The sequence below is a fragment of the Vicugna pacos genome, chromosome 27 (assembly GCF_048564905.1).
Source record: "Vicugna pacos chromosome 27, VicPac4, whole genome shotgun sequence".
NCBI lineage: Eukaryota > Metazoa > Chordata > Mammalia > Artiodactyla > Camelidae > Vicugna > Vicugna pacos.
Window position 1 is genome coordinate 6,727,245 of NC_133013.1, and position 72,089 is coordinate 6,799,333.

The 72,089-nt window shown below is 39.1% G+C and overlaps 1 long non-coding RNA gene and 1 pseudogene across 4 annotated transcripts; one reads left to right on the forward strand and one right to left on the reverse strand.

Moving 5' to 3' along the window:
• The first annotated feature begins 12,626 nt into the window (after window positions 1-12,626).
• LOC140689685 (uncharacterized) lies at window positions 12,627-54,294 on the forward strand. Of its 4 annotated transcripts, XR_012064719.1 has the most exons (4): window positions 20,839-20,955; window positions 23,646-23,713; window positions 48,048-48,153; window positions 53,567-54,294. It is a non-coding gene; the product is annotated as an uncharacterized lncRNA (long non-coding RNA). The 4 variants fall into 4 exon arrangements; XR_012064720.1 differs by lacking the exons at window positions 20,839-20,955; window positions 23,646-23,713 and adding an exon at window positions 12,627-12,890 and having other exon boundaries at window positions 48,033-48,153; XR_012064718.1 differs by lacking the exons at window positions 20,839-20,955; window positions 23,646-23,713 and adding an exon at window positions 12,627-12,890.
• A 9,419-nt stretch (window positions 54,295-63,713) lies between these two features.
• LOC140689646 (large ribosomal subunit protein P1 pseudogene) lies at window positions 63,714-65,357 on the reverse strand (annotated as a pseudogene).
• Between the last annotated feature and the right edge of the window lie 6,732 nt (window positions 65,358-72,089).

Here is a 72,089-nt window from a genome sequence, read left to right on the forward strand (position 1 = left end):
ATACATGCTCCTAGGTGTAACTGTAACTTTAGTAAGTTTAAACTCTAATTATCGTGTTTGTCTCTAATAATATACTGTGAGCTCCAATGAGGGAACAAACGTTAAAAAAAAAAAATTCACCTCCAGGAAGCAGCCTAGTGTTTGGCAGTTAGTTCTTTTACTGATTAAGGATTAAATGAATGAAGGCCTAATCTCTGCCTTTAGACATAAGTCATAAACATCTGGGGCCAAGCTGACAGCATCAATATAGGCAATTAGACTCACTCTAAGCACGGGGGAATGGAGGGGTGTGGGGGGAGTGCTATGGTGATTGCAGAAATCTTGACTCTATCCAAAGATATTCAGACTCAAAGTTTTAATAAAATAGCAGCTCAGCTTAAAAAAAAAGTCTACAGGTAAGAATAGGCTTATGGGATACAACTTTCTATTCCCGTATTAGATAGTTTATAATCTCATAAAGAGGGACACATTCTAAGAGAAACAAGAAAAGGTTGCATTAAATTGGAAGAGGGGTAACAGTGGAGCTCCTATATTCTGTTGTGCCCTAAGGGGACAGAGCAGATTAACTACTTAGTTGGATCATAAGCCACTCCTTTAAGTGGCTTCTTTGGTCACAAGCACCTTCCCTTCTTTATTTGAGTGCTCTTTATTCAGTGGCAGTGTGAGAGTTAACACAGCTTCCAATGGTGGTGCTGGTGCTATTGAAAAATCACTACAACCTCGATGACAATGCTGTTATCCAGTGCAATGAGCGTCATAGCAGAAGGAACTACTCTATTCATGGACTCTTATTTAGAGATGGGTAAGGACTTTAGAGATCATTTAAGCCCTGAAGTTACATTTATTTCTTCTGGTCACATAGGTGATGTGTCAGAGCTGAAATTAAAGCATTTAAGTCCCTAGATGTTCATCCTGCACTCTTTCTACAACTTGGCATGGGGAAGCTAATGATCTCACCACTGATCCTTTAGTTGAGTCCTTTATAAAATTTATTCCGTGGAGCCCTAAGCCAGGGAGGCCAGGTCCTCAGTCCCTACTATTTGAGCTGCTATAGTTTTTATGTTTTAAATATTGGGCTTCTCATATTTTTTAAATAAATGCCTTTTAATATAAAAATGAATATAAAGAAAATAAAATCTCAGTGTAGTCACCACCCAGCTTGGTTAAATCTCAACATTTTACTATGCCATATTTTCCTTCTTCCTTTCCTTCCTTTGTCTTCTTTTTCTTCATTCCTTCATTCTTTCTTCCTTCCTTCCTTTGACTCCTTCATTTCCTTCTTGCTTTCCTCATTCCTTCACATTTTTCCCTTCCCTCCTCCTCTCTGCTTCTCCCTTCCTTCCTTTTCTCTTTCCATCTCTTCTTCCTTCCTTTTTCCTTCTTTCTCCCTTTTAAAAATACACACATTACAGATTTGGACAGAGGCCTCATCCTTGTCCCGTTTTCCTTCCCAGAGGTAACCTCTATATTCAGTTGGTGTTTCTCATTCCTAGCCCTATTTTATAACCTAATTATATATGTATATCCCTAAACAGTGTGTTGCACTCTTTGTGCCGTTTTGCATAATTTTTATACAATGGTGTCTTTTGCTTATTTTGTTTGTTTGTTTGTTTCTGAGACAGATGTTAATGTACAGGACATTTACAAAAGAAATTTTGGGGGCTCACACCTGTGGAAAGGTAAGAAAGGAAGCATGATAGGGCAGAGATCTGTCCAGTAAATACTCGGACAGATTCCATTCTTTTGCAACAGGAGCTCTCTTCTTAGCATAACAGAACTGCTTTGTTTGAGAGTTTAACTTTGTTTGGAGCTTGACTATTCTTACAATGAATTCCTGAGCCTTATTCTCAGCTTTCTCTTCCTTCCCACTGCAGGGAGTGAGAGATTTCTATATGCTACCAAGTAGGTTCTCTGACTTTCACATTTAGCTTTTAATTACCAATTAACCACTCTCAGGTCTCTTTGGCACAGCTTAAATTGCATTTAGCAAGAGTCACACAAGTCTACTGCTCTTATACTTACCATTTCCTCCACATTTCTCAAGTGCCTAATATATCATATATTACCTACTAATTCATTTGCTTCCGTCAGTGAGTCATCTCAGTTCATTGCCTTTAAATATTTTAAGAGTTAAACTGCTAGTTTGTGCTAGGACTATCTGTGCTCTATTTGCTCCTAGCAATGGGGTCTTCATTTAATTATTCTGGACCTGACTTCAGCTACATAAAATATTTTATTATTTTTTTATTACAAACAGATGTATTAATGGGTCTATGATCACAGAGTGGTTCTTCTGTGGGGCTAACTTATATTTATATTTTATATCTACAATTATCATTCAATGAGTGGATTCAATTCAAGCACTTTCTGCAGTTTGGACCAATGAGACATTTGGAGACCAGCTCAAAAATCAGTAGTAGGTTTAGATTGGCCATGTTTATATCAAACTTATGAGAATTCAGTAAATGATGTTTTATAACACTATCAGTTATCAGTGTAATGTATCCATTAAACTACACATTTTCAGTTTTTAGAAGCCTAATTTTCTTGGGTGGCAAAATTCAGTGGAGGTGAAGCTAGAGGTGAGACAGGATGGAAGGAGGCAAGGCACAGCCATTCAAGGAATGCTACAGCAGTTAACATCAAAATGGTGAAAGAGTCAACCGCCAGTAGGCCTTGAGGCTCAAGATGATGAGAGATTTAATTTCTAGTAGATCTTGAGCTTCATTATACACTCATTGTAACATATTAACGTGGTGAATAACATGCCCACAGGCACAATGGCAGTCCCAAGGCTAGCCACAAAACATCAAAGGGTGGGAAATGGCCAAATTCCTGGGAATCCCAGTCCCTTCCCCAGGCTACTTAGACTGGTCCTTCCACTTGTTAGCATATGAAGTCACCAAGCCATAAAAACCAACCATAGTCACCTCACATCTGCCCCTCTTCCTCCCCCTTTGGAGATAGCCCACATTCTGTCTATGGAATGTGTACCTACTTTTAATCTGAGCACCCAACCCCCAAACCCCATGGCCTTTCTCTTGCCTTTCAGTGTACCTCTGAATAAATCTACCTTTACTCAACTGTGGCTCACTCTTGAATTCTTTCCTGTGCAAAGCCAAGGACCCACACTTGTTGGGGCACATCCCAGGGGCTCCTCACACCCCCACATCCATTTTCCTGCATCAGAGGGATGTCATGGAAGCAGCCAGTCACTCCAGTTTTTTTTTTTTGTTTTGTTTTTTGTTTTTTGCTCTAGTCAAAGAAGTTGTGAAGGAAAAGCCAGGCTGGTTTAACAAGATAACTCACAAATCTAGGAATGTGAAGGAGAGGCTGGGCTGGGCTAACAAGATAACTCACAAATCTAAGTATCAGAATACTGATCTGAGTTCTGCCGGACTAACTTGTAAATCTAAGTTAATTAGTGTTGGTTTGCTGATTCCCTGTTCATGTTTTTTTTTTTTTTTTTTTTGCTAGCCAGCTGGATTTTCAAAGAGATATATCTGGCTTTGGAATGTTGGTTTGCTGTCTCCCTGCCTCCACTTTTGTGATAATGATGCTGCTAAAGCTGTTCCATGCCTATTGGCCTAATACCCCAAGCTTGTATTTTACCCTATAAAACCTCGTGCACACGTCTTGGAGGTGCTTAGAGCTTCAGAGCAGAAGCCCCTCTGAGCCCGCCATCATAATACATCTGAGCACTCCAACCCTCTGAGTGGTGCTTGTTTCTTGGCTGGCCTGTGGTTTCTGTAACAAAGTTACCCCAACAGGTAAAGACCCCAGTTCTTGTCAGACCTCAAAAGACAAGTTTACAGTTGGGAGACAGTGCCTTGTGTAGCAAAAGATTTTAAAGATTTATTTAGAAAAGAACAGGAGGCAGGCTGTTCCAAGGGAGGAAAAGCAGTGGTTTCTCTTTTCCCTTTCTCCTGTACCCTCACTTAGAGGTGGCCTTTTGATTGATTGATGGCTCTTGTCCCTAGAATGCTTAGTCATGTTTGGCCCCTTTGTGCATGTCCTTACTACGGTGGACACAGGAAAACCCATGGCGGGGAAGGGCACTAAGCCGCAATGTTAACTATAATACGATGAACATTGGACCATGTCCAGTTAAGTCCTTTCTGCTACTGTGCAGTTGTGGCTGTCGGGCTTTACCAGTTTCTTGCTGGCACTCATTTAGAAGTAAAGTCCCTTTATACTGGAGGTGGGCATAACACCGTCTTCCAGACCATCCTCCCTCTCCTCCACCTGTCTGCCCGGTGCCCCCACTTATCTAATTACCTAACAAAAGTACTTCTGAACTCCTGTCACTCAAATTTGTATGTTAACTTCTATTAATTTAAAGCAGTGACACTTGTGTTAGAGTTTTGCTTATCATTTAAGACTTTTAGCAATCGCACTGTTTGTTTCTCCATGGTTACTCTTATATTAGTAGCTCTATACATTTCACAAAGCTCTCTTAGCCACATGGATTTTGAGATTCTTTGGGGGGGGGGTATTAAATGGAATTTTTCATGGAAGAAATTAAATTCAAGTTAAACCCGGGCTTTACACAGCAAAATCCATGTTCAGATATCATGGTCTGAGGGGCAAACTCTACTACACTGATCAACTAGGATTATGTGATTTATCAGCTGTTACTGTTGTTTATCAGTGAGGAAGGATTTCATTCGTGTATATACACTGTGATTCTAGAACATTTAATCTTAAAGTTTACCTTGGTAATTGGAGTTTTGTATTTCTAAAAATGAATCCCAATCCCTATTTGTGTGCTGCCAAGACTACGTCAGATAGCTGAATATAGGAAGGAGTGAGTTGAAAACTTGCTAAAGTGATGGAAAAGTGTTAGTACTTAGTGAAGTTATTGAGGAGAAAGGGAAATGACCAAGTATAGGCCATCTTTTCTTTTGTATAAAGCTTAAAAATTAACTTTTAATTTTAGTAGAGATGGAATAGCATGGGCTTAGCTGAGAGTTTAGAAAAGTCCCCCTCCTACATAAACTTAGGAATGAGTGGTAGAGTACTGACTAACTCAGCAGAGATCTTTCATTGGTGAACTTTTTTTTTGGTGGGGCTGGAGGTTGCTCTTAGGAGGGTTGGGCAAATATTCCAGAGTGGTCAGAGAAGCAGATGCAGAAGGAGATGCCTGGTCCATCATGGGGTTTCATTTGGTACATGCTAATACTAGGCCAATTAGCTGGTAAGCCACTGGCAAGTTTGATGACACGCTGCAAGGTAGGACTTTGCCAAATTAGGAAACTCAGGTATTGTACACCATTGCTCATTGATCCTTGGAGTTTTCATCTCTGTTTCAAAAGAACTTGGCAATCTTGTGGTTTGGTTTAGAGAACTGTTTATAATATTCCTGGTGCTATACCATGGCATTGATCACCTTCTCATGATTTAGGGGAGAGAGCAGAGTCAATGCCCAGGTAGCTGTGAATAATGTGTTCTCCTGAAGCTCTGCAGACCCATTCTTTTACCTGCTCTTGTATCCATTATAATGACATTTGGTTCCACTATCTTATTTAACTCCGAACTCTTCCAGAAGAAATAGAAAAATATGAAAATGACCGATGTAAGGTGTGAACAACTAGTTAAGAGTAATAAATTTAAGTTCTGGAAATTAGTTCTTAAATGGTTAATAAAGGCTCCCCCCCCAGTATTATTGTGATAGAATTAACATACAGCACTGTATAAGTTTAAGGTGTGACACATAATTATTTGATTTACATATACTGTGAAATGATTACCACAACAAGTTTACTTAACATTCATCATCTCACATAAATGCAAAAAGGAGGAAAAGAAAAAAAAGGTTTTCTTATGTAAAAGCTGTTTTAACAAGGGGTTCTCTAAAAAGTAGTTTTTGATTTAACAGCATCTTGATAAACAAAGGCCAGTTTCAGGGCCAAGCCAAATTTCTCCTAAACTCTAATCTTATTACTTTGAGGAGCAACTGGCCCAGCATTGTACATAAGTTTTGCAAGGCTCATAAAATAACCTCTCCCCTGAGCCTCTAGAATCCAGGCATCCAAGTGCATGTGACTTAGTAATATTTGCACATCAGTATCCTGCATGCTTTGAGTGATGTTGCCATTTGCTGGAGTTCTCAGCAGTGCAGCTCTTCCGCCCAGTTGCAACCAATTTCACTGATCAGTAGCTCTGGCTTAGCTTCACCCTCATAAATTTAATAATTCACTTGACAGGTGCAGAGCAGACAGAGCTCAAAGAAATGTGTAGATTCTTGGAAGAGTCAGGAAAAAGACTAACTGACTTTTTATTAGCTTTTGGATCCTGACATTTAATTTGAATAAGGGGATGATGCGGTAGTTCAGGATGCTCAGGCACAAGAGATTTTTTTTCTTTTTCAGTTCTTAAATTTTTATTCTTCTTTCCTCTGTGAAATGACGCCAATCTGTGGAATCCATTTACGAACCATGGTTGTTAAATGTGGCCAGTCATTGGCCCATAGGGTTAGGCTAGTAAAGCATAAGAAAAGAGCATCAACTTTGTGCTGACCCTTTACATTGCTGGGGGCACATGTAACTGCAATCATACAGAGACTTGGCTTATGTTATGTGGTCACACACACACACACATGGCCAGACTGTCTGGATCCAAATCTCTGTGATGCTTCTTATTAGCTGAGTAATCTTGGGCATGTTATTCAGCCTCCTTGTATCTCATTTTTAATTTGCAGAAATTGGTATTTCCTCTCTCATTGTGAGGATTGAACAAGTAAATAGATGTAAAACAGTTTTGAAAAGTGTCAGGAATATCAGAAACTCTCAGTGAATGTTAATTCTTATTAAAATTGTTATCCTCACTCTTATGTAAAGGTCTATCATTTATAATTTTTTCTGTAAAGCCCAAAATTGATCTTTTTGTTTTTTGCTTTTTAATTTTTAAACTGGTAAGTTATTCGTATGGTAAAAACTCACACAAAACTAAAATATATATAGTAAGTTAAGTCTCCTTCCCAATTTCTGCCCCTAGGTCCCGCTTTTCCCCTTCTCAAAGGTAACCATTTTTTTCATTTCTTAAGTATTTTCCAGAGATATGTATATATAGAAATGAATTTACTCAAATCCTCTACCTAGGACTTTAAAATATATTTTGAATACATTGAAGACTGTTATCTATAAGGGAAATAATAAGTTTGCCTCATTTGTATTATGACTAATCAAAATAGTATTAATCATAGTTTGAATAATAATAGCTGTCTTTGCTATGAAGCAGACACTCTGCTAAGTTCTAAAACCAAAGTATCTGATTTAGCACCTGTAGCAACCCTCTGAGGTGAGTATTGTTATCATCCCTAATTGATATATAAAGAAACAGTGGCCAAGAGAGACTACATTTTGGAGAAGTCTTTGGATATCACTTTCTTGGATGTAGATCCAAGGGAGCAGTTGCAAATTCCCTGATGCTAGAGAATTTTAAGTGTAATATGGGGAATTCTGTCCCACGAGACACTTCAGCAAATCTCAGCGACCTAAAGCTCTAGATACAAATACTTCCAAGGCATACTGGTGACATAATGCATGTACATATTACAGCATCTTCTTTGAGCCAAAAAGTGTCTCCTGACATTTCATGGGACAGTCCTCAGAAGTGTAATTCTGAGCAGTAGGCACTGAAAATTGTCATGCTTACTTTGGTCTGTAATGTCTTTGAGTCATTTTGTCTTTCACCACTGAAAGACTGATCTCACTGGGCAAAGTTAGCCAGAGCAGCTTCTTAGATCTGTTAGCATAATTTCTTATTTATTTTTAAGGAGGAAGCTTGAGTTTTTAGAAACTGGTGGAAAGACAGAGTTGGAAGGGGTTTAAATGAGTTCAGAAGTAAATGACAAGTGAAAATGATGCAGCAGGAGAAGTTGTGTTCAGCTGCTGGCCTCTGTCTCTTCTCTGATTGCTCTCCAGCCTCAGCACAGCCCTTTTGTACTCAGGAAAGCCTCTTGGTACTCATGTGGTCCCTTTATCTTTTCTGCAAGAACTTGCCTTCACACAACTGCCTGTAAAATTCCAGCGTGCTGAAGTGATTCATCACTAGTTATAAGGGTGAACACAAGTTATAAATAAGAGGCTTAATTATCCTGTTTGAAAATAAGGGAGGAAACTCCCTACCCCTCCCCTTTCCTAGAGCATTTAGTTTAGAAACCTAATCATTTTAAGTTCTTTTCCATTTCTTTGAAATTCATGTAAATCTTTTAAAAGCTAAATAAGCCTCTTGCCAAGACTGTCTCTCTCAAGGACCTGGGAGCCACCTGTCAAATATAGTCAGTTGAGGAAGATAACAACCCAACCTGCGGGAGGGCAGGAGTCTGGCTTCAGTGAGCACTTCATTCCAAGTTGCAAAGCTACCTCCTTTCATAAAGATATGAGAAATTTACTTTTCCTTTGAACAAAGCCAATTAACCAACACAAATGGTCACAGAGATTACCAGGTGAATTTAGGATGAACCATGTGTGAGACAAATGGTGCTGTTAAGTACTCTTATTTGAGGACTAGTTATTGGTTGTCTTAGCACAGGTATGTAATGGGTCGTATCTGCCCAGCTACATAGAAAGGTGAATTTTCTTTGTGTCTTCGCAGTCTCTTCAAAGGCTACCTGTAATGCTCATCACATTCTGGTTTAATGCTTATTCAGTAATAAAATTGCTTTCTTTCCCTATATTTGTGAAGAGGCTTTTCTGGGTTGGGAGGAAATTTTTTTAAATTTTATTTCCCAACATAGTATACTCTGTTCAGAGGCACCTATTTTTTTTAACTGAGGTCAAACCTTAAAGATTATGTCACTGAAAAATTGGCCACTGCACCCTGAAAAGCAGATTCAAACTGGGAGGTACAGTTTTGGTAGCAAGGAGCAGCTTTATTGTTTAGCCCGGCATAGGGAGTCATAGCAGGCTAATGCCTTAAAGACTGAATATTCAGGTTTTATATAAAAACTGGATGGAACAGAAAAGGTGATAACAATCAGAGCATTTTACAGAGTGCTACATTCCTCTTAACCTCATTGAATCTTCAGGAGGATCTCTGGAGGGTCTGTCTATTTGCAGATTATCAGCCTGATATCTCCTTCCTGGAGCATAGTCTTTGGGTTAAAGTTATTCTCAGTAAAGAATGAATCAGAAAACAGCTTTGTATCAGGGAAGTCAGTTTGTTAGTTTGCTTTATACTCCTTCAATTAGAACACAAATTTCTATAGCATTTTAAGTACCGTAAACTGAGATGGGAAGTTAATCAGGAAAACTGAGACTAGACATGGCCAAGGAATACCTGAAGTTCTATCCAATAGCCAGTCTCTTGGAAATGTGAAGTGCTTTCTTGACGGGGTGGGGGAAGGCGGGGTTGGGGGGACGGACGGGTAACTACCCTCCAGGGTTTGACTCCTGTTTGGAGGACATTCACACTCTTCGAACATTAAAAGAGAGCAACTCAGCCTTGTTCATAGGAATTTCTCTGGCCTGAAAATTTGACATTGTTGCCCCTTGTAAGTTTAAATATTTTCATCAAATAATAATAAGAGACACACACTAAATTTAACATTTTTTTTAGCAGTTCAACTGTCTTTTTTACTAGGCCACTTACCAGCTTCCCCAATCGTTCCTGAGTTTCGGTAGCACTCAAATAGCATATTGTAGTTTTCCTTGCTACTGGTGATGTCATCCATGAGGTTTATATGTCCTTGAGGATAGAAACCATGTTTTATTCATTTCTGTCCCCCAAACATCTGGGCACATAGCAAGTGCTCATTAAATACTTGGACGAACAAATAAATACATGGGACTTCCAATGTACAAGGCATTATAAAACACAATGAAGAATACATAGGTGATAAAAAATAGCTAATGATCCTTGAGTTTTTACATAATTGATATTGAAAAAGCCTGACTCATGGGAGATAATTATCAAAAAATTTTATTGTCTCCCACTCTTGCTTTGAAATCTTCTCTTTTGGGATAGTTCTTCAACTACCCCGTACCTTTCCTGACTATGACTTGTTAAGACAAAATACTGAGTTATAATTATCACCTCCAATTTTACTATATGAATACATAGTTTGAAGTTGTTTTAACTTTGAGGCACCTCCTCTCCAGCTCAGGTCTGACAAAAAAGGGGAGCATCCTCAGTCAGGGAATGGGGAGTGGTCAGCTTCTCTTCTCTTACCTCAAGTGAGATTTTACCTACTTGGGATCTTATTTGTATGGATTTCTGGTGTTGTGGGAGAATAGGTTCTTGCCTTGCGCAGGAAAGAATTCAAGAGCAAGGCATGGTAAAGTGAATGCAGGTTTATTTAGAGAGAAACACACTCCATAGACAGAGTGCAGTCTGTCTCATTCAGAAGGGAAAACGGCTTAGGAGATACACATTCTACAGGCAGAATGTGGGCCATCTCAGAAAGGTGAGAGGAAGAGAAGCCAAGAGGTGTGAGGTGTTTAGTTTAAAGTAAAAGAAGATACTCACTCCATAGACAGAGTGCAGGATGTCTCAGAGGGCAAGAGAGAGCGACAGAGCCAGAACGACCAAGAGGTGCAGGGTTGTTGGGTTTTATGGGCTTGGTAATTTCATATGCTAATGAGCAGGACGATTATTCCAACTACTTTGGGGAAGGGGTGAGGGTTTCCAGGAAACACCCCCTGCCCACTTTTTGACCTTTTATGGTCAGCCGCATAACTGTCATTGCACCTGTGGGTGCAACATGAGGCTCAAGGTCTACTGGAAGTCGCAACTTCTGCCATCTTGGTTCTAACCACTTTGTCCTGTCCTCAGTGGCTGTGTCATTCCTTCAGTGGTTGTGACCTGGCCCCTTCGCTCCTATTTCAGTGGAATGCCCTTGGATTGAGTTTCCTTTGGTCATGCCTGACGGAACAAATGGCACTGAGTTGTTTTAGTTGTTCAGATAAAAAGCTTTGGCGTCATCCTTGACACCTATCTTTCTTCCATGAGCTATGTCCAATTCTTCAGCAAATCCTTCAAAATTCTCCCCCATCCAGCTATTTCTCTTGCAAATGCCACTTCAGGCTGCGACCCCCACACCCTCTGTTTAAACTTTAGCAGTAGTTTTCGACCTTTTCTCCCAGCAGATTCCATCCGCCACCTCTAAGTCTACTTTCCACTCAGTACCCTGAGGGGTCCTTTGAATATGCCAGATTGTATCATTTCATTCTTCTATCCTAAAACCCAGAAGGATTCCCATCCCTCTTCGTTATGGGTGTTTAGGCCAGCTGATTTGAGAAGAGAAGGTAGAAATTGTGCCCTGTGACTCTGAATGTGTGTTTTTGCAGATAATAAGTATCAGCAGAAAAAGGATTAGGAGGCTGTCATTTCACCAGTCATCCCCTAGATGACACTGTGGGACCAAGCAAATTTCTGCCCGGGTGGTGATTTCCAAGGGTCTCGGAGAGCACACTCACTTCTAGAGGAAAACTTTGCTTCAGGCAGTCGGGACTAAAACGGACAGAATTTCCTGATCTTTTTCTTTCTTCTTCTTCCCAACCCCATTTTTTAAAGGGAACAGACTGTAGCCTAAAAGAAATAATTGGAAAGATTCTGAAGGGGCTGAATTCTCGCAGAGAAACAGGTTGCTGCTGTTTGATGACGTAGAATGACGGGGATCCGCGCCCAGGAGGTTGGAGGGTCAGGGCGGGCGCGGCGCGGAGAGCACCCCAGCCCCCAGGAACTCGGACTGCTTGGAGGGGCTTGTTCCCGAGCCGAGATGCCAGACTGGAAGCGTTGGCGTTTGGGAAGAAAGTTCAAAAAGTTTCATCCGAATTCGTCACTTTTACAAAACGTCTTCTTTTCTCTGAGGCCAAGCTTCTGCGAATGCAGAAACTAGGCGGTTGTCAACAGGCGGCCTGAGGGGAGCAGGTGCAGGGCGGCGGCGGCGCGGGTTTAGGGCAGCCGCTCCTCGCACCCGGGCCGACGGGGAACTGAGCCTGCGCACGTGGGGTGGGGTGGGGGTGGGGGTGGGGGCGGGGGCGGGGGCGAGAGAGCGGACGGTCCCCTCAGGCCTGCGGGGAAGGAGGAGAGCGGAGGGCGGTGCCCGCGGCCTGTCCCAGGCCGGACGCGGCCCTGAGCTGTGTCTGAGGGGCCGGCGCCCAGTCCTCCCCGGTCTGCGCGGCGCCCCGCCGGCGCCTGCGAGTTTTCTTCAGGTGGGCAGGGGGCCCGCTGGGACGCCTCCGTGTTTAGGACGGGAGCCACCAGAGTCGCTAGTTATGTCCCGGGTTGGAAACAGCCCGCACACGCCCTTGTTGCAGCTCTTTCGCTTTGTCAGTGTTTTTTTCGCGGAGGCTGGAGGGCTTCCTGAGGTTCCTCTGGGTCGTGAGGAGAACATGATTTGCGCGGCCCAGAGAAAAATGAAATTGTGCTAAATTTTAAGAATTTCAAGACTGTGGTGGCAGAGCATTGGAACAGACTGGTCCTCATAAGTGTGACTGCTCAGGTGTCACCCATTAAGCCCACGACGCCAGCCCTGCCTCCAGGCACCCCCTTTCCCGTGTTCAACCGGGGGTATCCGTTTTAGCCCCATCTCCCCTACTTTTTTGACTTTTAGGGGACATTGTTCTCTATCTCGGACCTACAGGGGAGGGACTCTTTCAATAAAGGGTGAAAAAAGCCGCTACCTTTTTAGAAACCATGCTCCTAACCCCTCTTCTCATTCATGTTAATTTAATGGCTGCCTTGATATCTTTCAAAGGAGCTTCCTCAAAACCGTGTGTTTCTGAAGCCCAGGAACACTTTCTGTGTTGTTCTGAACACGCTTGTATGGAGGACAATCCTCGGTGTGGAAGAGCTCAGGAGAGGCCACAGCTGAACTCAGACATCAGGAGAGAGGGGCTTTGAAACTGCCTGAAAGCCATCCTGGTTTTGATGACAATGTGCAGGTATCTGGCTCTTTTTAATGCAGGGAAAAGATGTTAAGTTTAAAAAAAATTTTTTTTTCATTTAAAATCTTCCAGATTATTTTCCTTCTCCCTTTTGAATGAAATTTATTTAATGTTTTGCCGTAAATAAAATTAGTTGATTTACCATTCTTTGATTAAAAATGAATAAACATAAGTGCTATAGTCAATTTTTAGTAATCACACCACTCTCACACACAAGATTTCATTTAACTCTCACAGAATCCCTGTGGGGAGACCCTCACATTGCCATTTTCCAGAAGAAAAACAGCCTCAAGAATATGAAGTGACTGACCCAAGGTCACACAGCTAGGAATAAGTGGGGAATAAGAGGTTGGATTCTCAGGTCAATGCAGATCTTTTATTTCCAAATCCATACATACTCCATTGTATCACAGTGCCTTTTCAATAGTTAGTCTCTTGGTATACAGATATGAAAGTTCACAGGTTAATCCTTTGTTAGAGTCTCCACTTTTTGTAGCCAGAGATAGCTTCACAGTAGATTAAAATAAAATTCAGTCAGCATTACCTTTCTCTTGAAAATATTCAGTTAGTGGTCAAAGAGTGGGATAGTTTTGGCCTCATTTTTAGGATAGTTTCCCATGAAGAAGTCTATGTTGAACAATACCAAAAGTATGCCCGCTGTGCCTTCTCCCATCAGCCAACATCTATTGCATATGTAAAAATCCTTTCTGTGTTAATATAAATAGAATAGACTAGCATTTATCTTTTATAAATCTGCCTTTCCAATTGACCTTAAGTTTTCTTTTGCTTTTGTAGTGGTAGCCCATCTGGGGCTGAACATGCACGTATTATTTACATTTTATCAGTTTAGAGTCTATATTTTGGTTAATAAGTTTCATCTCACATGCTTGTCTTGATGATTGGCAATGAATTTCTATAGCACTGTTGTGAAATAACGTTCTCCCACCGTGTAGCCCATCATTATAAATAACACTAAAATATACCTAAGTTGTCTACCATTCCTCATCTACTATAGATTATTTATACTGGGGTTGAGGGAATCATGTTTCAATGTGTTTATTATGTCTACCATTGCCAGGAAAGTCTGCTGGTAGTCTGCTGAACATCAGCTAAATCTTCTTTAGATCATAGTGACCTGTCTGGAAGCACTAAAAATTGCTGTCTGTCTTCCTGTTGTTTATCTGGCTGCTTCACTGCATCCCAAATCTAATGCAGATTTTCCTGGCATCCCAGTAGCTCCTTGGTAGATAGACCTCTTGCTTCCTCCTGGCAGGCCAACTGACAAATGCCAGATGCTACCTCTTGGCTTCCTTTGATTTGCCCTTCAAATATGTGGCCAGGTCTTTCCTCATGTGGTCGTCTGATTCCATGTTTTGTGTGCTCTTCAAAGACAGGGGTCTCAGGCACAGAAATTTTTCAGAGAGAAGTAAGTCTATGTAGAAATTTTGAGTCTCATCGACTATAGTAAAATACATGAATCAGATAATTAGAAACTTGAGAGCTGATTCAGTTCGCAACTAAAACATTAAAAGTCTCTTTATGCCAGATAAGTATTTGCCAAATTTAAATCAGAAGATCATTGGAGTATGAGAACCTTAACAAGTCTCATGATTGGGCAAGCAATGGTTCCTTTAATTCAGCCTTGAATTTTTCACTTTTTTAGGACACATTTAAGAGAGCCAGAGGAAGTCTGTCCTTCTAAGCACATTTAAGGGGAAGCTAATTTATGCTTGTGCATTTTTTTACGCAAATTTATGGGTTTGGATTTTAAGATGTCAAACAGAAAGAGCAAGGTGGGAATAAATAGCATGGGGAATAGGAGGCAGGTGACTTTAAGGCGAGGGCCTCCTGGAGTCTGAAAAATACAGCTAGTTGTAGAGATCAAGTTCAACTTGAAATGGGGTTCTCAGGGGTCAGACTGCACAAGGCAGGGCTTTCACCTCATGTTGTTTATATTAACAGATTAACTTTATTGTCCCTTTCCCCGGCAACATCTTTCTCTCAAGTTATTGATCTTTATTCAGTTACTTGTTTTTATAATTTTTTTTAATCTTAAAAGCTCCCCAAATTTGACCCTAGATACAGATATTCATGAATAGTGAACTGGTTCTAACACAGATTCTTTTGTGCCTCTTCACAAGATGGGATTGGAGACCTCAGTATTCATGAGTAATTCTACAGGTTTTAGTAATGGTTCTCCATTAGAATATTCTGAATGCCTCCTCTTTTCAGCTTTGCTAACTCTAATTCTAGAGATAAATTGAATAGGGACTCCACTTTTACAGGCTTGAAAGATGAGATCTGAATTGTCATTGCTTATGACGTGGGGAGCATCTGAAAAAGGAGTCACTGGAACAAAAATAGTGAACAAAAGGTAGCAGTTTAACAGACTGGTATGGGATGATATTGTAATTAAACAGAATTTAAGTTTAAGACCCCAAGTTAAAAGTCACAAGGGTAAAGTTGAAAAATGAAAGATGATTTGCAATTGAGAAGCTTCTCACTTGGTGACTTTATGTGTTTTCATTCAAGGTAAGGATCAAAGGGATACTTTACTTAATGATAGATAATAGATAATAGTTCTTTGAATGTAGCTGGATAGGTCAGTTAGGTTAGAAAGAAGATTTTTTTTTCTGTGAATATTTAAAAAGAAAATATTGAAGAGCATATTCTGAAATCAAGTTAATTTAAATGTTTTATTTTTGAAAAGAAGTTCAAAGCTGTATTTAAATAATAGTTGGTTAATTTCTTCCATCCAGTTTTTAAGCTTTCTGTTTATAGTCATTGTCAATTTGAAAGCTTAGTCTTGCAGTAGAAATAAAAGTAGCTGGGAAAACAGTGAAGCATGACTAAGAGTTTCTGCCTTCTGCTGTTAAAGTGATCTTTTATAGCTTCTTGCTATTTCCTAGCTCAGAGGCAGTGTTAAAGAAGCAAAGCATTTGAGGTCAGAAATCATTTGTCAGGCTAATAGGAATGATTTTTTCAAGAGTTTCCCTAAACATGACAAAGTTAGGTGAGGGAGGGAATGTTTCCAAAATGAGACAGAATTGCTCACATGGGAAAATTCCTCAGGGAAGCTGGTAGGTGGAGATGAAAAGGAATACATCACACTTCTTAGTGACTTAACATTGAGAAGTAGGAAGATGGTTGAAGTAATCTCTTGTTATTATCTCTTCAACTTCTATCATTTGATTAACAAGAACCTCAAGGAATTAATATTTAGAGTAATAATATAAAACATTGGATTCCCCAAGTATTGTCAATAAATGACTCTTTCCTTTCCACCCCCTTGCTTTAATCTTATGTCCTTTTCTTTCTGGCAAGGTTACTTCTGAGCTGCTTAGTGGGTATAAAGTCCAGAAACTCCTTATGGAAAAGTGTTAAATGACTATCAATATTAAAATCATAAACAAATTAACACAGGCATGAAGAAAATCTCTCTTCTGGAAAGTAAAATAAGAGCAACACTTGTTAAATGAACTTGAAAATAAAAACATTAAAATGTATGTCAGCACATTTGCATCAATTAATGTTCAGTTTTACAAGCTGTGTGATAAGGCAGTTTTTTTAAAGAAACTTTTCTGTGTTTTAGTATTTTATGTGCTAGTACTTGTTCTTCTCTTTGTAAGTCTAAAAATGCATTTATGAGAGATGTAGGAAATATCAAAAAAAGGTAAATATAGTAAGATGTGCTTAATATATATTTATTGATAGGAATTAATTATATGCACTTATTGGATATCTATTAAGTCCTATGCTTTGGAGATAAGAATAAAATATAAGATATAGCCCCTGTTCAAAGATGTTTACCACTTAGTTATGATTTTAAACTTAAGGGTCATTAATCATAGAGGATCACTGAAAAGAGGTTTACTGGCCCTGACTGTAAGTCTATGTGGAGTTTAAAGAAGGGAACAATCTTGAGTTGGAGTCATCCTGGGTAGCTCATTACATTAGTATGAATGGTTTCTTTTTCACTTCCAGAGAGTAGGGAGACCTTTCCTTTCCAGGGCTAAGTCTTCTCTTTATCTCTTGCCTAAGGCAGGAGTAATTATTCAGAATCCTGAAGAGTTTTGGGAAGAGAAGGCAAGGAAGGAGGTGGGTAAGGTGAGAAGATTGTGGTGGGCAATTTCTGTACATCTATAGGTGTTCTAAATTAATAAAGTCTGAATTAGAAGAATGGGAAGAAAATTTAAATATTGTTCCATTACCTTAAAGTAGATGTAAAATTGTAATCTATTAACTAAGCACTATAATCTATGAGAGGTCCCTACAGGTCTTACTTCAATGTTAAGACTTGGTTTTCCACAGATGATACATTTGACCTCAGTTACTGCTTTAACACTAAAAATAATTTTATCCAAAATTTCTTCTTTTCTTAAAAAAAATCTGCTTAATAATACTCTTTTGTAGACAATGGGACAATAAGCTTTGGCCCCAATTCAAAGCAGAAAGTCACAAATTTGAGATCTGAATTTACAATGATTGTATCTTTTATTTATGTGGTTTTTTTACAGGTGACTTGTTTGTCATTTAACAAGTATTTTTTGAGCTCCTGGCATGTGCCAAACACTGTTTTTAGGTACTAGAGATGCAACAGATAATAGAGATAGAGTGGTAAGTAAGACAGTCTCTACTTTTGTGGAGCACATACTGTAGTTTGGGAGTGGAGAGTGAGAAAAGGGAAAACAAATAAAAAGCAAAAAAGTAAACAAGATAATTTATGAGCAGTGTTGTAAAAATAGAGAAATGGGGTGATGGGTCAAGATTGAGGTGTAGGGCCCAGGTAGATACTACATAGAAAGATTCAGATAGGACAGAGAAGGTTCTCTGTGGAGATGGTTTTTAACCTGAGAGCTTGACGAGGAGAATGGGTTGGCCATGGGGAGAACATTCCAGGCAGAGGCAGCTTCCAGGGTGAAGGCTTTGAAACTGAAGTGAACTTGGCTTGTTTGAGAAATGTGAAAAAAAGCCAGGGTGATTGTAGTATAGTGACTGAATAGGGAGTGGTTTGGATAAAATTGAAGAGGCAACAGAGGCTTGATCATGTAGGGCCTTGTAAATAATAGTGGGAAATTTTTCATTGCTCAGTTCTATGTGCAAAGTCAAAATATTGGAAGGTGTGTATAGGAAAGCACAGGGCCTTTATGTTTAAAAAAATACTGTTCTGGCTGCATTCTGGAGAATGAATTGAGGATGGCAAGAGTAGAAGCAGGAAGACCAGTTGAGGATTCTGCAGGGGAAGGTCCTGGCTATTCTCATTTTTGGTGGAAGAGACTGGGATACAGAGATGCTCAGTGACTTGCCCAGGCTCATACAATCAGGAAGCAACCAAGTGAGCCTTTCTCAATTTAGTTCTCTTTCCCTCATATCCCGGATATGAAGAACTGGAAGTCTTTGAGCCTAGTTGGGAAGAACAGAAGACTTGGTGGTAGAAAGTTTCATTCAGGTTCTGGCTCCGTCACCTACAAGATGAGAGAACCTGGAGGAAGCCACTTGGTACTCAGCTTCTGTCAATTTGTGATTCCTTTTTCAAAGAGTTCTTATTAGGATATATAATTCTTATGAGAAATAAGATTTAGATATGAAAGAAATATCTGTGTTTCTCAATGCAAATGAAAGAGCTATAAATTTTTAAAAGGCCTCATAAAAGTAGAAAAGTTGAAAGGGATTAAAAGTGAAGACAGCCAGGAGATTGTTTGCCTTCCTGCATTTTAAAAGTTGTGTAAGTTCAAATTAAATTGATCAGGAATATACTGATTCTGTTGTCAGTGGCTTGAGGGCAATAAAGGGGTCAGTTGTTTAGAACCCAAACCCCTTCTCTGCTGACTCTGGGAAACTTACATCTTTGAGAAGACAAGATATTCACCTGGAACGATATACAGACCAAAATGGAGCTGAGAAGGAGTAATATAGCTTATTAGATGAGTGACTTATGAGGGGAAGGTAATATAATCGTTTTTCTTGGTGTTTCTTAGTGTGTCATTTATTCTACAGAGGGATGGCAACATGTTTTATGGTCTATAGAGCTTGTTTTCACCTAAAGTGAATATCCAAACTCATAAGGACTCACTTATTTGAGATCACAAGAGCTAGATAGTTCTGTAGTGGGTGGGCATTTGTGTAAAGAAAAAATCACACAAGCTGTTTGGCATTATTTTGGCCAGAACCCTCTGGGTTTGGACTGAATGTTTCACTTTGCATCCAAGTTACATTTGTGCCCTGTTGGCACAGCCTAATGCTGATGAGTTAGATTGGGAGAAGGAAGATTGTTGTCTCACTACTTGGCTCTGGGCCATTTTGGTGCTTAAAGAAATATTGATCCCGGAACTTCCAAATAACAGCTAAGAGTGGACATGAGGAGCAGGTCAAAATTTCTTTGACAATTTAAATAGATTTTCCAGAAAATATATAAACAGTTCAAAGTCCAACACATTTTAAAAATTACTGGATTTTGATTTGGAGGCAGAAAGACTGTGACTAGGAATGATTGCACTAATTGCTTTGCTTACATGGAAGCAAATCAGTTACTTACCTGTCAGCTGTTCAACGTTATCTAAATTATTTCTTCTCTTTGAACCTCAGTCTCCTAACCTAAACAATATGAGGAAACAGTACATCTTCTCTGGGTTACTGTGGTGGATAAATGCAGCAATATATCTGTAAGAACTGTGTGCCTGGCACATAGTAAGCATTGAACCTATGTGAATTTCTGACTAGACCAGGAGCAATGTGTTAACTGTGAGGTCTTTGGCAGAGCAGACCTGGGTCTTTTGTTTGAATATGTAAACTACCAATAATACTGACCTTTGCTTGTGTTCTACATGGATTTTTAAATTGACAAATATTAAGTTGCTGAGCTGGGGTATAAATTAGGAGTGAAAGAGGAATACTTTCCTCAGTAGGTAGTTATCTTTTTTTTAATTTAAAAATACTTTATTGCTAAAAAATATCATCATCTGAGCTTTCAGCAAGCCAGTTTTTTTTGCAATAGTAACATCAAATATCACTAATCACAGATCACCATAACAAATACGGTAATGAAAATGTTTGAAATATTGTGAGAATTACCAAAATATTTCACAGAAACACAAAGTGAGCAAATACTGTTGAGAAAATGGTGGTGATAGACTTGCTTGACATACGGTTGTCACAAACATTCAATTTGTAAAAATGCAGTATCTGCAAATCTTTTTTTTAACTTTTTTTTATTGAGTTATAATCATTTTACAATGTTGTGTCAAATTCCAGTGTAGAGCACGATTTTTCAGTTATCCATGAACATACATATAGTTATTGTCACATTTTTTTCACTGTGAGCTAACACAAGATCTTGTATATATTTCCCTGTGCTATACAGTATAATCTTGTTTATCTATTCTGCATATGCCTGTCAGTATCTACAAATTTTGAACTCCAGTCTGTCCCTTCCCTTCCCCTCCCCCTTGGCAACCACAAGTTTGTATTCTATGTTGGTGAGTCTGTTTCTGTTTTGTATGTATGTATGTATGTATGTATGTATGTATTTACTTATTTATTTATTTGGATTCCACATATGAGTGATCTCATATGGTATTTTTCTTTCTTTTTCTGGCTTACTTCACTTAGCATGGCATTCTCCAGGGACATCCATGTTGCTGCAAATGGCATTATGTTACAATTTTTTATGGCTGAATAGTAGGTAGTTATCTGAGTAGATTTTTAGGAGCTGGAGGAAGCATGAAACAGTGGAAAGAGCTTGGACTTTCATGCCAGACAGTACTTGTCTTGAATCTTAACTGTGCTACTTACTAGCCCTGTGTCCATAGTAGGGTGGAAGAAGTTGTCAGTTTTGGAGCTTATACCTACCTCTTTAAGCCAGTTTTTATCTCTGAAACATTGTTTGACTCTCCTGGTATAGCGACAAAAAATGGTCTTTGATTATTTTATCTTTTATTTCAATCCTAGGCCCCTAGATCTTAATAGAACACTCCTCCAAAACTTACCAGTCTTGGATCATGTATCATGACTAAAGGATACTAATTAACTATTTAATTAACTATTCCAACTAATTTCAACTAAGGTGAGTATGGCTGACAGTGATTAAATATGTGACTCCTTTCAAGAAATGCTTGTACAAGTTACACAATTCTAAAATAAAATGAGTTAATATTAGAGAAATTCTTAGCCCTATAACAAGACAAACTGGGTAAATGTTTATATATAGGAAGCTTAAGTTTGTAATTTTTAACTTATATCACATATGATTTGGAAAAAAGGGATTATTTTAAATCTGAGTTTAACTTTGTTTCAGCATAAAGCCATTCAGTGATGCTGAAACTACTTTAGTCTGTTATTGTAACAAACTCCACCCACTGTCAGTCACAGCAAAGTTTCACACATTAAAAGAATGATAATCTTTCTATAGACATTTGTTAAGCACATATTGTCTTTTCGTATTGGAAATAGTGGATAAAGGAATATATCCCTCCCCCAACCTCCAGCATTGAATTAATCCTTGAAAGATTTTGAACACACAGTTGTAATATGAGAAGTACACTCTCCTAAGAAGGCATGTAACCTGGGATCTCCTGGCCTCTGGCTGGTTAGGATGGGCTTCTTAGAGACCGTTGAAACTGGGGCTGAGAGAAGGAGTGTGGGGTTCACCATTTGGAGGACAGTGGGAGCAGAGGGAGCAAGTGTCCTTGGATTTTACTTTGAACTCTGTACTGCTTACCAACTGAACTCACACTGGCTTGTAATTGTGGTTCAGTTAATGGTATTTCCTCCTTCTGATGGAACTGCCAGCAAGCCTGAAGTGATAGTGAAGGTTGTTTAAAATATTTAGATACTTCACTGCCCTCTTATTGGGTAATTCTCTGGTACAAAACAGAGTTGACCTTTTGCAATACTTTTTTTTTTCCTCTTTGTTTCCACAATACCAGTCTCTATTCCCCCTCCTTTCTTACTGGCTTGCTTTCTGATTAACTTTCATTTGACTTCTAAATTTTGAAGGCTACCAGGTCTTGATCCCAGGCAACCTCATTCCTCTACTTGTACCCTTTCCCTGAGTCATTTCATGAATCCCCTGGGTTACCATGGCTTTAACTACCATCCATAAGCTTATGACTCCCAAATATATCTTTCCTTGGACTCTAGAGTTGTGTATTAAGATGCCCACTGACATCTCTATCTTGATAAAGGCATATAAAACTTACAATAGGCAGAGTAGAATTCATGATTCTAGCCTAAACAATTCTGTACTCACCTCTGTTCCTCACTGCCTGCTCCCTCCCATATAATCTATTAAGAAGTTTTGGTGATTAGCCTTCTAAAGGGTTAACTTGCTTCCTTATCTACCACTCTGGTACAATTCATCATCTTTTCTTTCCTGTTCTCTTGAAAAGCCCTCCAGACTGATCTTCTTTCTACTTTTGCCTCTTTACAGTCTATTCACCATAAATCAGTCAAAGTTATGTTTTTTTAAAGATCATTTTTTGGGAGTAGTTTAGACTTATGGCAAAATTGAGAGGAAAGTACAGAGATTTCTCGTATACCCTGTACCCCTTCACATGTATAGCCTCCCCTGTTATCATCGTCTCCCAAGAGAGTAGTGTATTTGTGGATGGATCAATGGATGGATCTACCTTAACACATCATTATCACACAAAGTCTATAGTCATTCTTAAGTTGTATATTCTATAGGTGTAGACAAATGTTTAACGACATGTAGCCACCATAAACATGTCATACACAGTATGTTCACTGCCACCCAAATTCTTTGTGCTCTACTTATTCATCCTTCTCCTCCTAAAACCTTAGCACCCATCAATCTTTTAATTATCTCTGTAGTTTTGCCTTTTCCAGAATATTATATAGTTGGAACCATACAGTATATAGCCTTTTCATATTGGCTTCTTTCGCTTCTTTTCACTCATACACTTACGTTTTGCCATGTCTTTTCATGCCCAGAGTTGTCTTTTAAAGTCATAAATTCAATTATGTCCTTCTCCTCATTTAAATACCTCCATTATTTTTTCAGTACCCTTAGCACAAAAATCCAGCTTCTTTACCCTGGACTATGTCCCCATCTGTTCTCTTCGATTAACCTCTTACCTTCCTTCATCCTACTTACTGTGCTCCATGATCATCTTCACGTTCTCACAAATGTCAGAATTGTTACCACCTTCATACCTACACTTGCCATCCTGTCTGCTTGGGATGTTTATGTCCCTGGTTATTGTACTAAGAGAAGTGTATTGACTTCTCATTTCAGGTCTCACTTTAAAAATTGTTTCAGAGAGATTTTTTTCTGGTCATACCATTTACAGGAGTCTACAGTGCTTTTTGTCAAAGCACTATCACAATCTGAAATTATTGTAAATGTTATTTTTTTCCCCTCACATCTACTCTGTCACCTCTTAGGATATGAAAGTAAGCCTCATGGTGATGGTTTGGTTGACAGAAAAGACAGCAGATCCATGTAAAGATACTGGTTCACAATCCCTTACTCTTTGGGGGTCAGAAATATTTTAGAATTTAATTTTTATCAAAAGATCATTCTAATTTTATAGAGGTGTTATGATACCTATACAATATATTATGTAGCATCACCATCTGGGTCTAAAGCAATATCCCATAATCAAACATGTTAGTATTTCTTTAGAGTAATTTAAGAATATTCATTCTAAGTGGAATGAATGAAGTTCTTATGTTGGTTAGGTTACATTTTGCTGTCAAGTGCAATTTGGAAAAAAATGTTTTGTTTTTCAGAGCTTCTCATATTTTGGAGTTGTGGATGAGGGATTGTGGAACTTTGTGAAGTTTCGTTAACGTTGGGTGTAAGAAGCTCCTTCCGTCCTCGTGAGACATTTTTCTCCCTCTGATCCCTCCTGACTGTTCTGGAGATTGTTCTGGAGATGCCTACCTTCCACTAGGTCCAGTAATCCATGTTATGTCATGTAACTGCATTACTGAGGGCTTTCTACCAGGCTGAGTGAATTAAGTCTCTTTCTCAGACACAGCATTCCTGAGCAGCCCTGCACTTCTTGCCTGAACTCTACTCATAAGTGGCAATCCTAAAACAAAGTGATTGAATTGGAGAAGAGAAAGGACTGTGAATTGCAGGATGTTTTTAGACTTGGTTGCATTGTTTCTTTTATAGACTTTCCTCTTGCTAAGTTTCATCTTAAGGCCTGATTTGAGTCTCACTCAATAAAAGATAATGAGAAAAATAATTACTCAGTAGTAGAGAACAGAAAACTGAGAGTAATCTTATTTCATTGACAGTTTATCCATATAATTATTTAATAGAACATTTAGAATTTATAATAAATCAAAAATCTGGTTATTATTTTCCTGCACTCCTTTTAAAAACAGATTTAAATAGTGCTTAAAATTTTAGCCAAATTTCAGAAGATAAACTTTTACATTGTGTTAAATTTTATAAAACAATGGTTGTAGTGAAAAATGACAGGATGATCTTTGATTTATCACCAAAGGTGTTGGATTGCTTAATAAAATAATCTGTTATACAATTCACATGGTAACTATTTCTGCATTAAACCCTTTTAGTTTTTACATGTCACAGTGTAGATCCTGAAATGACTGAGTGGGAATAAAGTTACTGAACTTTGGATCTCCTTTAGCTTCTCTGCATTTAAATAATAGAACCATTTAATTTCTGTACCACTGCTCTCCACTAAATGACACGTGCTTAATTTATTGTTTTTACAAGGAAAATAATTTATTCCTGGATGTTGAAATTTAGTCCCATGCAGCTTCTTCCCTACATTTTCTTCTATGAAATTTATGGTATCTGATCTTATGTTTAAGTCTTTGATTCATTTTGAGTTTGTTTTTGTGAGTGGTGTAAGATAGGGGTCCAATTTTGTTTTTCTCTGTGTTTTCCTTTAGTTTTTACAACACCGTTTGTTGAAGAGAGTATCTTTTCCCTGTTAGGTGTTCCTAGTTCCCTTGTTGAATATTAGTTGACCAGTGGCTTAAATCTGAGTTGCCTATTCTGTTTTAGTGCTCTGTGTGTCTATTTTTGTGCCAGTATCATACTCTTTTAATTTCTATAGCCTTGTGGTTATAGTTTGAAATCAGGAAATGTGATGCCTAAGGCTTTGTTCTTTCTCTGGATTGCTTTGGCTATTCAGGGTTTTCTGCAGTTCAATACAATTTTGGGATTGCTTTTCTTTTCCTATTTCTAGTGTAGTGAATGCCATTGGATGTTTAACAGGGATTGCATTGAATCTATTGATGGCTTTGAGTTATATGCACATTTTAACAATATTCTTCTGATCCATGGATATGGGATATCTTTCCATGTGTTTGTGTCTAGTTTGATTCCTTTCAACAGTCTTGTGAGTTTTGTTGTACAGATTTTTCACTTACTTGGCTAAACTTATTCCTCAATATTTTGTTGTTTTTGATGTTATATGAATGGGATCATTTTTTAAAATTTCTTTTGAAGATGTTTCATTATTAGTGTAGAGAAATGCAATTGATTTCTATATGCTTATTTACTATAATTGTTCTATAATTGTTTTATAACTTTTCTTCTGCAAATATTCCTCCCTTCATACAAGTAATATCAGATGTATTTATCTAGACCAGGAATGATGAGTGTAATGATCTATTGAGAACCAAGTCATCCTTTTGAAGCACAACACCTCATTTAAAGTCTTCTCTTTCATAGAGTATACTTCAAATTTGATATGTTGCAGAGCAGACGTTTACTGGAATTACATTAGTGAAACATGCCATTACAGGTGCAGTTAAGCTTGAATTCTATAGAATTCCAGAGGAGAGAGAGTGCCCTACCCTATGGCATCTCTCCACTTATTCCACCATTGACTTTTCCATGTCCCTCCATAATAAACCTTTATCATATTAAGTATTAGGATAAATGGTTTACAATTACTCCAAACTACTTAGAACACTTATTTAATCCATCTGTTTTTTATTTCTGTGTTATAGAATGTATCCATGTAGAGTGATCATCCGCCCTTCAAGAGCCCTGTAAATTTGGTATAGGTACAGATGTGAATAAAGCTAGCTTCCTCTCTTGGCCCCTCTGTTTCTACTGTTCTATATTGCTAAAGAAATTAACAAGGTAATACATTAGAAGTGATGGGACAACAGTCAAAATTTTTAATATAATATTTATTGATGGACTTTTTACGTGAAGATGTGATTGGATAAAGTAAAATTTTTCCTTCAATGGCAAAACTCTTTACTGGCTATTAATGTACTTGGGTAGATGCGGAAACAATTCTCTGTGTCTCTGTAATAGTGATTGCCAGAAACTGGCTATTAATTCAGGAGGAATTTATTAAAATGCAGACTACCAAGATAGAGATGTAGGACATGACGGGTAGGATCCAAATAGTCATAGTAATTGAAAAAAATAAGAACAGGTGATTTTCAGAATTCTACTAGAGAAATGCATTGTCTGTTTTTATTACTTAATAGTGGAGTTATCTTATATTTGCTAATGTTTCTTTTTTTCCCCCTTATTTTCTGTCTTCAACAATTTTCTGTGCTTTTGTTAAATCTGATCATCTGATCCTTGGTTTTGTTATTCATACTTTTTTTTCGTAAGTTTGACATACTTCTTGTCACCCAGCTTAGATTCTGATTGTTCTTATGCTTACCTAAGTTATGTGCAAAAGAGAAGATTTACTTAGCTATAATAAAATGAGCTAAATCTGCTTAAAGCCAAGATAGGAAATTAAAAAAAAATTTTTTTTAGTTTTAATCTATTTCTTGGTGCCAGAGGGAGGGGTAGTCTGTCAATTATGTATTAAGTTAGACTTTCATATCCACAGTGCACATGCAACATCAAAGTTCTGAGCTAAAATAATTTCTTATTAACATTTAAGTAAGATTTTTATCTAATCCAGACACAGTGAGAGGCAGAAACCAAAGGGGTTTAATAAGCACCTTGTCATTGAAGGTCAGGTTCCTAACAGAGCCCTTAATTAGCATGTGGAACATCTTAGGGCTGAAAAATCTCTTGCCAAGTGATTTTCTTTTTTGACCAGTTCACTCATACAGGTGATAGTGTCAAAGAACTTGTGGCTGAAACTTATTTTACATGTTCTTTCCGTAATAAGGATACATTTTCTGTGCTCATGGATTCTCTGCTGACTGAATTGTTTTCTGGGGGAATGCATATAAGAGTACTAAACATTTTCTGTAAGGTGAAGGAAATGTCAGATTCCATTAGGAATTTGGATAACAACATCATTTATAGGCATTTCATTTGGTTTTGGCTGTTCAGCTGCAATGAACATATTGGGAACTATAAATAATGTGGTTAAATTGTAGGGTTATTTTGTGTTTTATTTTATATATAATTCATTTTGATATTATGGCAGAAGTCTCTTATTTAAGGGTTGTTCTTGATTGTTCCGGGTTGGCTTTTATGCTTTCAGGGCTACTTGTAAGGTCCTGAAGTCTGTCTAACCTTGGCACATCTCAAGCCTCGTCCCTAAAGCCTATGATCCTGTCTTGTCTCTGTTAAAACCCTCTCTGTTGAAAACAGAGTTTAATGAAGAATTATCATGCTGGGACTGGGATGGAAGTGGGAAATAGTCTATTATTTCACCTTGTCGTACAGAATTTATCACATTGTTTAATGAGTAATCATAGATATGTAGGGATAGAAGGTCCTGCGTGGGTTTGCTAATAACTGCCTATTTAATATTAGATGCCATTTGGCCTCAGTAGCATTCCTTTATTAAAAGTACATAAAATAAATGAATTGGATTAAATGTTCACTGGGCTCTATCATACCAAATATTCAAAGGATCTTAGTATTTGTAATGAAAAAAAATTTTTTGTCTTATTGATAAATCTAATTTTTTAGTTTGAACCTGGGAGCAATTTTGCTGTTATAATTTGATTAATTCAATTCAAAACAGCATGCTTTAATGAGGAACCCACTCTGGGTAAAGAACAATAAATAAATATCCTTATAGGTCACATCCGTATTCTATCAATGTTCTGTCTTCTTGGGAAGATGGGGAGCTGTTCTAAGGTAAGCAGCAAGGCTCGCTCTTACAGAATTAAACAGGAAAGGAAATGAGGAGCTGCAACTGACCTCTGAGGGGACCAGCACCAGGCCTCGGGAATGGGCAGGAGTGGTGAGGATGCAGAGCAGAGCAACCTCCTCCTCTGAGGCAGGACATTTCTGGGCAATATTAGAGCCCACTACTGTGAGCAAGTAGACAAGTTAGTATAGTCCATACCTGCTGTCAGGAACCTGGTTATATTTAAAGGACACACATAGATAAAAACTTCTAGATAAATCTGAACTCTGCCTGTCCCAAATCAACTCCAAGCTCAAAACTGTATCTTGGAGGCTGTACAGCAACATCTCTAAGTAATCACATTGATGAACCAACATTTCTTTAGGACTTTTAGTTCTTTATTTAAACTGCACATATCATTTTTTCAGCTGAATTTCCAGTGCTTGAATAGGAAATTAACCAGTGCAGACACAAACCTGAGGGAGAGAGACCCTGGCTAAATTGGAGGAGTGATCTTAATCTGCAGCTCTGCTGTGTAGAATAATAAGACATACAGTGGTGTTCTGAGAAGGAAAATGGCAAACTTGACAGTTGAGGAAAGAAGATGTTTCTTTCTGTGAAGATTGACTAGAGTGAGGATGACTGTGGAGGAAGGGGGATTTAGCATGGTTATTTGGTTAATTTTTTCATTCTTAATCCCTGGCATTTCACCATCAGTCTATTAAGTCATTTGGGAATTAATTTATGCAATTTCTTCTAGTTTAATAAAGAGAGTAACATAATTTGTAGCATACTCCTGTCCATTTCTGTAACACAGCTATTAATGATCTTTAATTTTGCTCACTTCAAACTATCTTAAAGAAATGCAGTGATTCTTAAAGAAATAAGTCATGAGGCATTTTTGATTTTCCTTATTATCCTCCCATTTTAAATAGATCATTAACTTGAAGTGCATTCTTTTTTAAAATGGCGTTCTTTTTAACTGAGATTGGGTATGTCCATACTTTCATACCTTTCTGAGTTATCATAGAAGAAACCAAAGACTTTGTTTCTGCTTTTGATTTATCCACATTGGGCAGTGCCTTGCTCAGTTGGATGTCACCTCTGAATCCAGACCAGTTCTTAGTCTTTCCCCTAGAATATTTTTGACTGATAGAGCTCAAGAACCACCTATTGTTTGTTTCTGGTGCCTAAAGCAGTTATTTATCAGGGAATGAAAAAATGGATTTTATTGGAGAGCAATAACTGAAATGCATTTGGAATGTTGTGAGCAGAAGCCTCAAATTAAGCTTATCACAAGCTTCAAAATGGCATATACCAGGAAATTCATTCTTGCTTTCAAGATAGGAAGAGGGATGACATTATAAATGGAGGTACCTTATTCTTTTCATAAGGAGGACACTGGGAACCATTCTGACTTGAAATGATGCCTCTTATATAAGTGACTCTCAATTTAATTTGGAAGGTACCTATGCTCACCACTCTAGCACGATGGCCACACCATCGAAATTCAACTTAAAGAGCCAGGCAAATTGGCAGCTGAGGTTTCCATCTCAGATATTCCATTTCAGCTTCTTTCTTCAAAATAGCAGTGGTTGACCTATTTCCTGGGTGGTTGAACTAGATGGTTTTTAAGTTTCCAACCAGAGGAAACAATCTAAACTTGCAACAAAATTAGTACAATTAATTATTTCCAGACCTACAGACTCCCTCCTTCCTTCGTGAACTCAAAAGAGGGCTGAGAAGTTCAATAAACTGAATTTTTAAATTTTGTTCTCATTTCTTCCCTCAGTGTACCTTTGGATTATCTGTGAAAAAAGAAAGGAAATTAATAATACAAACAAGATTATAATGCAAATTATATACCAATTTGGGATAATGCATTTTTCAATAAAATAATTTTTTATCTCATACTTATGGAGCATGAACTACATAGCAGGGTATTGTGTAAACACAAATGATGTTTACAGTCAAGAAGTCCTGACATCCATCCATGGACTTTTTTCTAATTCCCTGTGGTGTACTGAGTGGCAGCAGGGTGGTGGTTAACCTCTTAAACTCAGGGGTCAGAAAGTCTGCCTTTGAGTCCCATCTCTTTCATTTGCTAGCAGTGTGACTTTGGACAAGTCATCTAATCTCTAAATTTCTGTAAAATGGAGATGTAATCAAGCCTAGATCCCAGGGCTGTTATGAGGATTGTGAAACAATGCATAGAAAGTGCTTATCTCAGTTCCTGGTACATAGCTAGTACTTTATAAATGGTAGTGATTATTATTATTACATTTCTTTTTTGATAGATGGGTACACACTGCCTACTGCAGCCTTTCTGAACAGGAAATCAAAATTTACATGGCAAAATGTCACTAATTCACATTAATGGGAAATATGACCTTATGTGGAAATAGGATTATTCCAGATACAATTAGTGAAGTTAATTTGAGAGTATCCCTAATCCAGTATAGCTTATGTCTTTATGAAAAGGAGACAATTGGACATAGAGACAGAGAGTAATTTATTATGCAGCAACAGAAAACTAATGAAGGTTTTTTGTATCTTCTCTTTATCACTTCATCCCTTTTACAAGAAAGTTGAGATCATTTAATTAACAGTAGTAAAAATTAATGGGCACCTGTTTTGTGTTAGGAGTTCTGTACTAAAGAATTCCCGCTAAATATTTATACAAACTTTTCAATAATTTGAGATAGATGTTAGCATCTCCTCCATTTTATCTATGTAAATACTGAGATTCTAAGGGTTTAAGTTGCTTGTGTAAGGTTCCACAGTTGGCCTGGTGTATATTTAGATGCAAATCTAAAACAATTTGACCCCAAAGCCTTGTGCTTTACAAGTGCTCTTGTCCACATGCCCAAACTGGTACTTGAAGTCTGTGCAATGTTCTGAGTGTCTGTGGGACATGGGGAGGTGGAACATAACTCTCTTTCCATGGCCATCCCTTCCATACTTGATTTGGGTGGCTCTGTGGTAGAGAAGATGCTACTGGGGCTCCCAGCCAGCAATTAGTACAAGTAGGGCCATGATTCTGCCCTTGACCTCAGCTCAGCTCTGCGAAGGCATGTGGGTTAGACTTCTGAAGATTCTCCTCTGCCTTTTGCTTCCAGGTAAAAAGCGTTTCCAGAGAAGTGGAGGAAATTCAGCTTGTCATGGTGTAAAAAAATGTTCATAAATGAAACTCTGAAATAATTCTTACAGTGAGTAGTCTTAGGTGACCATTTTAAGAAACAGTCAAATTTGAGGACTCTCTCAGACCTATTGTTTCTCCTCAGCAAAATTTAATATAACCTATAAAAACATAGGCTTTATATTTCTCTTTTATTATCCAGTCCACATTTTAGTTACTCAGTAAAATCATGTTTTCATTTCTTCACGCATTGATTTACTCATCAAACATGTTTTGAGTGCTGACTATGTGCCAAAAATTTTCTGGGTATTTGGGTTAAAAGGGTCAAAAAGAAAAGGTCCTCATGCTCAAAGGAGGTTCTCATTTTAGTAAGCATTAACACTTTCCTCCACTAACACCTAGGAATATATCCCATCTCCTTTTCTTTTGTCTTTTGTTTGTTCTGATCGTCATCATTTTTTTCTTTTTGTTAATCTATTCCAAATTTTAGTGAATCAGTTGCTGATTTATTTGACATGAGCCATATGCTGTCTTTCTTCTCTGATAGACATCAGTACTGCCACCATGAGAATAATATTTTTTTATTGTCCCCTCTACTGTGATTATAATACTGAAATTTTAATATTTGGGCCACTGCCACAAATAAAAAAATATTAAATCACAAAACTTCTGGGGGATAAGATCTGGAGTGCAGATGGTGGTATCAATCTCCAGGAGAGTCATCTCTGAAAAATTTTCCAACAATGTGGCTTAGTAAACACTGGAAATATTAGAAGCCCACAAGCCTTGATTTCTCAACAGTACCTTGTGGGGATTCACGAGGATCTTGTAGTGAAAGAAGTGCATGCCCTTTTTATATGACTTCAACAGCTACCAGTAATGCAGTGCTGAGGCAGTCCGTATTTAATCCTCAGAAGAGATAGAAGATTATACATAATACCTGAGAGAGGCAAGTTGTATTTTACAGGTATTTTGGCTCATAGCACACATAACCTATTTCAGTTTTTTGGAGGGCCATGTAACTGAATAGTTTTAATGGAAAAAAAGACTTACTCATTTAAAGGCTGGTTTATTTCTTGCCTATTGTCTATTATTTATTTACTTTTATTTATTTACTTAAAAATACTATACATCACTGTCACAAAAGTGATGAGCAAATATTGACTGAATCAGTATTCACGATACTCATTACTTCATGTAGGAAACCATTGCTACCTAAATCTGTTCCCAGAGTTAGGGCTCAAAATATATGGTCTCCAATCTAATATAATCCATTGTGCAAACTGATAATCTAATAGGAAAGGCAAAAGGCAAGGAAGGAAGTAGGCAAAGAAGGGAGGAAGAGGGGATTGCAATGCACAATAATAATTACCAATATTCACATTGGTATGTGGCACTAAGGGATCTCAAGGAAGGGTACCCAACCTAGAGTGACTGCGGGTGTGTGTGAGTGTGTGTATGAGAGATCATTCTAGGGGAGGTGATCTGATCTGAATCCTGAAGGGTAAGGAGGAGGAAGAAGTAGGAGGGAGAACATTCCAGGAGATGTTAGAGGAACCTGCTGAGACATGAGGCTTGGAGATAGAAAGGGGACAGGTGGTCACGAAGGACCACTTGTATGGCAAATAAGCAGTTTGAATTTTACTCAAAATGTATTGGGGAAACACTGAGGAATTTAAGGCAGTTTGTTGTGCTTTTGAAAGCTCATTCTGGGAGCCCTGGAAAAACTGGACTGAAGGGATGGTGGGAGAGGAGGGTAGATGGAAGAACAGAGGCCAGTTAGTCTGCTGCAGTGAGTGAGGTGACCCCTGAGTAGTGCCTGAACTCAGGCCTGCAGAGGTGGAAAAAGGAAGTGTCAGCATGCAGAAGTGGAAATAGAATCCCGAGTATTAAGAAAGTAGAAATGACAGATGGGTAGCCTGTACAGAAAACACGGCCTTTTCCCTGAAGCAAGTGTGATTATTCAACTGTCAAAGTGGTACACATTCTCTACCTTCAAATTAATACTAATCCAATTCATGTTTTGGAAGTAGACAATCATCGGTGTTATAACCAGGGCATCTTTAACTTTGAGGAATATTAAGGGCTGTTAAGCATATAGCATCCTGGGCTGCAGTGCTTAATGCAACTTGAATCTTTATTTACTGTTAAATATTCAGATTAAAGAGTTCACTTGGCAGGTATTTTATAGTGTGAATAAATTAAAATCCTTCGTTAAATTAATTTACATTTCATGTGTTTTCTGATAAAGTACAAAATGTGGCTTTCCTGTTTATCTATACTGGGTAACGAGGTTGTCTCAAAGTGCCAAGAATCTAATAATCTCCATTTTGGTGAGAGGTGGGGAGGCTTCTAGATATCAGACTGGCTTTATTAGACAGAAAGCTCTAGACTTTCGCAGGCTGCTCCTTCGGAGGGTTTTCTGAGATACTCTTCTTTTTACTAAGGAACCTTGTTTGCTCTTTATTAAAGTAACACTGGTAAGTCACATCAGTCATAGCACTAGGGAAGCCGATTCTGTATCTTACACGAGAATTCCCACAAAGTAGTTTAGTAATATCCAGTAAATACACATTAGGTTTAATTTTATCCTAATCCTAAATATAAGGGAAGTTGGACTCTACATTTGGATAATAGAAATCTGTGCCTTATTTATCATAGAGAGGATGACAAGAGGAAAATATTGACTTCCTCTCCTTGAAATCTTCCAGCAGGTTGATTTGTTATTCAAAAGTGTGCATAGAAAAATTGTCTCTTGGTATAATAAGAGGAATATAGAAGATAAGAAAGAGATTTTTTTCCCCTTCTACTACCTCAAAGCAGATGGAAGTAATTATGTTTGACATTGTATTTGGGTGGGATGAATTAAGTATTTCTGATGAGACCCAGTACAGGCTTGCAGGAAAACTTGAAGTAAGAAAACAACTTAATTCTTTTAGCAACCTGAAGCATGGTCATTCTGTCATCCTGTTACTGCTTCTGTCCTATTTGCTGATTCTGGCATTAGGTAAGAGGAGCTAAATCATATAGCATTTTTTAAAGTGCAAGATGTTGGGTGAAAAAGTAATTGTTTTGGTGGCAGATTATTGGAAGAAAACTGGCTGGACAAAGTCAAATAGATTGATTTACTGCAGTTTTTCAAAATCTTTACATGCTGATGTAACAACCATGAAAATAACCATGTTTTGAGTGCCTAATCTGTGTCAGGCACTGTTCTAATTACCTTGCCTGAGTTAACTTGTTTACTACTACTTCTCTAGTAGTAGTGCCAATGGATGAGTGCCAATATTATCCTCATTGTCCAAATGAGGAAACTGATGGCAGAGAAGTTCTGAATTTGCCAAACTTACACACAGCTTACAAGTCTTTCTTTGAGGGCAGAATCCAGTTTATAGTATTTCACAAACTTTGCTGACCACACCAAAGGTCCATCCCCTTTTCCTTTGGACATCTATTGAAATTAATATTCTGTAGGATACAATCTGAAAAATGTAGCAGAGGAAACAGTATGGAGGAATGTGGGGAAGAACATTGCAGAATAATTGTATCTTCTCAGGCATAAGAGATATGTACTACTCTAGCCGAAGATCAGGAGATGTTTGCCTCCTCTCACAGGTCAGCCAAAAATACTACAGGCCCATGATTTACTATTTAAAAATCTACAGAACCTAGACTTTCATCCTGGGTGAATTCTTTCCATTTATGGTAGGTAAATCTTTGCTGAGATAGTACTTACAATATTTTAATTAAAAAGACAATGATCCTGACCTAGGCTGTGTCAAGCATGAGCCCTGTGTCCAGATCCTTTAACTTTACCTAGCTTGTGGTCTTAGCCACACTGGCTAAGCCTCAAATCTAACTTTTATCAAATAACAAAGAATTTTAACAGCTTGGCTCAGTTCCCTGCTCACACTAAACCTTTATTCTTCCTAAATTATCTAAACAGGCAGTGCATAGATCAGGAAAATTTAATGGCCAATAAACATAAAATGCTCAATTTTTCTTGTTAATCAAAAAAAGAAAAAGAAAATTGATGGAATATTATTTTTTCTGCCAATCAAATTGGCAACATTTTTTGAGACATAATTGAGATATAAAGAAGTGCACATATTTAATGAGCTTGGTCAAAAGGCACTGTTTCTATTATTTTAATTGTAATAGAAATATCAAGGCACCAAAAAGTAGAGATTAGCCAGACCATTATATTGCTCTTGTTTATGTAAAATCTGTGCCTGGCAAAAATAGTTATTAAATACTCTTACTGTGTTCACTGCATAAAGGTGGCACTTTTCAATTAACTAACCCGCCCTGGGCCCCAGAGCTAGCACCGCTCAAGGGATAGATAGATGGCCTACTAGATGGCCATCAACTACAGCTTGACCTTTGCCAGGATTGGTAAATCAGTCATTCCAGAAGGGATGGGAGTGGAAGGCGCTGAAGCCTATACGCCCATGATTTACTATTTAAAATAGTAAATCTGGGCAGAGTTGGGCCCATGTAGCACATCTAATAAGCCCTGCTCCCATTCACCATTTGAGATGTTGAAGTTAAAAGTAAAGCACATATGAAATCTGAATAAAGGGGCCTCATCGAAAGCATGAGATTTTCAGACATCTGCCTTCCTCTCTCTACTTTTCTGTGTGTAGCCTACACACTGAGGAGGGGCACATACATCTTTGTGACTTGTTTAAAACTCATAGGTAATAATGGTCTGGTGCTATGAGAACAGAAAACTGTTACTTGCTACCAGATTATCTCATGCCTAATGAAGAGGATTTTCCTAAGGTTTCTCAACAATAATGAGGAAGAACTTTCTAATAATTAGGGCTAATGAAGAATTAAAGGAACCAGGTGACTCCTCCTAGCTAGAAATACTCAAATAGTGTTAGTATGGAAGGGATCAGTTACCAGATAGGGATTGGACTCAGTGACCTCTAAACTACATTTGAAAGCTGAGGGTATATGGTTGTTTTTGTCTAAATGTCTCCAGTCCCCTTTGTTTTCTGAGGCACTTTTTGTCATGAGCAATTAGCAGGATATATTTTTACTTAATGTATGCAAATGAATATTTATGGGCAATTTTAGAAAGCTTCATAAGATAGTACTTTTTAATATAAGCTGTCAGTGTAAAAGTCCAAATTTTAAAGGTGACAACCACATTTGCTTATAACCAGTCTAGGCAAAGATAGAGTAAAATTGAATGATTCAAGAAAGTGTCCGGTAGCACATAATAAGCAGCCTTTATTAAGTGGTGCAAGTCAATATCAGTTCAAGGATCACCATCTTTTAAAATTTTTATGTCCAGACACTAGTCTACAGCTCGTAATATTCACTCACTAATTACCTTAAGCATCAAGTGGTAATCCTGAGGCTTATCCCCCACTAACTTGGAGGAGTTGCCACAGTCTTCTGCCTCTGACTATTTTGTGGCTTGATTTATTTGTGTCTTAAAATAAATGTGAATTCATAGCCACAAGAAAATGAATCTTGCTCTACTGAATGGCATTCCCAAGGAAATGAGATTAGCATTACTGTTAGTTATTATTGTCATTGTTATGACTTTTAGGAGAACTAATTTTTGTTTCAGGATCAAATATAATAAAACAGGCATCAGTACTCTCTGAAACAGTTTGTATCTTTGTTTCTAGTATGCAAATACCTTTTGTGGCACAATACTGAATTCTTTTGGGCATGTAAATAATATGTTAAAGTGAAAAAAATTCTCTTAACAAAGTTGGTTTATGATTTTAAATTTTCTGTCCTTTGAATTTGGAAATGATTCCAAGGGAATCAAGATATTATTTGCTGATTGAAATAATATAATTCTTGAGAAGTAATTAAGATACAGTCTTATAGACGGTATATTAGCTACTGCAGATGAAAAATAAAAAATGTTTTCATTAGAAAGGAATGGCAATGATAATAAAATGATGAGAGACACAGATTGTTCCCTAAACACAGTTAACTGGCATTTTCTTGGTGTGTGACCTTGAGTAAATTTCTTAAACTTTTTCAGCCTGAGTTTCCTCATCAGTAAAATTGGGATAAATGTGCCTCACTTGTGCTTATTATATGATTACATGAGGACATATATAAATGCAAAACATGAAATGTTGTCTAGTATATAGTAGTATTTGATAAATATTAGTCTGTTGTTACTGTTATTGTCACTGTTAAGTCTTACTGGGATTGAATGCTCTTGGTGCAGGTAAGGAAGTAAGACTAGCATGGGGGAAGAAACATGATGGTGGAAATTGTAGGAGATTGTACACTAGCAACCCTGGCTTCTAGTCCTTATTTTTCTGCTAACAAACTGTTGTGGTCAGCTGTTACTTACTTCTTTGAGTTAACGTTAAGATACCAGTTCGTATTTTGTCTAGATGAAGGAATCCCCCATTTTTTCCAGTTACAAACTTCTTTCATTTTATGTGAGCCAGCATCATGATTTTCAAATATCTTAGTACATGTATTTTATTAATTGTAAATGTTGAAAACTATGGATAATAGCAATCAAGTGATTCACAGCTTCAAATAACTCAACCAGTTCCACAGTCTCTAACTGAGAACCAGCTGTGTTGAGGGCCTTATGAAGCAGAAGCAGAGAGGAATAGGCCCCACACTTAAGGAGTTCAGAGTTAGGATATGTAAAGTGATCCTCCACACATTCTTCTATAATCTTATCCTTTTATTTAAAAATACAATGTTGGTTATAACTCTATCAGATCATGTATGAAAGGATTAAGACCATACAACTGTGTGATTTTGAATGTCAGTATCCTATCATTCACATCTAATTGTGGTCAGAGCAATTAGGATGAAAATAAAGGACAGCTAAGGTGAAATAAATCAATATCTACGCTGGAATTGCAATATCAATTTATTATGCCAGGTCAGAAAAGTAAATGGTGAGTTCTTGTAAGTTACCTGAAAAAAAAAAACTATGAAAGTTTTAGACTAAAATTAGATAGAATTTATTGGACAGATGCCATGGTAGAGATCTTAAAAAAGAAAAGAAAAGAAAAGAAAAGAAATGGTCTAATTTTTAGGTTGGGAAAAATCCATGCAATGGACAAGGCCTATTCTATTCTATTATACTGAATAGAACTGAAGAATTGTGGGGCCTAAGGAACTGAGCTGTCTGATGCATTTCTCACTCAAGGTGAAACTGCTGACATTAACCACCGAAGAATTAGTCACAAAATTTACTTTTCAGTTAAGGATTATAGATAAATTTGCCCTTCATTTAAAGCATTTTTTCACAAAATCTAGTCACTTAAATCTGTCAGGTCAAGTGTCCTGGAGGAGAAAAAGACTTAGTGAGTTAATAGTTTATGTGGGGGTGACTGTTATTTGCATTCAAAGCAAGAGTTAGTAATGAGCAGAAAGAGGGGAGCTCTCTCACTGACACCAAGTCGGATGGCAAAGAGGATCATCCAGAGCGAATTTCCCAGCTCTTTCAGGTAGAGAATTGCTTTCATATCTTGCTTGCCTTTAATACATTTGATCATAGGGTCTGAGAATACACTTTGCCAACCAGACATATCTTCTAATTATGATCCTTCCCCTCTCAGCCTTTCAAGTCAGAGGAGGCATAAATGAGCCTGGAGAAGGGTGATGGGTGGGCTTTATGTCTGAGATAGTTGATGGCCTTTTGGTGGGAAACTCTGTTAGAATATAGAAAGGGTCCTTTCTAAAAGGAAAAGTTAAAAAACAAAAGTATGTGTGAAGCTTTGCTCTCTTTACATCTAAATGTCCATATCAATGGCATAGGTACTAAAAATGTCTGAAAAGAAGAGCTGGGACATCTTCAGAAGTCTATGGGATACCGTTGTTTATTTATATACATATGCACCCACATAAATTTAAATAGTACATATTGATATGCAGAAATTAATAGGACATGTAAATACATTAAATTTTATACAATGCTTAAACATTTACAGAACAACTATAAACACATGAAATGCTTTTTTTAAGCATACATTAAATTTACAGAATAGATAAATTTATATAAAGTACATGTATAAATAAATTATATAAATATGAACTTTTATGTAAGATCCTATTTTAAAAAGCAGCATATTGTAAATCCTCTGTTACCTTCTCTTTGCAATTGTATGCTTTACGATTGCTTTTTCTTGTGTGAGGTAGCCTGGTACTTGGTATTTTCTCAGTTAGACCTGAATTACTTGTTGCTGACCAACTATGACAGGGGCTGACTTGGATCGAAGGACACAGTCCTCTTTCTTCCAGAAGATCATCCTGTGACTTTCCCCAAACTAACCTTAACAACACCTCAGTAAGATATGGTTTTGGAAGCAAAAAATAACACAAAAAATTAGATCATTACTTTCTGCCACTGTTCATTTTTGGCTCTACTTTGAAAGTAATAAAAGCATGCATTTCCTCACAAGTGTGAAAAATGCCTCTTCCTTTGTAATTTCAAGATAAAATTTATTCCAAATTGGGTAACTTTATTAGAATTTTATGGCATTGAATTTTTTTCTATTCATAATAATAAATTAATGTTTTAAAATTCTGTCTTCAGAGAGAAAAAAACATTTGCTGTATGTGTAAACAAATTCATACTGAGTAATTCCAGTATTACCATGAAGTTACATTTCCTCTGTGTACATTAAATCATCTTGATAACACCACAATAAGTTGATCACACACACAATCAATTTACAAGGACTGTTTCAAGACTTAGATCAACATAGTTGATTCTTATACCACTCAGAGAGACTTCTTGATATCCCCAGAGCCAATTTATTCAGCCATGTTCATTATGGCAGCACTCCAAGAAATTCATTCTGCAACTTAGAGATTTGTATTGCACAAAGTTATTTTTTATTTTATTTTATTTTATTTTTTTATTGATTCATAATCATTTTACAGTGTTGTGTCAAATTCCAGTGTTCAGCATGTTCAGCACAATTTTTCAGTCATTCATGGACATATACACACTCATTGTCACATTTTTTTCTCTGTGATTTATCATAACATTTTGTGTATATTTCCCTGTGCTATACAGTGTAATCTTGTTTATCTATTCTACAATTTTGAAATCCCAGTCTATCCCTTCCCACCCATAACCACAAGTCTGTATTCTCTGTCCATGAGTCTATTTCTGTCCTGTATTTATGCTTTGTTTTTGTTTGTTTTTGTTTTTTAGATTCCACATATGAGCGATCTCATATGGTATTTTTCTTTCTCTTTCTGGCTTACTTCACTTAGAATGACATTCTCTAGGATCATCCATGTTGCTGCAAATGGCATTATGTTGTCGGTTTTTATGGCTGAGTAGTATTCCATTGTATAAATATACCACATCTTCTTTATCCAGTCACCTGTTGATGGACATTTAGGTTGTTTCCATGTTTTGGCTATTGTAAATAGTGCTGCTATGAACATTGGGGTGCAGGTGTCATCCTGAAGTAGATTTCCTTCTGGGTACAAGCCCAGGAGTGGGATTCCTGGGTCATATGGTAAGTCTATTCCTAGTCTTTTGAGGAATCTCCACACTGTTTTCCATAGTGGCTGCATGCACAAAGTTATTTTTAATTCAGCAAGCAACCCTACTTTTAGTAAGCAGCTTTTAAGACTTAACCACTAAGTTATTACAAAAATTGAAATAGTTAATTTTGCCCACTATGTTAGGTTTTGTTAAGTACTTTCATGATATTTTTAACATAATCCTAACAAAAATGCTCTGTGTGGGTGGTGATAATGCTGCTAATAAGTATTTACTCAGCACCCACCTTGTCCCACTGGGCATTTTACATAATATCCTCTTTGTGCTGCTGGGAAAAACAGATTCTAAAATGTTATGTAGCTTAAGCAAAGCTTTTGATTGCATTGTAAGGTTCAGTTTTCAACTATTGGGTTTTTTGATTCCCAAAGATCCCCAAAAGCTAGTGTGCTGTATGGGCAAGAGGGACAGAGAAAAGACATGCTATATAACCAGCAGTGTTGATGGTCCACTCTCTCAGCTTCTGCCTGAGAAGACCTACAGTCTGCAAGAGGTGAATGTTTTTCGCCGTCTGTCACGGGCAGTCCCCCATACTGTGTGCCCCGGCATCAAATCTTGTTTCTATCCTTTTTGTTTTGCACGCTACTGGGCCTCGATCTCTTATTGAGCACTTTGAGCAAAATACTATCTTCCAGCAAAGAAACACCTTGAACTTACTTGAAGTCTCTTTGGCCAGTTTCAGATGCAAGAGTGAATAGATGAAATGTGGACCGAACATTGCATTCCATTACTTCTTTAAAATAGCTTCTTAGAGAATGAAGGGTCCAGGTTGGGGGCTTGAGTTTTTCTGATTTCAGCGATAAAAAGTTCCTTCAGGACCACCACACAATGCAATCTGTTTGGAAAGCAAAGGATCATCATCATCCTTCTTCTCGTTATTTTGTCAATAATTACTCCCATGAAAGAATGCCTATTTCATGTCAAGCACTAGGCTTACATGTTTTTTAAACATTATCTTATTTCACCTTTACAACAAACCAAGTAGGTCGCATTCTCTCTATTTTTACAGATAAGTTCACATAATTGGGACATAGTAGAGTCTCTTTGAATACTACTCTCTTTAAATCCAAAGTCTTTGTTCTTCCTGTTACTCCTGCTTTCTCCAAATCAGATTAGATAAAAATTTCATGCTTGCATCCACATTTCAAGGCCTGTTGGAATTCACATTTCAAGGACTCTGTGTTGGACATACAGCCTGTAAGGGAGGAAGTGTGACTGCATCTTATCAATAGCTTCACCAGAAAGGTGACATTACTTCTAAGTTAATTCCTCATTGGAAGAACTTTGGAAGAAGGTTATTACAGTGCATGGCTCTCTGAAGGTGTTTTTCTTAGATCAAGGTGGCCCCAGAGAATTATAATTGAATTGCTTTTCATTTTGTTTAGTACTGTTAGGACAAGTATGCACATGATCTTGAAGCATTTTGGAAAGTGATTTGAGACCTACTGTTTGATCAAGCAACACTTGAGAAACTCATAGTATTAGAAAAATATGTGCATGTACTAGACCATTTGTGATATAATGAATCTTGGTTGTTAGATTAATACATATTTTAATGTATGTTTCAACTAGGGAAATGTATAGTATTTGAGGGGTGAGGTTTTTGTCTGCAGCAGATACTTGTGAGGATTTAAAAATTACAAGATGAAGTCACAGGTTTTTTAAAATTCAGTTTTAGCGAAAGTGAACTTAGGTTGAAATAAGAAGCCAATTAGGAAGGCAGCTACTTGTGAATCTCTCTAGACATGAAGTAAGTGTTAATTCTAAAACAAACAAATCACTCCAGGAAACTGTTAAGCCCTTGATCCTGGAAAAAACACAGTAGACAATGTGGAATAGGGGAAAGAACAAAGAACTGGGGATCAGCACATGCTCTGCCAGGAACTAACATTATGTGTGACTTGGACAAGTCACTTTACCAGTGTCAGGCTCACTTTCCTCATTTGTAAAATCAGTGTGTTTCATATAGTTTCTAAAGTCCTATTGAGCTGGATATACTATTATTTGAAGTGCATGTGGAATTAAGCACTTACCTTCTGTAAAGATGTTTATTTTCTATTTCTTTCCTTAGAAGTCCTTTAACAAAATGAAAGATAACTTTAAGTAGCTGAATTTAAACAGTACTGGTCTTTGTAAGAATCAGAGCTTGTTCATATGTTAAGCTTTTCTTATCACATCAACAACTGAAATATATACAATTTATACAGATAGGAAAAGGTAATAGCTACCCAAATTATACTAGCTTTACTGATGTGTAGACATAATGAGAAGGTAGCCATCTGCAAGCCAAGCAAAGAGATCTCAGAAGAAACCAAACCTGCTGATACCTTGATCTTGGACTTCTGGTGTCTAGAATTGTAAGAAAAAATATTTTTGTTGTTTAAGCCACTGTTCAGTCTGAGGCATTTCATTATGGCAGCTCTAGCAAACTAATACAGTAAACAGTATTATTCTCATTTTTTGGTTAAGGAAACATGACTCAGAGAGGTAAGGTAACTGATTTCTCTGGAGTTACTAACCAAAGATCATGTGGCTGGTAAATGGCAGAACTGGGTTTCAAACCTAAGTTTTTCTGACTGTGTACGTTCCATGTCACCACACACTTTCCTTATTAGTCATAAAGCACAATCTTCCCCCTTCCATGGACCATCGTAGATATCACATGTGGTATTCTGTGTACAAATAATTGCTTACACATAATTTATGAAGATTTTCTAAGCATGGTGCTTTCACAAAGAAACATAGTCTATTGTTCAGGACCCTGAGTTTCTCATTAGACTGTTTGAAAAGTTACTTAAACTTCCTGTGCTTTTTTCCCCTTTATATCATGAATGGAAATCAAAATATCTCATAAATTTGTTGAAAGGATTAAATGAGATACAGCACATAAAGCAGTTATCATAGGCTTTGGTATATTTTCAGGACTCAATATATACTAGCTATTATATAATACTATTATATTAATTAATTTACTTTATCATACAACTACTTTGAATGATGGACAGCTTGAAGGATGTCTGAAATTTTCATTACAAACACTTTCATGTTAAAGAGGAAGAAAATTAAGGCCTTGAAATTACAGCAAATCAAATTGAATGAGCTCAAAGGGCTGTTTTATTTTTAATTTTACTTTTTTAAAAAACTAAATTAGCTTATTGTAACTCCATTCATATTGTATTTATTTATAATGGCAGTATGATTTTGACAATTTCTTATCTAGCTATTGAAATAATAGGGTGATGAATATTTAGCACAGACAGGTTAGTCGAACTAAACTGATTTTTTTTTCTTTAAACCTTTAAGATACTGTCCTCAGTATAAAAATAATCTCATTTGTAGTGATCTTTTATAACTCTGAGCAGTGGGGAATTAGACTGGAGAAGAAAGTTTAGGCAACATGATAGGGAGGGAGAAAGTGAGGGTAAGGATTTTGTTCTTTAGGCAGTGAGGAAACTTTGAAGATTTCTTAGTGGGAAAGTAACTTCTGAGGAACTCTGGAAGATTAATTTGGCAAAAATATTTGCTATTGATTAGCTCATAAATAGAAGTTAAAGGTTTATTTTAATTGTCCTGATAAGAGACAGTGAGCATCAGAACAATAATGCTTGCACTGGGAGTGGAGAGGAGATAAAGCAGATGAAAAAATCACTTAGGTTGATTAAATATGCATGAAAAATATGAGAAGTGCACGTTTAAAGTTTACTTGTTTAGGTCAAAAAATGATGTGTCAACTAGAAAAACAAATATTTAGGAGACATTTAAAGCACAAGAGACGGTTTTTAATTTTAACTGTTAAATGAATTTGTTTCACCAGGTTCAGATGAATCATATTGCAGGATAATAGAAATAGCCTGAAACTTCAGGGAAATACCAGAAGGACAGTTACCCTCTTCTCTTAGAATACCACCTCAGCTTTAGAGGCAGGGTGCTGGGCAAAGGCAGTTAGTCTTGGTCTGTCACCCTTGGCCTAGTCCTGCCCTATAATAGGGGACTAAGTAAGGAAAGAGCCCCAGGCTTCTCAGCTGCTCTTGCCCAGAGTAAAGCTTCTGCAATGCAGAGCTGGGTGTGTGTCATAAATGTTGGTGGCCTGCCCCTCATAGGGAGGAACTACAGCCCTAGACTGGGAGCTAGAGATGGAGGAGTCCTGTGTTCTGAGCTGCACTTTTAGGGGGAGAGTTTTAACTGTGCTGAGCTGGAGAGAAGGGGAGGGAGTGGACTGTGGGTTAAATGTCACAAATTCTTTATCTTTTTACTGAGATTTAGTGAATTTTCTTGAATAAATATATCCGTGCGCCCATAGGACAATTTACAGAGGCCTTAGTTGCATGTGCTGTTTAATACTTTTCACCTCTTAATGATTGTTTCCCTGGGGAGAAGGTCCAGAGCTTCTCACATTGTCATTCCAGAAGTTGCCTCTTTAGTTGTCATTTGTTAATTGAGATGTTGGCAAGTGAAATGTGCTTAGAAGAGGAGAAAGAATTGCTAATGGGTCTGAAAACTAGGCCATACAGCAATATCTAGGAGAACTAAAACATTGAAGAGTTGCCAGAAAGCAGAGTTTTTATAGATATAAAATAGTAAAAATAACTTTAATCTGTGTAACTCCACTGAGAAGAACTAAAATTAATACACAAAATTACTGGGAGGCAGGTTTCACTAAATTTTTGAAACAGGTTTGAGTGAAAAATAAATGGCAGCTAAATGTATGGCACTGAACTCTCTTTTACTGGAGATGTGTAAACAAAGCTGAGACCATCTCTTAAAGTAATACCAGAGGAGATGTCTGCAATGACACATCATCAAGCAAGATGAACGTAGAAATGTGTACATTGCACAGAGCAGTTGGAGGCTTCTGTATTAATCAAGATGAGAGATGATGCTGGTTTGAAGGGGATAGTAGCAGATAGAATGGAGAGATGTGTTCTAGCACCTAATGCTATGGTAAGTGCTATGGGGAATGCAAACATTTGAAAATGTGAACCTTCCCCTGACATACCAAGCAACAAAGAAAAAAAATAGTTACTAACACAAAATTTTTCAAGTTATTTAACTTTATCCTTATACCCAATAACAGAAGTTTCCAGAAGCAACAAGATGAACAATAACACAAATGGAAACAAACAAAACAGTGAATAAATGTTTATAAACTGCAGACCCAGATCACAAGGTCAAGCATACTTTCATGAATTTTTAAAACCAAGGAATATAAATGGAATATCTCCACACTGAAGATTTATAAAAAATATAAAGCAGCACAGGATCATCAGTAAAAATAGGGGAAGGTTTCAATAATACAGTTTTTAAGTAACAAGTAGGTAGAAACTCTAAAGGGAATTTAGATGTAGTAAGAAACATTCTTGACACCAGATTACCAATTTTTGTAATAATGAAAGAATATAAAAACCTCACAATTTAAATTGTGATTCTATAGAGTTCACTAAACTTTTTTTTTTTTTGTAAAACCACAGTATTTGAGATATACCTAATTAGGTAGAGCGCTAGAAACACTTTTTGTTATGCTTGTGTTTTCCTGATCTTTACACAAATATTTGATTAGCTTAAAATGATAAATTTTTCTGTTAAATTCTACCTTGGTTTAGGAGTCGGTACACTTAAACTGCATTAAGATCTCGTAAGAGAAAATGGGACCTTTGTAAATATTCAAGGATAAGAAGCCAATTTTCTGTAATAGTTCTGTACTTTGTTAGGTTTTGGTAATGAGATTTGCAAGACACTTATTATTATAAAATGTATTCCAGCTGCCTGATGAGATCGGTGATCAAATTGCCTGTCTGGACATTTGGTCACCATTTTTGCTCAAAGTCTGCACCTTTATGTGTTTCAGCTCTGCTCTCCCAGTAAGACTGGTGCTGTGACTGAGAGCCTGGATTTCCTTAATTTTGGGATGGCTTCCCTAGGGTTCCCATCAACATGATCATGTCCCACTTCTGGTCAGGGAACAGACTGCAGGTTGGGGCACTGACGGAATTTTGGCCGCAACCCTCTGGCTGCCACCAGAGCACAAGACTGTTCCTCCTCTTAATTGGCATTTTCTTAACGTATGGTACTCAACTCCCACCTCGGGCAGGACAGGCAGGCTCTGTCTTTTAATCTGCTGCAGACCTTCTTCACTTTTTCAATTCATTTTGCAAACAGAAATTAGTTCAGCGGGTTTCAACTGGAAACAGGTGCTCTTGGTTCGTATCACCTCGATGAGTGACATAAACTAAAATGCACTTTTATCTCACTGGTGATAATCATGGACCCCAATACATTACCTTTTTTATATGCTAAGCCACTAACTTGCTCTAGAGAGGATTACCTCCAGATTCCTAACTGAACCCAAGCCAGTCTTTTAGGCCTGAGTTTTCCAAGTTGGCTATATGCGCTTTGCAATTTCACCAGAATGTTGCCAACACTCTAACGTGTGCTGTGTGGATGTGGAAGTAAATTCGCTAAATCGCAAGAGTGAAAGAAGTAACATTACAAGTTCTACATGATTCGCTGACTGGTTTTCTCTCAAATTTACTCATCTTGGTAAATAATACAAGTTACAGTTTGATTTTAGTTTTATTGATCCCTATTTACTCTCTGGGCTTTTTAATTGGTCAAGAAAGAAATTTGGAGTTAAGAGAAATTACTCCCAATGGGATTATAGTCTAAGTGGAGAGAAGAACTTACTGTTTATTCCAGTGGATTTGTGCAGCATTGATGGGCAGACATCCCAGACAAGAAGTCATCTTGGGGCAAATACATAAAATTCTGCTTTCTCATCACACAACATTATCCTGGAACAAGGACTCAAGGTTTTTTGAGGGTTATAGATGATCTAAAAATTCTTTAGAAATCACTGAGAATTAAGATCTTTTATAAGTTATAAATTCTGTAATATTAAAAACAAAAAGCCCTTAAACTAGGGAAAACCAGTGCTGTCTTCTGAGAACACCCATCTACATTTGCCGTGTGGCTAATTTCAAATTGCGATTTTCTCAAACCTGATTTGTATTTTACACAGCTGTTCAGTGCCCTTCCGTTTCTTGCATTTTTCAAGGAGTTATATGGTTCCCCCTCTTCCTTCCTTAAACATAATTTTAACACAGCTTACAGACACACACACACACAAACACACAAGTTTGTTAGCCAATATCCGTAAATGACCAAAGCCTCGGGGAAACTACTGAAAATCAAACTTGGTTATAGCAGAGTGGTATCAGCCAGGTACTGGCTACGTTCCATGTTTATAAATAGGATGCAAAAGCTTAATTTTATCATAACTGAAGAGCAACTTTGAAAAAGTCATGTAATTTAATGGCATAACCATCCTTTATTGCTATATGTAAATAGACTGAATAACAGCAGTAAATGTTGAACACAATCTAATTGCTGCAATTTCTTTGGAACACACTTTAAATTTCAAATTATGTTTAATGCCTTTGTACATAACACAGGTCTCTTTTTTAAAGCTTATCGCATGGAGTTGACTTACTTGAGGAAAATGGCATTTGGGAAAAACAGAGAAGTAGAAGCAGAGTGGGCCATTTGGAAATCTGACCACATATTTTTTTTAAGGTGAGTCATTTAGTTTTAAATTGTCTTTTCCTTTCATTATTTTGAACTTTATCAATGTCCTCCTGTGTTAGGTATTTACATCATCTATGAATAAGACTTTTCCCAATTGCACTGTGTGACTTGGCCACAACATTTCCCTTTTCTTTGGTATAATTAGGCTTAAAGGGAGAAGGTGATAGACAATGGTGCGCACATGCTAGGCTGCTTCTTCCCATGGAAATGATTCACTAGCAGGTATCCTTTGATTCTGCCCTTGGTCCTGCCCTCAGGACCAACATATCCTTCCTATGCTCAGTGGAAGAAGGGAGGAAATGCTGTTCTCTTTGTATCCCGTCTGATTTCAGAATGTTATAATGAAGATACAAATGTGAAGGTGAGATAAGAAGCTAAAAAGTAAAAAGTTCTTTTGAGAGGCAGAGGTAGAAGGCTCTGATGAAATTTTAACACAGGGGTGTTAGCAATAAGCTAGGAGGTCTCCCCTGTGCTCTCCTGGGCTGCCATCAGCAGTGCGGGGAAGTTTACCCTAAAGCAAATTCCCTCATGGGATTGATAAGTCTTAGAAGGTGAGTCCTCAAAGTTCATCATGCACACAATAATATACTTTGATCTCGTGGATTTTTTAATTTTTAAAAATTTAGTTTTGTGCTCATTGGATGATTTCAAACAAAATTGAGAAAATAGGGAAACAATTTTGCCTTTAGGTTAAAATGAAATCTATAAATCCACCATGATCAGGGCAGTGCACTGTTTACAGCCATACTATTAATGCATCATCAGGAAAATCATGGAGAAGATGTTTATCCTAGAACTCTTACCTTCTCGAGCAAAGTCTTTTCTTATGTTCAACAAATTCTCTCATTCCCAGGAAAGTTGGTTAAATGAATGGGTCTAATTCATTTATTTGGGAATTCATCCTTATTGTGTGCCAGGCTTAAAGATTTCATGGTGGACCAAACAGTAATGCAACTCAAAGGCTTACGAAAAGGATGAACAATACACAAATAATTATATAATTATAATGAATCCCTAGATGGAGACTGGAAGGCTGGAGCAGGAAGGAGGGACTTGCCCCTTTCTGTCGGTTCCCGTTCATGTCAAGATGAGCCCAGCTCTTGAGGCTGGCAGCAGTCCGTTGCCTCATGACTGATTTGCGGTTTCTCCAATATTCACAGAACAAACCTTATCTCCTAGCACCAGAGCCACTCCTTCAAGTACTGAGTTCCAACTCTGCCTTCTCGCCTAAGCTTCTAAGTTTGAATAATTTCAGTCTCTTCCCTTTGTTTCCCGGTCCTGGGAGTGCTAGTTGCTTCCTGTAATTCATACCTCTGTGATACCTTGCTGTTCCGATTCACCTTTTCAGTTTTCTGATACCTGATTAACAGTTTTTGCATTAAACTCTCTCTGTTGAAATAATCGGTATGGTAAAATCTGACTGCAATCTCTCTGACGCAGTGGGCAGAACCTAACATTAATCACATGTACATTTTTCCCCCTAAGGACCTACCTGGATCCCCTGTGAGGGTGGTAATCACACAGTCAGGGTATTTGAAGTGGTATTCAGTTAAAGAAGAAAGTCAGAAGAATAAGCCAGCCACTGCAGCAGGGTGTGGGAGGTTACTCATGTTGAGTTTATAAGTTAATGGAGAAGATGGAAACATAAACACTTGACAATAAAATGGCTCATGAGATGAAGGAATGAAAGATGTTTTTAAGGCTTTGCCAGCCTAATGGTAGAGACAATTGGAAAGCTAATGGAAAACTCATTACTCCTTAACTTAGCTTTATGTGTTGATTCACAGAAATTTATTCATTAACCTAGGCCCTCTTCTGGCTTTGGATGGGTGAAGCGCAAAGGCAAATATTAAGTTCTAGCCGAAAAGTAGGAGTAGTGTTGTAAGTAGATGACAAAACAGATCAGCAGACCTGACACGGTTCAAGAGGGGACAGCAATCTAGACAATTCGTCGAGTCACATAGCAACCTTGGTCATGCCTTGGTGTTCGGGCATTTTAGAACTCTTGATAACCTCTTCACTGCCCAGATGCTGCTTGTCTACCTCAAGGCACCATTGTTGTTGCCACATTGGACCCTTTAGCGTTAGCAACTGGCCTACACCTCATTTCCCCCCTCCAATTTTATGGTTTGGGGTTTAATGCTAGTTCTTGGCCTCTTACCATCTTTCTTATTTGCTCATACCTAATTGGATAAGTTCTCTCATGGCTCTGGATTAAATGTCCACCTTCATAGGAGCATCCCAGTATCACAATACTTAATACACACTAATATGACAGCTGGTGACAAATGCTGTAAGAAGAGAAGAGCAGGATGCGTATGTGCTATTTCAAAGGGAGTGCTCAGTAAAGGTCTGACTGATGGTGACATTTGGGCAGAGGCTTAAATTGGGCACAGAGGCAAGCCGTGCAGAGATCAAGTGAAAGAACCTTCCAGGCAGGAGGAATAGCAGAGGCAAAGTCTCAAGGCAGACACGGTCTCAGCCTGTTTGAGAAAGTGCAAGGATGCCATGGAGGTGACGCTGAGTGAGTGAGAGGTCACTAGAAGGACATGATGCTAGAAACGCAGTCAGAGTGAGGCCAGGTAGGACACTGCAGGTCATGGGAAGAGCTTCAGATTTCCTTGTCAGTGTGGTGGAAAGCCGTTGGAGGGTTCTAAATGGGGAAGTCATGTGATCTGACATATTTTTAAAGGATAGCTCTGACTTCTGTGTGGAGAATGAGCTGCAGATGTCAGGAGTTCTGACCAGGTCAAATGTCGCTGTGGTGGCATTCACTATAAGAGTAATGATGGTTTGAAATGAGGTGCTTGTAATGAAGATGTTGACAAGTGGTTGGACCAGAGATACATTTGATGTTCAGCTAACTGACTTTGCTAATGGTTTATATGTGAGGCTCCAAGAACAACTGTACAGTTAGATGAACAATGTACCAATAAATGAGATGAGAAATCTGTTGGGGGGTGGAGTGTATATGTGTGTTGTATTTGAGATGCTTATTTGCTACTCAAGTGAAAATGTCATATAGGCAGTTATATGTGCAAGCTGAATGCTCAGTGGAGAGTTTGGGCTAGAGATACAAAATAGATACTATTAAATGACACTAAAAGCCATGTGATTGGTTAAGATTATTTAAAAGATGAGTGTAGATAGAGAAGAAAAGAGGACAGAAGGCTGATTCCCAGAGCACTCTAACATTTGGAAGCCAACAAGCAGAGGAGGGGGCAGCAATGGGGACTGAAAGGAGAGTCAAGTGAGGCAGGAGAAAATCCAAAAGTGGGGTGTCAAGTGATCTACTAAGGAAAGGTTTTCATGAAAAAGAGAGTGCCCCCCTGTGCCAAATTCTCCTGAGAGGTGAAGTCAGATTCCAGTGGTGTGCTGACCACTGGATTAACAACGTGGAGTCATTAGAGACCAATATAAGACAATAGAAGGATGGAGATAAAAACCTGATTGATGCTTATTCAAGAGAAAATTGGAGATTGTAAAATATCTAGTATAGTTAAATTTTAAAGGATTTTCTTTAAAGACCATCAGAGAAATGAAACAGTAGCTAGAGATGTCTAATTAAGAGAGCAGTTTTTTAAAAAAAAATTAATGGTAGATATGCATAATTTTATGTTGATGAAAATTATTTGGAAAGGCGGGGAGACTGATGCAGGGGAAAGAACTGAAAACCAGAGGAATGAAGTCCTTGAGTTGGCAGGCAGGGATACAATCCAGCATAAGCATGTTGGGGTTTGCCTTTGAAAGGAGTGTGGACAATAATTGATCCATTGAAACATGAAGAAAGAAGAGTGTATAAGTTTAGAGGCAAGTAGGATGACAGATTTAGTTGTGAGAGAAGGAGGTTTTCTCCTGGCTGCTTCTTGACATCAACAGCTGAGAGAAATAAGGGGGCTAGAGGATGTTAGGGTCCAGAGGGTAAAAGGCAAGATGCAGAGTCATCCCAGAGAGCAGGGAAGTGAGGTGGTTGGGTGTTGCAGTTGGACTGTTAAGCAAGACTGAAGCTTTGAGGTGTGTGGACGCAAACTTATAATGATATCAGCGTAAAAGCAGAGAGTGGAGGGAGAGTCCTGTTTAATCAGGAATATGGTTTTGCTAAGTAATTATAGCAGAATTAAAGACGGGCAGGGAGACCAGGTATATACATGGGAATAGTTATTACAACGGCGCATAGAATGGAATGCAAGTTGTTTAGAGAAGGAAACAAGGATATGACAGGGTGATACAGTGAAAAGCTGATTTGGTCAGTTTTTTAAGCTCCTTGGTGGGGGATCAACTAATTGCATGACCATATAGTTGATATTTTTGAGATGATTTGGTTATTGGTGGTGTGAACGTGGAGTGAGGGGCCTGATATAAGGAGACATGATTGATGGTAAGGACATCAAGGAAGTGAATCTCCAGGAATCGAGTTTCCATTGAGTTTTTGGAGAAGGAAGACAAGAGAGACAGTGGAGAGAAGGGCAGCAAACTGAAGCCAAACATTCACTGAAGGAGAGAGAGTGGCCGGAAGAGTGGTAGATCAGAAGGCTGGGTCCAGAAGGATGGCAGATGACTGCAACATGGCGGGGGAGTAGAGTCCAGCGGCAAGTGCTTCAGAGGAGCAGGGCCCTGTTAGGGACGTGGAGGGACAGACGACTGGGGATAGCAATGAAGGGCAATGAGTGTACATGCCATTTTCAGGCTTAGTGGTAAGTGGGGTGGAGAAGGGTAAGCAGCCACCCTCTGAAAGGGCTGCAGAGACAGCGATGCCCCAAGAGCTTTCAGATTTCAGTTAGTGCAAGGAGGTGAAGCTGAAGGCAGCAATCAGAGAAGTGTTTATGCAGAGGCATCTATTCCTATAACATAGCAGCCTATGGACACCAAATAAAAATCCAGGTCCAGAATGAAGAACCATTATGAGATTTAGCAAAGAACAGATCAAATGTCCTGATGAATACTTGGCTTAACTTATAATCAAGTTATTGTTACAAATATCACTTAAGTGTAATGCAGAGAAGAATTTTGACAGTCAAGACTTTTTATCCCATGTTGTGGTTTTTACTGTTGCTGGTGTTGTGGGTGTGTGTTTGGCAGGTAGTACATTATATAGAGTAATTTGTAGACAAGGTAAGGCACAAAGTTGTGCTCTTCCTATATAATAGAACAGAAGGTAATTCATGTGTGGAGCTGTACTGCTAACTGTAAGGAATGCAGTATTGGATATACTTAGTTGGGTTTTGTTTTTCCCATTTCCCATCTGCTGTTTCCTAATCACAGGCTTTCAGTTTGTATTATAATTTTCTTTATCATCTTTGCACCTTCTAGCCATTGTGAGGGTTGATCTTGGTGATAGACACATGACTTTGTTTTGCAGTTTATGGAATTAATCTTTGTTTATTTTTTATTTAAATTACAGACTTTGTATATCCCCCCAACTGACTGTTAATTGTGCTGGACATACAAATGACAAATGCTGGAGAGGCTACACTGCTGGTGGGAATGCAGTTTGGTGCAGCCACTGTGGAAAACAGTATGGAGATTCCTCAAAAGGCTAGAAATAGATTTACCATATGACCCAGGAAACCTGCTCCTGGGCGTATATCCAGAAGGAACCCTACTTCAAAATGACACCTGCACCCCAATGTTCATAGCAGCACTATTTACAATATGCAAGACATGGAAACAGCCTAAATGTCCATCAATAGATGACTGGGTAAAGAAGCTGTGATATATTTATACAATGGAATACTATTCAGCCATTAAAAATGACAACATAACGTCATTTGCAGCAACATTGATGTTCCTGGAGAATGTCATTCTAAGTGAAGTAAGGCAGAAAGAGAAAGAAAAATACCATATGAGATCACTCATATGTGGAATCTAAAAAAAAAAGACATAAATACAAAACAGAAATAGATTCATAGACATAGAATACAAACTTGTGGTTGCCAAGGGGACGGGGGGTGGGAAGGGATAGACTGGGATTTCAAAATATAGAATAGATAAACAAGGTTAAACTGTATAGCACAGGGAAATATATACAAGATCTTATGGTAGCTCACAGTGAAAAAATATGTGACAATATATGTATGTTCATGTATAACTGATAAATTGTGCTGTACAGTGGAATTTGACACAATATTGTAAAATGACTATAACTCAATAAAAAATGTTAAAAATAAAATTGTGCTGGACATGATTTCCTGCAGAATAGCTGACAAACATGTCCACATTCAAGTTTAACCTTTATTTAAATTGAAAAGTTAATATTGATATAAGGATTTGGACTATACTACCAGCCATTTATGGATGGACAGCGGCCTGAGCTCTTCTTGTCACATGACTAGCCACATCACCAGATGTTTATTATCCCATTCATCCTGTGACGCAGCCATTTCCTTTTGGTTATAGTCAGGACATAGCACTAAGATGACAAAAACCCAAAGCAGCCACGTGTTTCCATCTTTTGTTACTGGAGGTGGGGTTAAGGGCATGTGATTTCAAATGAGTGCTTGATAGTAGTGCTGCATAGGGTCAGAAAAGAAGCATGTTTCCCCCACAAAGAAGAGTCTCCATGGAAGGTTCACTTGTACTTCGTGGGGGAGGAGTTTCATGTCCTATGGCGTAGAGGAGCTATCCCCCGCATCGCAGACACGTCTGGTGAGTCAGTGTCGCACAGGCACCTGCGCTAAGGGCGCACCGAGAGTGGGGGCAGTGAGCGTGGTCTGCCCTGGGTGCAGCTCTGCCCTGGCAGAATTTAAATACAGTGATAAAACTCATGGAAAGTAGGTTGGATTTCATTATACCCACATGCTGGAAGTTCTAGACGATGTCATTAACAAAATACTTCTCTCTGAAAAAAATGTTTGTTGGCCTAAGTTCTAAACATTTATAATGGCAAATTTCAATAATCTATATGTAAGCCTCAAATTAACACAATTTTGTTGCTTGGCCTTCAATAAACATTGTTTTTTATGGAGAACTCCCAGTTATACAGTTGGGTCCGCAACACACGGACTCAGCTGTAAGTGCTTGTTTTGAGAAGACAGTTAAGAATTCAAATATTCAGGCACGATTTGTGTCTTCAGCTCTTAGGGCACTGCATGTTCCTGTGTTTTAAACAGTATATCTGAAATAAACGTTCTTTGATAAAGTGTTTGTCAAAAAGGAGAACTAGAACTTGAGTTACTTCAAATCTATCGTCCTATGTGACCCTTTGGCATTTTAAGTCTATGTTTAAAATATAAAACATGCACTACAAAGTTCTTTGGAAGCACAAATTGTTTAAACTTGAAATACTTTACTGCAATTGAATAACAGCTTTAAACTTCAATTTAATTTCTTTTTATATTGTTTTAAAACTAAAAAAACAAATAAAAAAATCACCATGTCACATTAGTGCTAAATTGTACTTTTTGCAGATGTTTTAGTTTATTAAAATCTACATAGTAGTTACTGAACAATTACCTACATAATGCATATACATTTCAATAAAAAAAACTTTCCTCTGCCTGCAATTCTTTTCTGTTCCTTATTTGTTTTATTTCTTGATTATTCCTGAAAATAATGTTGTCATGGAGAGGAGGATGTGTTAAAAATTATCTACTCTGAGTGTCACAGGCCAGACTGGCCAGTAGGGGAAGCATTTCTATGAATGGAGATGCTCACTTTGTCATTTTGGGGTGTGCTCCCACGGGAGAGTTAGAATCAGGCTGCTAACGCACTTCAAATTTTGGGTGCAGATCTGCCCCGTAAGAATAGACTACTTGTGTTTGGAAAACTGAGTAGTGGAGATGCGCTGGCAACACAGTTGTTTTAGTTTGCTAGGGGCAGAGGACAGTGAGCTTTATATCTTTAGCATACTCTCAGAAGCTGGAGGCTAAAATGAGGGACAACTGCAGAATCACAGAGGTCTGTGTTTGAGTCTAAGCCCTATCTCTTGAGCAATTTAATTTCTTTAAGCATCAGTTTCCTCATCTTTCAACACGTAAAAAAATCTACAGCTATTTCAGAGGGTAATGAGAAATGGAAGAACTTAGCTGACACTCAGGCCATAGAAAGTGCTCAATGCATGTGTTTCCTGTTCCTCTACTTCCTTTAAATACTCAGTTCGGTTATTTGTTCTTTGCATACATTTTCACTAGATGGATACTTCCCTTATATTTTCTGCTGATATTTTAAGCATGAAGGATGTCCTTTTATAATATTTGCTAATAAGTTTGATATGTGACGTTAGTTTCTTGATGTTAAATTTTCCACGAATTATTTATTGACTGCCTTAGAGATAAAATAAATGAGAATCATCAACTTTTAGTTTATTGAACATGTATGTATCTTTCAATTATAAATGGGAGGTTTTTCAGCTGTAAGATGGGAGGACGGGGCAAGTCACGGGGTATGCAGAGTGCAGGGGTGGGTGGTGAGTGGGGATTAAACAAAAGTTGATCCATTGTAACAGTTTTCTCTCACTCTCTTTCCAGGGAAGATTTGTGTTGGTGGCCCCAAAGCAGAGAGCTCTGTATCCCATTACCAGCCAATGAGTCATTTATTCCCCCACAGATCCAAATAAAGTTTTACAGAATACCCTATGGCCTGCCTTCCAAAATATATGAGCACTATAAAATACATCATTTATTTTACCATGTGAGCTGACTCTGTCCCTCTTTCACCATCTGGGAGAGCAATCTCACGTGTTTTTGGCTCTTAGGTTATTATCAGATACACTGGACTTCTCTGAGCTTTTCCATGCCTAGTCCCCATGGTCTTTTCAGGAGTTTTATAACTTGGTTATAAAAATTCACTCTAAACTGAAACTTGGCAAACAATATATTAATCTGGGAAGTTAATTTCTTTTATAAAGTCCAGAATCTGTGTAGCCCCTCTTGTGAGTTTTCAGAGACCTTGGAAAAATAAAGTGAGCAATTAAATTTTTTTGCATCTTAAAAAATGTAACTCAATTTTTTTTTAAATCCTCTCAACCCAATTTTTACATGTGAATAGCTAGTATTTTGGACTGAGTTCTGATACACTTTGAAAAATATTTTTTTTTTGGCACAGTGAAATAAAGTAATTGAAAAAGGAATGAGGCTGAGATTTCCCATTACATCACTGGAATAATAAAGTATATTTAGAGAGTAGCGCCTTTCTGAATTTACAAAAAGGGGTAAGATGTTCATATCATTGGATGTTCACCAACATACAAATAAATTAGTGAGAAGTATCACTTTAAAAAATGCGATGTGTCCTCAGTCTTATAAGAATTACTAAATGGTGCTAAAGCTTATGTTTAGAGTTGATTCATTGGACTTTGGGAATGACTTCGCCATCAGATAGTGCCAGGAAATGTGAGTTCAACTTTCATGTCCTTTCAGTGCCAGAAAATGCTGTCACCACCTTTGCCTCTTAACCAGGATAAAGCTCCAGAATGGACTGACCAGACAAGGTGACAGACAACACAGAACCTCCACGAATTACCTTCTCACCATAGAGACAGGCCCAGGGACAAAAGGAGCTCAACAAAGACAAAAGACAACACAAAGGAGCATTTAAAATGAGGCTTTGCCAGCTTTAAAATACTTTCAGGTACGTTTTACTGAAGGATCATAGAAGAGAATTAAATCACGGTCTCTGGAACGAGACAGCCCCGGTGGGCACTAGCTGTGTGGCCTTGGGGAAGCTATGTAACCTTTGCAGGTTTCACTTTGCTTATTCCTTAAAGTAGAAAGAATAACAGTATGTACTTCTTAGAGTTATACTAAGGCTTAAAATACGAAAATACATGTAGTGCAATTAGCAGAATGATTAGCAAGCAATTAATCAATTAATTTTGTTAAAAATTAATATTAATTTTGTTATTGTTTATACTATTCAACTTTTCAGTTAACTTTGTGAGGTTGATTTCATCATTATTATCCTTACCATTTTACAGATAAGAATAATTTAGGTTCAAAACGGGTTTTACTTTGTACAAGATCACACAGCGAGCAAGTATGCGTAACTTGATCTCAAATCTAGGTTTCCTGACAATAAGTGTGGCACGTTTTTTCCTGGTGTTTATGGTGTATATTTGAGGAACATTGTTTCTTACTCAGAATTTTGGATAAGTAGTTGTTTCATAGAGGGTGTAACCTTTTCTTCTCACACTGCAAAATTAGTTAAAAATTTTCATGCACAATATCAATGTGTTTGGTGGTAGAGTTTTAAGGTCCCTGAAGTTGTTGTTATTGTTATTGTTGTTATTATTATTATTAATTATTATTATTATTATTATTAAAGTATATTAACCAAGTACTAAACTGGATGTAATGGATGGGATGTATCTGTTACAGCCGGCTACGTTAACAGCACACAGAGTTCCCAGTGGGCTAGAACGGTTCAGAATAAAGCAGCCATGAGAGCTTAATAGCTTACCCACTCACATCCGTGGAATCACTCGGTGCTGCAGGTCTTGTTTTGTACACGGCGGTCGTGAGGGCTGCAACACACAGCTGGTAACAACTGCGTATTTAAGTAAGGTGTCTGTACTTGACGGAGAAGGAGAGGCACGAAGCTAGTCTGCACTTGTTTAAAATAAAGGAGGAGTGGGGCTGGCTTTGTCAGTTAGTGACAGACGTGGTGGGTGGAGCAGGGCACCCGGATCTCTGTTTAGGACTGAACCCTGGGCACCAGTGCTTCTGTCTGGCAGCAGAGGGTTCCTCTCCCTGTAATGGGTCTTAGCTGAAAGGAACTGTTTGCCCAAGGTGTTTCACCACTCCCAGAAGCAGCCTCTGTCCAATGACTGGTTGGTGGGGAGTCTTAAAGGCCTGATTCTTTTGCCCCAATTCAAGGTAACTTTGATGTGCCATCCAGCTTCAGAGCCCATGTAGGACTGGCTAAGACCCCGGGTGCAAAAGCAACACAGTTCAGCTTCTCCCTCTGCCCAGCCAGTCCTGCTCCCCTCACTTCCTGACCAGCGTTGCTCTGTTGAGTGCTCCCAATAAGCCTCCCGCCCGTGGATCTCCAGCTGAGGGTCTGTTTCCCAGGAACTCCAACCTAACGTTGTAGTCATACATGAAAGAGCTGGGTAGGTTTATCAGAATCCCAAAGGAGAAGAAGCAGCTTTCCAGTCACAGAGGAAGTGGGACGCAGACTTGGAGCCAAGGCAATGAGAATAGATGAGTTTGGGTGGATGCTAACGCATGCTGTTTAGAGAGGCAGAAAAAAGACTAAGAAGAGACCAGATGAGATGGATCCAGGAAAATCAATGTGTTCACTACATGGCAGCTTGGTGAACATAGAATTGGAGGTCAGACAGCTATAGCGATGGACCTCTGGGATGGTCTCACAAGTGGCTCTAGCAGTGATGCCCAGATGGGACATGCAACCTCTGCATGAGGTTTGGAGATCAATGAAACTCTCCTCTGGCACAGCAAAGGCCAGAAAGTGCCCACACTGTAGTGATGGGCAAATACACCAGGCACAAGCAAGGGGGGGTCAATCTTTGTCTCATATAGGGCAGTGTTAAGGGGCAGATGGGAAGGTACCAAAAGAGCAAGGGAGGGTTTCTCAGTCTTAGAATAATGATGTAAGGGACCAAAAGAGGAGCTGAGGAGTTGTGAATAGGGCAGGGATCCAGACCCAGGAACTGGAGCATAATCAAGTCCAGTGTGTGGCAAACTCAGCAAGGTGAGCAAGGGTGACTGGTTCCTGAATAAGAGCTGCACTGGACTGATTTTGGTTGCAACCCACTTGCTGATAACTCTGAAATCTCTGGGTCCAGCCCCATGTACTTCTTTTAATTTCTAGACTCATGTCCCCACTGGACATCTTCACATGAATTACCTACCAGAAATTCACAGTATACATAATGCAAAACTCATTTTCTTCTCCAAACTTCACCCTCCAGTTTCCACTCCTGGTTAACTGCATCACCACTCCTGGTCATATCATCTGTCCCTGTAAATACAAGAAGTGGACAGAGCAGCCTGCATGAAAAAGGGTCTGGATGAGTCAGTGTTCAATTCCAGTGTGGAAGGAATTAGGAGTGGGAGGTGTAGAAGCTCCTAGTTTGTCTCTAGTCCATTCCCAAGCTTTTCTGCTCTTCTTCCTGGTCACACCCACGACCCACTGTCATCACAGTCTCCCCACCATATAGACTGTCTGTGCCTCCTGGTATCCCTGCTTCATCCACAAGAGCCTCAAACACAAACTGTGGTAGGTGAGGGACTTGGCCTGGCCAACCACGCTCTGTGTCTTCATTTCTCTGTTTTACCCAGTTCCACAAATGAGTTTTACTTTGGCTGTTTGGTCACAAAGACTAAGGGCAAAGTGCTGGAGAAAAAATGTGTTGCACTTTATTGAACCTCAAGCTGCTCAGAAACCATTTGATGGTCTCTTTGAGCAGGATGACATTCGGCTCAGTGGAATCAAAGCCGATGCAAGTGGGGGGATCGCCTGGCAGTTACTTCCTTAGCCTTCATGCTGGAGGAGAGTCTCCACCCACCAGGGCTCCCCCGTTGATGAAGGTGAAGGACAGAGCGATGCGGGGAACTCCTCAGCCTGCCCCTCTGCCAGGAAGAACGCTGAGCACAAGAAAGGCCAGAGCTCCCAGCGGGCAAACTTGGGCAGTGGCTCCAGGTGACTTTTTATTTATTTTTATTGACTAAATGCATATCAAGCACTCTATCTTTGGTTCCCCTAGTCGCTCTAGTTTGTATCTTTTCTCCTTTACCTCTGTCTTCTCAAGTACTCACTGTTCTCATGTTTCTTTTTCCCCCTCCTTCCATCAAAACCTTCTCTCAGGTTTTTCCCACCCAGATTAACTTTATAAGCTACTAAAACATTATCTTTCTTTGGCAACCTTGCAGCCCAAACTCTTAAGTTAAAGGATGAAATATTTATTGATCATTGCATCAGAGAGAATTTAGGCCATCTGGGCCTCCCCAGTGTCCCCGAAATCACATTACCTGATTGATCTGTGCAATAGGCTGGCCTGAGGGCCTCACATCCAAGGAAATGGACAAAGTGGAAGTAGATTACTGTAGAATGAATCTTGTTGGAAGAGACAGCAAAGAAACCTCACTGAGCAGGCGGCTGCGCAGAGCACAGCAGCAGGGGCTTCGCTGTCCAACAGGGCAGACTTTGAGGCCCAGTCATGAAACCAGCTGTGAAGGTCAGCTATGACCTCCAGCGGGCTGTAAGCACCAGTTAGTTATTTACAAAATGGAAACAATAGTATTACAAGGTCCTCAGAGCTGCTGTGAGGACTGTGTGACACACCTCCCGCAAAGTGCTTCTGGAACATGCTGGCACAGCATAATTGCTCCAGAGATGTGATGATGAAGTGGAAGAGAAGGAGGAGGAAGTGGAGACGGAGGGGGCGAGGGGTCTCGTACCTGACTGGTCTCTGAGAGAGTGATATTGATGTTGCTGGAGCCAGACTGTTTGTCACGTGCACCTCCTCGTTTGGGATGCTGAGCACCTCTGAGCCCTTCTTCCTGTCTCCAGCTCAGATGGGCGTTTTCTGGTGTGGCAGCGGTGACCACAGCCTGCCTCCGGGGTTCCATTCTTGCCCTGACTCTAGAATTACGAGGAATTCTTGTAATTTAGGCATTCCTTTTACTTCCTGTCTTTTCATTTTCTCTGACTTTTATGGAGGCTAGCAAGACCGGGAGTAAAGACTGGATTCTATAACTTCTTGTGGTTCTCCTGTTCTTTCGTTTAACAAGAACTTTTTGAAAAGCAATATGTACCCGAGAAGTGAGAGCTGAGGGTACAGTGGTCAGCATCAACATGTAAACTGCGTGCTAGTGGAGCTGAAAGTCCAGAGAAGAGTCACACGAAAAGATGCTAAATATCTTTAGTCATTAGGGAAATGCAAAGTAAATGGTAATGACCTAGCACTACGTACCCACTAGAATGGTTAGAATACTGCCACCACCACTACTACTAATGAAACACTGAAAGTGAAAGTGCTGGGGCACATGGGACTCCCATACGTTGCTGGTGAGAATGAAGAAAGAGCACAGCCGCTTTGACAAAAGGCACAGCAGTTTTTAAAAAAATTAAACATACCCTTGCTATATGACCCGTCAAGCCCAGCCCTAGATATTACTAAAGGGAAATGGGAATTGTCAATTCACAGAAAAACCTATATAAAAATTATAAAGGCTTTATTCATAATTGCCAGAAAATGGGAGCTACCCAAATGTCATACTCATCTCCGGGGGCACCCATTTTATCTCTGCCGGGTAAGATGTTAGACATTGGAGAACCACAAGATTCTGTTTTCATCTGCCCTTTCTTCCACCCCACAGGCCACTCCATCTCACAGCCTCCTTTGTGATTTCCTCCTCATCTTGCGCCACCTTCTCTACCTATGGGAGAGGTGACATCAGTTTCTCAGCACTTCAACACCATCTTTATAATGATGGCTTTTAAATGTATATTTTAGCCTGCACTTTTCTCCTGATCTCCAGACCTCCCTACTTAACTTTCTGTTTTAGTTGAGTGGTCTACCTTCCATTCACTGGGTGTGCATAACTCAGATGAAAGCTAAGGTGGGTTCCGTTTTCATGTCTTGGGAAGAATAAAATTCTTAAATGCTTTTACGGGGCTGTTATTCTGGCACTGGGACAGGACCACCTTATGCTCTCCGAGTCTCTAAAATATGAAACTGTTGATTCATTTTGGTTTTATTTGACAGCAAAGAGAGAGAATCTCAGCACTGTGATGTACTATATGCCACCATCTATTCAAGGTAATGAGCAGTTTTGAAACAGAGGCTATTGGTAACAAGAAGAACTTTAAATTCAGGGGTATGGAGGGGAATGTCTAGTTCAGAGGCAAAAGCTGTTGTCTTGTTAGGAGCCAACACCATCTATTGTTTCAAAAAAAATTTTCAAAATGGTAATATGTGAGGGAAATAGCTGAGTTTTGTAACAAAAAAAAGAAGAAAAAAGCCGAAAGTGCCTCTCTTGGGCAGCAAGTGAGCCTGAGCTGAAAAGGCCCACAGGGTGGAGGAAAAGGTAAGTCTTCCCCGTGGCTGTACATATTTTCAGTAAATAAATAATTAAGATAATTTATCCTTCCTGTGTTCCATTTGCAGAGACTCTATGACATGTTCTTTTTATCTTCTGAGTGCAAACACGTAGGCACAAGGCAGCAACAGAAATGCAGAATCACAGCTCTTCTAATCCAGACACTTGAGTTAGAAAGTGTCTGGGGCTTGCTTTTCTCAGAGTCACACTCCACCCTTCGGGCAGCGCTGCAAGGCATCACTGAATCAGAGCGGCAGGAGGCTGTAGGTCTGACTGCTTAGATGTCCCTCGTCCCTTCCATCTGAGCCAGTTAATTACCCCGCTCTGAAGCCGCCTTTTCCATCAGCATCACATCCGTCCACACAAAGAGAGCTGAGTGAGTCTCACATTAGACGATAAACTGGTAAGTTACCCCCTCTTATTTTACATCCGCACTATGGCTAAGCGGGCTTCAGGTCCGTTGTTGCTGTTACTTTTTTTTTTTTTCCAGCAAGACCAACAGCAGCAAAGAGCTCAGCTTTTTATTGAATATGTTCCTGCAAAAGTTTAGTCAAAAAGCCCAAAGCCCATGTCATCATCAATCTCCTGGGATCCGAATCCGTCTTTCTTTGCTTCCGCTTTCTCCTCCTCAGCGAGGGTGGCGCCGGCTGCGGGGGTTGGGGGGTGGGGGGTGGGGGGTGTGAGGGGGTGGGGGTTGGGGGTTGGGGGAGTGTGGGGGGGGGTGCAGCGGCCCCCACGTTGCAGATGCGGCCGCCGGTGATGACACTGTCCAGCGCCTTTGCAAACAGGCCCCGCCAGAAAGGTTTGACACCGGCTGCTTTAATGAGGGCATTGATCGTGTCCTCCGTGACCGTCACCTCATTGTCGCGCAGGACGAGGGCCAAGCAGATGCAGGCGAGCTGGCGGCGCGAGGCCGGGCGCGGAGAGCTCCGGGCGGGCGCGGCGGGGCGGGCGCAGTGCTGGGCGCCGGGTGACGTGGGGGCCTCACCCCACCGCCGCCTTGGCTCCCTCAGGAGGACGGAGCACCTTGGCCGCAGCCGAGGAAAAACGGTCCTTTGTTGTGTTGAAGTTGGTATAAGCTGAGTTTTAAAGATACCCAAATAACCTGTATTTTTGAGTCAAATAGATCAACAGAGTACAGGGATTAAAAAAAAAAAAACCAAAGTGATCATTCAATCCATTATTTTAAACAACCAGAAGACTCAAACCTTAACATCCCGTAATCCTATGTAAACAGGTCCTCGGAGTCTTCACCTTTGACCTGGAAGCTTCCATCTAAGGAGAAGGGGCTCATGCAACATGTGACGTTCTTACACCTCAGCAAAGCACAGCTCCATGTCATTCAGAGGCAGCCCTATTGCGGGCTGCGTCATTCACGTCCGTCTCACACAGATGTGTAAATAGCATTATTCACTGCACGGATGTCACCACAGCCCCAACCAAATTAACCTTGCGTGTGACACTGCGTGGCCGTGAAGCCTGCTCTTAGAGACTGCAGGAGGCACTCAGGGAAAACAAGGAGAAACAAGTGTATGTTACTTATTGCAAAGGTTGGAATGTACTCTTTTTTTTTCAGTGACATCAGTGCGTGTGCCATGATTCTTGGCTAAGTGAACACTAAATTCCTTTATAATTATGCTTCATCTGTATTCATGCAGGGGCAGAGCTCTCAAACAGCCAGTTTTGGCTTTGTTGGTTCTCTCCATATTGTCCTTTAGTTTATTAATTTTGCTTCTCTGTTTAGTATATCTTTAATTATACTTTCTTGGGGTTTATTTTGTTCTTTTTTTGTTCCAAATTCTAAAGTTAGACCATTAAATTACTAATTTTCATTCATTTTTTATATAACTTAATATTATAAATTTCCACTGAATATTGCTTTTTCTGTGTGCTATGTACTAGTCATGTTCTAGGTTGTCTGCCCTTTTTCTTGCTGAAGAAGAAGCACATGTAGAAGCGTGTACTGATCTGGCAAAGGCTTTGACTCTGGTTGCTGGTTATTTGTTGCTTTAGTTACTGGTTTTTCTTTGACTTTTATTCTGAATTGCTTGTCTGGTTTTTGATTTATCAAACCTCCATGTTTGGGTACTTCCTTTGCTATAGATTTCTTATCACTTTTGAGCCACCCTTTCATCCAAGGTGGGCTAGTAGTCAGGAGCTCAGAGTTCTAGGCTTACCTTTGTTCAGCATGGTAGTCTTTGGTCTAGATATGATTGCCTTAATTTTTCTATTATGGGTGTGACAAGTTCCCATAAACTAAGCAGCTTAAAACAACACAGACTTACTATGTTACAGCTCTGCAGGGCATAAGTCAGGCTGCTTACTGGCCTTACTAGGCTGAAAACAAGGTGTGAGCACAGCTGCGTCCCTTTCAGGGGGCTCTTGGGATTCCTTTCAGGATCCAACTCCATGCTCATTTGTGTTGTTGACTGAATTCAGTTCCTGGTGGCTGTAGGACTGAGTGCCCATTGTGTTGCTGGCTGTTAGCTGAGCGCTATCGCCCACATTTAGAGGCTACTTACCTTCCTTGGCTTGTGGTCCCTTTTCATCTATCTTTAATACCCACAACTGTGAGTCTCATTCCTCCCATACTTCTAATTTCTCCTCTTCTTCTGTTTCATCTCTTCAACCCTCCACTTTCAATATCTCCCATTTATTAAAGACTCCAATGAAGACATTGGGCTCAGTTGGAAAATCCAGAATACTTTTTATCTCAAAGTCTGTAAACTTGATCACATCTACAGAATCCTTTTTGCCATGTAAGGTAACATTTGCAGGTTTCAGACCTTAGAGCCTGGACATCAAGGGTAGGGGGTGCACATTATTCTGCCTGCCACAATGATGTTTACCTCTCTGTGTCTCAGTTTCTTCATCTGTGCAATGGAACTAAGGGGCCCGGAAATTAATTTTCAATAGTTTTCCTCAAATCCACCTCTTGCGTCTTATTTTTACTCTTGTTCCTTTTTCCTTTCTTACTCCACAGTGCCCCATGGATTTGCTCCTAAATTTCATTCTGCCTTTGTGTGTGTGTGTGTGTGTGTTCCTTATCCTGACTTAAAATCTCATTTCATTGATTTTTTTTCTATTATCTCGGGCTCAATATGACAAAAGCTACAGTCACACTATAGATAAGAAACAAATACACAATTAGTACATTTCACATGTATTTATTGAGTACCCTCAAGCTGCCCGGCATTGGGTTCAGAGCTGTGGGCACTCTGATGACACCATATGTCACATTTCATAAGCTGCTGGGCTCTGACTGAGCAAAAGATAAACCCTGAGGTCGGAGGGTCCTGGGCAGGGGATTTATCTAAAGTAGCCTGAGGAAAAGTAGCTTGAACAAAATGAGAACTGCTGTAAGAAGTTACATCTCAGAACCCAACTAGCAGAAATGTACGCAATAATGGGAACAAAGAATATATTTAAAAGCCTAGAGAGCTCTAAGCAAGACCAGACTTGTACATGTGAGGAGCGGGTACAGAGACCAAGTCAGAATTCAAGTGCCGAGGGGCGGGGACACAAGGAGAATCCCAGCCACATGGTGTTTTGGAGGCCGTGCCTGAACACGGATTCATAGGGAAATACGCCAATTCTTAAGCTGCTGTTTATCAACTTCCTTTGAAATCTTAATTTGGTATCAAAATCTCTTTCCAGAGATTTTTTTTCATCAATCTCTTCTTTTTACGTGTCAAGGCAAGTTATTTAATCTCTTTTAGACGTTGTGATGTTTGACACATATTGTATTACTGGAATTATTAATCTAAATTCCAGGGAAATTGAAGTCTCCATGAGAATATATTTAAAATGAAGAGACAGGATTTTTTTTTCTTCTGGAAAGCCTTTTAATAAAGTCACAAGAAGCACACACCATCTACCCTTGGCTTGGTACCTAACAGCGCACACTCTATGCTTACTATATATGGGCACAAAATATGCAGTTGTTTGCTAATAATTGTGTGGGATTTTGTACTTGAGGCATTCTCACATGCTATAAAACTCTCAGAATTAGGGAGCGTGGCATTCCTTATTTTGCTTGGAGTTTGCTCTTACCATCCTTGTTCACTGTCTCACCTCCTGATACGATCTGTTTTGTTCCAGAAGCTGTGCCATATGCTGAGGAGGCTAAGACAAACAGATCACAATGCCTGCCTTTTGGAAGCCTCCAGCCCAGCGGGGGAAAAGACCATCAGAGGAACGTTCCATATCTGGTGAGGCAGAGGAGGGAGGGCCTGCCTGCTGAGAGTCAGGAGAAAACTTCCCAGAGGCTGAAATTTAGGTGTTATGTCCTGAAAGATGAGTGGGAACTTGTCAGGCAGACAGAGTTGGTGAAAGGAATATCATTCAATTAAAGTGAAGGGGGAATGGGGTTTCACATGCAACCATGCAAGGGCATTCAGAGGAAAATTTTCAAGTAGTCTGAGTGTTCGGAGGGACAGGAAAGGGTGGCCATTTAACAGGTGACACAGTTTCAAAGCCTAAGGACTTGCAGTTAAGTCAGATCTCTTGATCCTGGGTTCAAGTCTTTTCTGTTCAAATTTTCTCCAGCCCACGTATCCAGCCACCGGACTGCTTCTGACCTGGCTTGTTGGCATCACGCCCCCTAGTCCTCAGTGTCTGGCACATCTTGGGCACTCAGATCCTGTTTTGGAAGAATAAAAACTAAGCAGATGGATAGTACTCTGCTTCCGAATTTCTCTACAGGTTCTTTTTCACTTTAGGGCACCGTGGACAGACCATTCTACTTCTCTGTCTTACTGTCTTTTTCTTCTTTTTTCTTTCTTTCTTTCTTTCTTAGTCCCTTTCCTTTCTTTCTTTCTTTCTTTCTTTCTTTCTTTCTTTCTTTCTTTCTTTCTTTCTTTCTTTCTTGTTCCACATATGAGCGATCTCATATGGTATTTTTCTTTCTCTTTCTGGCTTACTTCACTTAGAATGACATTCTCCAGGGACATCCATGTTGCTGCAAATGGCGTTATGTTGTCAGTTTTATGGCTGAAGAGTATTCCATTGTATAAATATACCACTTCTTTATCCAGTCATCTGTTGATGGACATTTAGGCTGTTTCCATGTCTTGGCTGCTGTAAATAGTGCTGCTATGAATATTGAGGTGCAGGTGTCTTTTTGAAGTAGGGTTCCTTCTGGATGTATGCCCAGGAGCGGGATTATTGGGTCATATGGTAAGTCTATTCCTAGTGTTTTGAGGAATCTCCATACTGTTTTCCACAGTGGCTGCACCAACCTGCATTCCCACCAGCAGTGTAGGAGGGTTCCCTTTTCTCCACAGCCTCTCCAGCATTTGTCACTTGTGGACTTTTGAATGATGGCCATTCTGACTGGTGGGCCTTCAGGAACTTTGGAGCTGGTTAGTCAACACTCTTGTGATGAACTCTGGATACATGGGCTGGGGAGAATTTGAACAGAATATCCTAGTTACAACTTTTAACAAGTTCAAACCGCCCATAGAAGTTATGACTATATGTCAGTAATGGTCCCTTCTCTGGCTCACCTCCACTGAAGCAGAAGTGCTGAGGAAGAAGTGCACGAGCTCCTCTTTGGATCCCTCTTCTTAGAGCTACTTCTCCAACTGGTCATAACAACACATGGAGAAATAACTACAAATCAGATAGAGTAATAGTCACTTTGAATGCATTGACTTTGATTAAAAACAGGAAACTTTTTATTACATTTAAGAAAATATGAAATCATCTTTTTCTTTGTAATTTGTAAGTTCTAATTGTGACTCACATAATCAAACACTAAACTGGAGAAAATGCAGCTGGTTTTCTGGTAAGTTGTCTCAGCTACCATGCGGCACAACCAGCGTTTACAATCCACACTCCTCTGTTTAGAAAGGAGACGCTCTGAGTGGCATTAGCTATAATGCTGTGAGTGTAGATTTGACCAGGCTTGGTGGGTGTTTTCTCTCTTCGCTCTGCTTTCACTTTGAATCTGACTTCTCCGGATAGCGGGCCTCCCCTCAGGGCCTCCTCCTCCTTCCTGCCGTCACGCTTTACTGCCTTGTACCCCGGCCCCTCAGAGGTTTTCTCTCAGCAGAGTGATGGGATTCAGCCTGTAAACCAAAGCACGTTATTGAGTAGACACGTGCAGACGTGGCAGCTGTCCATTGGAAAGCCCAGTCATGTGGGATTTTCATGGTTACTTAAACAGAGGGGAGTGCATTTTCTGCTTGTCTGTAGAGAAAGTACTCGTCTCAGTAAACACGTGGATGAAGAGAAGAGAAACTGACTGTGGCTTCCCGTTTTAGGGACAGATGGAGCTGCATGGACCAATGCCAGATTGTGGAGCTTGGAGTTAAATGTCCTCTTTGGCGCCTTGTTGAGTGGAAACTTCTTTTTCTTTCTCTGGAAGACACATTAGACCTCAGAAAATACCTGTGACCCCCGAGGCATTGCCATAATTTCAGTGACATTTTAACTTACACTGACCATCTGAAAAGATTCCTTTACAATGATCTTTCCAGCTGCTCAGCTGCACAAAAAAGAGATGGATCACTTTACTAACAAGGGTATTTTCTTAACAGCATGGACTGAGTGGAAAGAGTGGAGGGAGGTGGCAATGAAAAAAGAAACTTGATTGCTTCTGTTTGACGTAACTGTCTGATTAAAACAACAGCAACTGTAACACCACCAACAAAGACGAAAACATCCTCTACCACTGAAACAACACAGCAGGTTTCACTTCGGATGGACCGTTTCCTTTGAAATGAAAAAAAAAAAAATGAAGCAGTTACACCATGGGTGTCCCTAGCTCAAGATGCAGCCAACCTATAACTTGTGCTTACTCAGAAATTCACTGAAAGTAAACCCAGATAGGATTAAGAAAGGCCCCAGGAACTAACAAGTGGGAGAATATTTATTTGTACCAAATAGTTGACTGAATAATGAATAACTATTAGCTTAAATTGCAATAAACAGTTATTTACCTGAGACCTAACGGTTGCATTTTTCTTTTTTTTTTTCCTTCTGAGCAGCCTCTGAGCAGCATCGTCAGAGTATCTCATAAAAGGAGGACTATGATCCCTGTATCTAAATAGCAGATTTGGTTTTTTTTTTTAACAATTTTCTGATCATTTCTTTTACTGTCTAACATGATGCTTGTTAAAATAGAAGAACAGACACTCAGGAAACTATTTCCCCCTGTTTGGGCAAAAGTAAAGGTTTGCTTTATCTAGAAATACTTAGGTCTTTTAAAATGAAGTGATATTTTTAGAAACAGAAGACCAGGTTCTAACTCAGAATTGTTTCCCGATCACTTATTAGCTTCGCCGTCCTCTCCACCTGTGTCCTCTGGGAGTAACTTGTGTTGATATTAAGGTTTATCAAGTTATATCAGTTGACACATTTAATTTTTTTCTTATTATATATATTTTTGTAGAATAGCCCATTAAAGAATGAATTTGTACTCAGAGAACCACCTTGGAGTTTTAGGAAGCAAATCTTTAAAAGATGGACAGGACTTTCTAGAATTGCAATTTTTTTATGTATACAAGAGCAGGACAGGGCAAAAGGACGTGTTTGGAGAGAAATGCAGTGTAAAGGGGATATTCATGAGCAGGGCTTAGGGTGTTAGCTTTGTGGAGTGTAAAGACAGAACCTGTAGAAAGGGTTATTTTTATCTTATAGGTGTATCTAAGGTAACAGTTTGCAATATTGCTCTGGAATCTTTCTCCCTAAATTATTCTCTCTTCCTTCCATCCAATTCAGGGAAGAGGTATGAAAAGGCAGAAACTAGAAAGAGCTTGCTCATCTTTGGGGCTTTTTATTTGTTATCTTATCTGTTTGATTTTCAAAAGCCCCATGGAGGAAAGAGCAGCGGCATATTGGACAAAATACTTGGCCCAAAGCAGCAGGCAGAGCGGGACTCGGCCCCACATGGCTAGAGGGATGTGTCTTAGTCTGGAGGCAGAAAACAAGACAGCACGCACAGGCCCCGGTGTGGTAGTGGCTGGGGCCTCGGCCGTCACCAGGAATGGTGAGCGAGGGCAGAATCTCTGAGTGGACATGGCTATGCGGGTGTCTGAGAAGATGGGATTCATAGATCAGCTCAGAGAGGAGTCCCATGCCCCACTGTGCTGATAGCAGGGCGAGCCAGCGGGTTAGAAAGGCGCATGAGCATTAGCGCTGAGGGCGTCCCAGCAGCTATCTGTATGGGCGAGTGCTTGAGGATCAGAGAGTTCCCACTCCTGAATCCCAAGGCACCCTCCAAGGCCCCAGAAAGAGACAGAAAATCATGAATGGGACTAAGCTTAAGTTTCCCACTACCTTTGTGGGTAAGGTGAGTCTCAATAAAAATTAAGTTGAGTTTTATGCTGCACAGGATTGTCTGTTTCTTGCTTAATTGAATTTGTGGGCTGAGCATCACACCTGTTAATAGGGTCAAGAAGCACAAGGACTCTAATTCTGGATTGATGATACAGGGAGTGGGGTTGACAAGGGAGAACATGGAAGGAAAATGAACATCCTTACATAAAGTGCTAGGTACCGGGACCATCCTATCCTGTAATCTGGGGCCAGCAGACCCCGTGAGCTGACTGCATAGGAGACTGAAAAGATTGAGTACTAACTGCTTCAATCAGTGCTGGAAGGCCGAGCCCGCCCTGAGGGCACAAGATGAGTGCAATTCCTTGAAAATCAGCTGCGTAGCATTTAGACCCCTGAGACAGTCACAGCAGGAGACTAACATTGACAAGTAGACTGTGTGGGACCAATTTCCATTGTCCACTGTGTTGCGGCAGGATGCAGAGGAAGTGGTTATTTGAGACACCGAATCTCTGCAGGCTTGGGTGTGGAAGGCTGTGAAATCTTTTTAGTTTGTGTAAACTGCCATGATTCTGGAAAAAAACAAAACAAAACAAAACAGGGAAATGAGGCACATCAAGAGGGAGAAATTGCACTTCTTTT